The 72,089-nt window shown below is 45.8% G+C and overlaps 1 protein-coding gene across 1 annotated transcript; it reads right to left on the bottom strand.

Annotated features, from left to right (window-relative positions):
• Nucleotides 1–3,826: 3,826 nt before the first annotated feature.
• Nucleotides 3,827–39,755, bottom strand: LOC144720558 (tetraspanin-15-like). Its single transcript, XM_078597357.1, has 8 exons — nt 39,464–39,755; nt 25,329–25,514; nt 22,726–22,800; nt 15,585–15,680; nt 12,581–12,697; nt 9,569–9,622; nt 6,954–7,070; nt 3,827–5,338 (listed from the first exon to the last, which is right to left on the bottom strand). The coding sequence occupies exons 1-8, from the start codon at nt 39,569–39,571 to the stop codon at nt 5,219–5,221; spliced, it is 873 nt and encodes a 290-aa protein (XP_078453483.1). The 5' UTR covers nt 39,572–39,755; the 3' UTR covers nt 3,827–5,218.
• Nucleotides 39,756–72,089: the final 32,334 nt, after the last annotated feature.

The raw sequence follows: 72,089 nt of genomic DNA on the forward strand, positions 1-72,089 counted from the left end.
TTCCCCGTATAGCATGTAACAGACTGTTGGGGCAAGTGCCATTAGGCATCACCTATGAAGGTGGCACGGCACATGAGAGGCGTGTGGCGAGCACCACGCCCGGCCGCCTTTGTCTCCCGAATGGCAATGTTTACACACCACTCCAGGTGCTCATTTGAGGCTGAGTCGACGTAGCGGAGGCCCAGGATCGGTTCAGATAAAATCGTCACTGGTTTTGGCATTGAGAGGGAATCGAACTCGGGTCGACAAGTGCGTGGCGCGCTAACTGTTACACTGACGCTTCCCATCCCAAAGACACACACCATTCACTCGCCACCCGTGTATAGCAAGCACATCGCATTGCCGTGTTGGAAACACCGCAATACCCCTGTGGAATGCACACGCAAACGCGAATTCATTCAGTCCCCATGTAGAGCACGTAATATGGGTGCGTGTGTGTACGTGGTTTGTTCAACACCTGTGCAGGATGAAAATACACCATTCAAGACCTATGTACAGCGCAGCGTGCAACGCCATTTATTTCTTCTCTTTTAAACAACACGGAACCTCAAGACTCTGTTTTAAGAGCGTTCAGCAGGGCTTCATTGAGTGACGCGTGGGGGAAAGCCAGCGTGCCCGGAGAAAACCCACGCACAATCGATCTTGGGTAGCGCTCCAACATCCGCATGGATCGAGTCAAGCTTCTAGTGCCGTATTGCCATCTCCTAACTTCCACGCATCTCATGAACTCTGCTAACCAATTACTCACAGGGCTCAACTATAAAAAAAAACAACTCAACACATTCGTCAATAACACTGTGGCCTTGAAAAGGAAATGTCTATAATAGGTGACATTTAGGCATTGGCCCTGGGGGGGACTGGGCGCATTTCGGGCGACGTGGTCACGCACAGGGCTTAATTTCATATTTTCTGGGGCAGATTTGCGGTAAATATTTCCCCACGAGACCTGTGTATAATGAACACACACACACAAATCATTCCAGACCCACGCAAGCTGGCTGGCTGGCACTGATAAAGATGCATCACACAAGTCTTTGACAGCAGCTGCTTATGCCATCTGCGAATGTGACCTCAGCTCCCCGAGGCTACAGCCAGACTGTCTGCCACGGCTGGGTACCACGCCACCGGTTTCGTCGCAACGAAGTAAGAGGACCAGCGCAATTACAGCGGGATCCACGGAGCAGAGGGGACCCAGGCGCAAGTGGACTGTTGACGAGGGCATTTGGAAAGGGGGCAGCCAATTTGCATTCCTTGCCAGCGGTGTTATGTCATTGCCCCTGGTGTTGTGTTCATCACACTCGACTTACAAATCAGAGGTCGCCGGTCTGATCTCCTGGCGTGGCAGTTATCCTTAGCCACCCGCCTTTGTCCCCCCGGTAGAATTAATGGGTACACCAGTCGACTGAAAGGTTGCGTGTGGTGGGATAAAGTGTCGCTACTCCCATCCCCTTTCAAAGACATCTCGCTGGCGTGGAAGAGTCGGGCAAAACACGCGGTCGCGGCTCCCTCTAGAGATCCCTCAAGTTCAGATGTTTTTTTTTTGTTTTCACCAGCAATGGCTTTCGCAATTCATTGCAGGGCTGCACCTTTAATTGTTTTTCTGTACCTCAATCCCCGGCTCGGTCACGTGCCCACCCGCTCCACGTTTGGCTACCCCCATGTGGTGGTGCACAATGCGACGGAGGCGGCCGCTGTGTTCCCCCATCGCACGGTTCGACGCGACCCCGCGTTGGCCACCACACGAGGGTGAATGCCCTGGACCGCTCCGAGCGCTGATGGATTCCCAAACCGATCAATGCAGCGCTTGATGGGATGGAGGCCACAGACGTGTGCCATGTGTGTGACGTCGCAATGCAGAGCGCTTCGAAGGCGAGCGCGCGGATCATTTATCATTGACTGCCGGCGTCATGGTCCACATTTGAAGAGTAGCACCGCAGATTACTCAATTGTGATTATTCGTGGCAATCATTGCACCCCCCCCCCCCCCCGACTGCAAAAACTTGGCAGGGCCCTGCTGAAAAAAAGTCATGAGACTCGAGCGCAGCTTTCCTGGGTAAAGCACCATCATGGACATCAATGCAATCTAAATGCCTGTCTTGCAGTAAATGATTCATGCGGCCCAGAAAAGAAGAGTTGCCGGTGCACAGGTATGATATGTGTGCATGTGTTGGAGCAGACAGGCGATGCATACATACTGCACTGCTAAGTGGGCTGTGTTTTACTCGGCCAGGGCCCATTGAGATTTCAGCGAGATGCCTGGGTAACAAGGGAAAGCAGGTTATTTTTTTTCACAATAAATTATTTGGTGACCCTGTGTGTGCAATGGTACACAATCACGAAAAAACACAACTCACATTCGCCAATGACAACACGGAGGCCTTAAAAGGAAAAGTATATCATGGGAAATGTCTTAGGGCAATAATGCCCTTTCTTCGTATTACATCAACATTTTTCAAGGTACCTTTCGAGGGCTACAAAGAGCCATTGTCCCAAAATGCCACCGGGATTATTTCGGTACGGAACATGTTACCATTTCCTGTGTACATACGAACATATGGACGTTATGTTCAACAGCTTTCGCACCGTACGTAGCCAACCGTATTAATCGGAGGTGCGGGGTGCTAATTGGATGAGCAACAAACAGAAATAAAATAATCATTAGTGTTGTCGGTGAATATCCAAACCAAAACAAATTCCCGATACAGTACACACCTAACCCGGTCACCAGCATTGGTTCAAGCAAGCCCGACTGCTTACGAGACATTAAATGTCAACAAGAGTCCAGTTTCCTTGTGTTGAAAAGATCTTGCTCAAATACTGCACTCCCAGAAGGCTGTGGGCGCTGATAGGTGTCTAAATTACTCTTAATATTTCCTGCAGAGGGACAGATGCGAAGGAGGCAATGCGTACGCTTATGTTTCTTGTTAAAACGCACGTGTGGCACACCGTGTACGGGGTGCACGCGACCGGACACAAGTGGAGCGATGAAACGGTGGCTCGCGAATCGCTTTCTGAGTCCGGTGCTGCGAGTTCGATTCCTAGCCACGGCTATCATCAGTGGCGATATGCGAACCTGCCCCTAAACCCACTCTCTCCTTCATCAACCTGGCCCTGAATTTCGATGTAAAGCTTTCGTGACTGCAGGGATTCATCTTCTTGGTTCTTTCGGTAAAGTCACGTACAGTGAAAATAATAAAAATAAAACATAATAAAATAATTCTCACGACGTTTCGGCCACAACGCAAGCAGCCGTCCTCAGGTGAAGAACAGGTCTGTCAGAAAGACAGCGTCTGAATGAACACCACCAGGCTTGGCAGCGTATATTATTTTATTATTTCCATTCTACGTGACTTTACCGAAAGAACCAAGAAGATTAACCTGGCCCTGGTCATTGGGACGAGATGGCGAGGCAAGGCCTTCATCACTCTGGGCATAGATTTTAAAAGTGAAACATTTCTGAAGGAGCATTGCGCTGCCTTGCACTCGGCAATTGTAGCAGGTAGAGTGCCGCATATTGCGCACAGCTTGGTACTGATCGGTGATGAAACATTCCTGCCGCATTGTCAGAAAAATTGAGCCCCTAAATGATCGTGCGCTATATTGAAAAGCAGCATGCGAAATAATCACGCACCAATTTCACTGCATTATAGATCTACGCACAAATGTGCGTGGATTCGTCAAGTGAAATTATGCGTGACATTAGTTGGTTAAATAAGGCCGCTTATAACTTTGTTGAACTAGTTAAATAGAAGTCTAACCGCGATGAGTTAGTAGGCAAAACAGCGCAACCAGTTCCAATACATGTTGACAGACCTTTCGACTAAAACACAGTGATCCATTACTTTTTTATTTCAAAGTCAAGTCATTAATCGGGTATTAAACATTTAAATCTCAAAGCCCTGCTGTTAATTAAAAGGCCACGTGCCACATCGTGTGGAGTAAAAGTCTCCATTAAATGCTCCTGGAAAGGACCCCCAAGCAATTGTGCCACAATTAACAAAACATTACTTGCCCCGATTGAATAATTAAATAGGCATTAATAGTTTGCCGACGGGTGCATTATAATTTAATTTAAAACACGTATAAAAGTGTGTCTCTTAGCCATCATCGAGTTGGGGAAGGGGGGGGCAGCTTCACACAGATGTGTGAGCTCATGAACGCCATTCAACCAACAACTTTAAAACAAAACAAAAAAATGTGAACACAAAAAAAAGCCCACCATGATCATTTGCATGCAAGTCAAGACGTGTGGCGTGAATGCAGGGAGCTTCCAGTGGTATTTGGTGAAGTCAGAGAGAGAGAGACGCGGTTTGAAGCGGTGTCTCATTTTTCACGGAGAGGCAAACATGCAGTGAGTAAAAGCAGCTTGGGAGACTCATCTTGCACAATGTGACAACAAAGATTCGCAATTATGTAAAATGACGATGATTGACGATGACTTTTTGTGATACTGCGTTGGAAGTGGCGCATACGCGCAACAAATCAAGACTCACATTCGTACTAAAAATGAAATGTATATAAAATGTGACATTTTGGAAATGGACTTGTTCAAAGCACATTTTCTATTTTGACGTGATCATGAAAGAGCAAAACATTGGGAGGTAGGTTTTTAGACTATTCTATAGTTTGTTTGTAAAATCCGGTGTGTTTTTAATGGCAACTACAAAGTCCTTGCGCGTGTTTTTTGCCGTAATATCATCTTAATATCCTCCATCCCAAATAAATTCTTGATTAAATAACTCACATTGTGCACGTGGGATAACTCGGCGATGGAAATAGAATAAAAGCATTGGAAAAGCATCGGAGCTTTTCAGCACTTTTTTTTTTATGTAAAACTTGCCTCTGCTATTCAAACAGTACAAGTTGTAATGTATGCTGAACTTCTTTCGCACCGTACATAGTCAACCTCGCGAATTGGAGGTGCGGGAAATATTACGACTTTCTATTAAATAAAATGAAACAAAATTCTCCCAATTATTCATATAGGCATGTTACACACACTTGCACACGTTTTATTAATATATACCAGAGCGATATGAGCATTATTTTTTTATTTTACAACTGTTGCGATGTAGATCTTTGTCATGGCGCTTGTGCGTATGAATGCTGGAGTGTATACGTGCGTGCGTACATACGTACGTGCGTGCGTGCGTGCGTTCGTGTACGCACACGTGCGTGGTCGTGCGTGCAGTGCAACACAGTATGCGACGTCTTCTGTTCACGCCTCTGCTTCCTCTATGAACGCATCACGAGCTTCTTCTTGCTTTTGCTGCTCGTTCTGCAGAATGATGTCCTCTAGCCGTCCGATGTAGCACCACGACAGAATTATGCCGGCAAGCTGCAATGCAAACAAAGCCACATTACTTGCCACCACCCGGCACAACCAATTAGTGAGGTTCGTCACGTTAACAGAACATCGTTACTAGTACAGCAAATCGGCGTGTGCTTGACGAGGCTAGTTGTAATTACTGGTGAAACGTCGTACTCAGATTGTAAATGTTGTGGCTTGGCTCTCCAACACACACCGGTGTGCTGTACTGGTAACGAATTGGCCACGTTCTGTTTACGTGACGAACCTTACTAATTGGCTTTGTCGGGTGGTGGCGGTTTAACGACACATTTATATATTTACACGATCTACCACCCAAAAACCTCTATTATTGGTGATCTTCTTCTGCTCTTGTAGTTTTTTTTCTCCCCCACAATTTTGTCCCGATTGTGATAACGGTGTCACGGCAAGAGATGGAAGTATCCACCTGGTGTTTATTACCCGCTGACGAAATATGGGTTACGGCAACAGGGGCACTGACAGAGAATACGGAACAAATGCTGCAAGGATGTGCAAGGAAGCGGAGACAAATACACGCTTAGAATAACACTCGAGAGAGAAAGGGGAACACATGGATAAGGGAACAAACACAAATTACAGACCGCTAAGGAAAATAGATGTATAGATTTAGATAAGATTTCATTAATTTCAGCAGGAAGCGCCGCCAAAAGCTGTTAGGCTCCGTTTAATGGGTGTCCTATGATGGTACAGATATATACTGGTACAGACCTTGGTGACAATCGTGGCTATATAGGTCACGATACAAATGGCACGTACTGGTACATTTTTTACTTAGAAATTGGCCATGGGCAGGACACATCTCCAAAAGGGTTGATGACTCATGGACAAAACTGGTGATGGAATGGCAGCCGAAGGAGAAAACACGCCCATGACGATTGTGATGAACGCTGCAGAGTTGGAGCAATGAGATCGGCTCCTCTCGATTTAAAGCTTTCGTGACTGCAGGGATTCATGTTCTTGGTTCTTTCGGTAAAGTCACGAAGAATGGAAATAATAAAATAACAAAAATAAAACATAATAAAATTATTCTCACGACGTTTCGGCCACAACGCAAGCAGCCGTCCTCAGAGTCTGACTTCTCGACATACCTGTTCTTCACCTGAGGACGGCTGCTTGCGTTGTGGCCGAAACGTCGTGAGAATTATTTTATTATGTTTTATTATTATTATTTTATTTTTTCCATTCTACGTGACTTACCGAAAAAACCAAGAAGATGAATCGGCTCCTCTGTTAGGTGAGATGGATGTTGGACTCATAGCACTTTGTGAAATGGCAACAGCATGGGGATGCCTTCATCCAAAAACGGTGTAATCATTGATGATGATGATGATGATGAAATGTAATGTGACATGCCTAATTATGTTGTCGATTAAAAAAAATTCCGGTTAATGATGGTGCTGATTATGTCAGTGACAGAAATAGGAACTGCTAATGGCGGTGGTGATTGTGCTGGCATTCCTTTGCTTTACAACAGTGATAGAAACTGAAAATGTCAACAACAGCAGCAAAAACGGCAACCGCACAGTGCCGGAGAGGATTGTCGGGGTGGTCATGTCCAATTGGAATGTCGGGACATGTTCAATGCCAGAGGGAGCCCTCTAACCTGAGGCACGAGGAAGCCCATCAGGATGGCGGCCATGACGGTGTAGTGGTCGATGAGCCAGATGAGCAGCGCGTCCACGCAGCCCCGCGTGTAGATCTGACCCCGTAGCTGCAGCCGCTGCACATTCGCACGCACGCACGCACACACACGCACGCACACACACGCACACACACGCACACACGGGAGCAGACACCAGGTCACAACAGCAGCAGCAGCAGCAGCAGCGTCAAGAGCGGCAACCACACAGGCGCCATTCGCCATTAAGTGGTGGTGCTGTCACCACAAGCGCTTGTACCAGGCCAAGTGCATTCTTTGAGGCCGACACGTGAAGTGTTGGAAGGCTTGCTTGCAGGAGGTCACGGGAAAGACCCAGGTGTTACGAGTTAGCCGATTGAGATGACCTGGCCAATTGTACCACCTGTGCTCCCCGCTGTTGCCAGATTGTTGAATCAGCCCCGGAGCGCTGTTCGTTGTTGTGAGCATCGCTCCTCTGCCCCCCAGCAACAATCGAGTGCAAAGGAGCGATGCACACACACACACACACACGTGCCCATGGCAAGTCTAAGGTATTACATTTAGAAATATTGCCAAAGATACCATTGTTTCACCTTGTTCAGATAGACTCCTGGTTTACCGTGACATTCGTGAGTGACTATTGAGGTTAAAATAGCAAACGAAGGGGTGGTGGGGCCAGCATAATCCACTCCCTGTTGTCTTTGCCTCTCTTGTACAGATATTGACAGTGCAGTGGGTTGTTATCTTTTAGGCAGAGTTAACCTCGTAGAAGTCCAGGCCAGGTTGATGGTGCTATTGTAATGCATGGCCATGAATCAGTCTCAGGCCACTGAGGTAATATAGCGCAGTGTATGAACCGATACATTATTTCTCCTCAACACGAACACACAAACCTCCGTTAACAAAAACACGTTACATTTCATATATGATATTGGACTAATTCCATGCGTGTATGTACAGCCATGTCGATCCACTGCTGGATGAAGGATGTTTGATCATGCTTCACCATGCTTGCCATGTGCAGGTTGGTGAAAGTGGGGGAGAGCCAGGCATCACTCACCAATGATGTTAGACCCCGGCCGGGAATCAAACTCAGTTTGCTGGATTTAAAAACACAGTGCGTGCAAACCACTATGCCACCGGCCCACCTCAAATGCATACATACTGCACAAAAATGGTAACCAGAAAAAGATGAATGTATTTTTATTATTCACCATATTAAAAAAATAATGCGTGACATTTAGCCCGGTAATGGAAAATAACAACATATTATTTATACCACTGAGAGCTGTGGAGAGAATCAGATCAAACCTAATTATTCTGTTGCTCTGCCCATTCATTGCAAGCAGCCCACATACAAACAAATCACCCATACCAAATTAAATTTTTGTGTCCCAAACGCTGCAACAGATGCCTCTTGACATGAGGAACCAAGCATCTTGAAATGCCCCCTCCTCTCTCGAATGTAATAACATTCATTGCTGTGTACAGACTCGCGCTGCCCAACGAATTTGTGCAAGGGACTGCACCGTTGGCAGCAGTGTACATGCGAAGACCAAAACAACTCGCCACCGTCACCGTTCACACCGGATTAGAAATGAAAAAAATATTACAGAACGACTCGTCAAATAATAGGGAGGAATTAAAGCGACTTTGCAGTTCAAAATCTCACCAACGGTGACGATGTTTAATAACCTGTAAAGATGGTCCGAGACAGCGTGGTTTGTAGAAATGGGTCTGCCTTATGCTCATCGCTGTGTTATGCAACAGAGCGATGAGAAAGTGGTGAAAGTAGCTTTCAGCCCGAGTGAATACATTGCTGGATGATGGCCTCCCCCCACGCTGCGTTGGTCAGCGAACGATGGCGAAGTTGACCAGGGCAGGATCTGATGTCACTCGCCACATGTTAGCCATGCCTGGGAACCAAACTAAGGTCACCGGGTTCAGACCAAAGGAAATGAACCACTGCACTACCGCTCTTCCCCGCTACACTCCACGGTGTTATAGGGCCTATCAACACTTCCTAACACCTTCCCTCTCTGTTATTTAAAAAAAGAGTGTCCTAATATGTCAGCCATCAGCATATTTGGCCACTATAACAGCAGTCTTAATGGCAATGAGTGTTTTCAAAGGTCTGCGCCCACTGCCTATACACGTGTGTAATGGTAAAAGGTGAAGGTGCAGCGCTGCAATTGTTTGCTCACACCACTGCTGACGGAAGGCCCGCCCGCTAGAGGGAGCTCTAGAGAGCCCCCATCTCGAGAGTCTCGTGGCCTCTCCTATGACGATTGCTTGTGTTGCGATCGAAACGTCGTGATTTTTTTCATTATTTTTCTATTTACGCGACTTTACCGAAAGACCCAAAGAGTGTGGTGGAACCACTTTAAACCGTGCTGCGCGTGACGGACGCCGGGGCTGGGGCGATTCAAGGAACGTGTGGTCCAGCGCTTCAACTGCCGCTCCGGCAGACCGAATCGAAACGACGAACTCTGAATTGCAAGTCCAGCGCGTTGACCATCAGCAACCCTGGGCAGAATTCCCGAAAACATCTGTGTGTGCGCGCGTGTTGCGTAACTAAATCAGGTGATGAAAACACTTGCCTCCAGTTTCAGGGCTCCAAAACCGCACTGCGTGTTTTTGACAGGCTGCGAACCCTGTGGAGGAACACAGCGAGAGAGTGAGATGCGAGCGAGAGGGACTGGCGGGGCATGGCTCTTGTTCCAGAAGATGATACGGCAAACAGACGGCAATAAAGGGTGACCGATGAATCAATTAGAGGACAGGACCTTTAATCACATGCATGCCCAAGGAGCAACGCCGGCGTATTAGACTGCGAAAGGTTAAAAGGTGCAGCCATGCAATTGCCTGCTCATTCTACTGCTGGTAGAAATGCCTCCGGTGAAGCGAACGCGAGAGGTTACTTGGTCTACTCTAACCCCGCTGGCCAAGTGTGTTGGGGGACGTGGGCGTACCCACACTTTGCCCCACCGTACGCGACCTGCCGATCAACTCTGATGCACTTTTATACATATATATATGTACTGCTGGGTGGACAGAGGCGGGCGTGATTTGAGAAACATCGCCCTTTGTTTCAACTGCCGTGCCAGGAGATGTAATGGAACTGGAAAACCTCTGCATTGCAATTCCATTATCTGACCATTACGCCACAGGGAGCTAAACCTGCGATGCACGCAAACTGCACCGTCAACCAGGGGGACCAAGCACCAGGTGAGGCTGAATAAATGTGCCACTGGTTAATAATGTAGCTTTCATTAAAATTAGATTCTGAATATTTTGTATTATTTTTAAAGGTTGGATATGCATGACCCACATGTAAAATGCTTGCAAAATGAAAGGTCAATTGTCAACGCGGTGCTTTGAAATGCACCGAATTGCATTGGGAAATACGTCTGATAATTATTCATGACCCATTCAAAACATCAATGGTTAGTTTTTCTTAGAAGATATTCAATGTAACAAAAGTCGAAAGTGGCAGCAACAGGATGAGAAGCATTTTAGCATTACTTACGCTCAAGTGCTTTATGGATAATCAGATAAAATCCCTTTGAGGGTTAAAGTCTATTTTTTTATTATTAATCAAGGGAAACCTGAGTTTAGAAAGCATACCCAGCGCAGAAGCAAAAGTTATGTGCAACAGAGCCAGCATGGAAAACGCAGAGGGATAAATATAATGCATACATTTCGCAAATGCAACTTTTGTCATAAATAATTACATGAGGAGACATGTAAAAGTTTACGTAATATAGTAATTGAATAAAAGGCACGTGCATTTAGAACATTTTGAGTGAGAAAAAATATCCACTTGTCTAAATACTGTTTAACTGCAGAAGCTAACGGCTTGCAGAAAACCGGGCGCGATTCAATTGTTCCCGAATGTAAAGCAGACGCAATGTTTATCCACTTGTCTTGATGGACCGTATCGTTTGCAAAAGAACCAATCTCAAACTTAGTACTGTCTTGACTTTTGGAATGTTAAACATAATGTGGGCCACGTGGACTCCATTGTTGAATGTCGGCCCCATGCCATAGTCAAGTAAAAAAAAATGTTGGCACGTTAATTAGCACTGGCATCAGTTGCCAGTTTGGTGAAGACCCCATGACCACTGTCTGCGGCCAGTTGGAGGGGTGCTGGACAACATGGAGGAAATTAGTTCAATGAAGCCCTGGCCTCGCCTCGTATACACAGAGGGTGAGACCCAGAGTAGAACACGTGACAGACAAAAAGCAGACCGAATCGTCCCTCGCTCTGTGTGGGCGTTGAACGTTAATTAAAAACGGTGGGTTTCTACAGACCACTGGGTCTCCTACATTGCCCCCCCCCTCCTCCATGACCACCCTCCATCCCAAACACACAACCAAGGTGACTTTGGCCACAATACCTAGAGGACACATGTCCATGCGACTTAGTCACTGCGGTGCTAGAAAGGTATGCGTTTCACGTTGTGTATTCGTGTGCTTTCTGGTAAGCATTTCTTTTTCGTGCCGTGTATCAGAATGTGTTGTGTTGGTACGGAAAGTGTGTCATGTTGTTGTATGATAATATTTTGTGTGAGTAAGGCGTGTTTCTCATGTTGCGGTACGAGTATACTTTGTGCACGTAAGGCATGTGTTTCGAAACTCGGCGCCGATGCTCCCCGTGAATTGTATGCTGCACAGTAACCATGCCGAAAAGCCCGCACGACCCACGGACGAGAGAACCGCTGGTTTAAAGTTCGTTCAACGTTGACCGAATGTTTTTGTTTCGTACTCCCCCCCACCCCTGTGACGTTCTTGCCCAGCCCCAACTGGACATCTGTAAAAAAAAAAAGAGCTTGACAAGCTCCTCCGGTCTAAAAAAATATTCGGATTCTGATTTCCACATTATAAGCCATCAATCTCATTTCTGATTGCGTTTTAAAAGAGAGTCTGCATGCAAAGCGAAAAGCGTGTGGGCGTTGTCATCGTCGGCGTCGTTGTTGTTAGCATCGTCAGCATCGTCATCGTCAGTGTCGTCAGCGTCATCAGCGTCGTCAGCGTCGTCAGCGTCGTCAGCGTCGTCAGCATCGTCATCGTCAGCATCGTCAGCGTCGTCAGCGTCGTCAGCGTCATCAGCGTCGTCAGCGTCGTCATCGTCAGCGTCGTCAGCGTCGTCAGCGTCGTCAGCGTCGTCAGCGTCGTCAGCGTCGTCATCGTCAGCGTCGTCAGCGTCGTCAGCGTCGTCATCGTCGTCATCGTCAGCGTCGTCAGCGTCGTCAGCGTCGTCAGCGTCGTCAGCGTCGTCAGCGTCGTCAGCTTCGTCAGCGTCAGCGTCGTCAGCGTCGTCAGCGTCGTCAGCGTCGTCAGCGTCGTCAGCGTCGTCGTAGGCATCGTCAGCGTCGTCAGCATCGTCAGCATCGTCAGCGTCGTCGTAGGCATCGTCAGCATCGTCAGCGTCGTCGTAGGCATCGTCAGCATCGTCAAAGTCGTCAGCGTCGTCAGCGTCGTCAGCGTCGTCAGCGTCGTCAGCGTCGTCAGCGTCGTCAGCGTCGTCAGCGTCGTCATAGGCGTCGTTATCGTCGTCAGCGGCGGCGCTCTCTCTCCGTGTGCAACCGCGACCACGCCGGTCGCCGCACCTCCAGCACATCGCAGCAGGTGTACGGCACCCCGCAGGAGGCCGGGCCCGGCGAGGAGCACGAGTGATAGACATTCACCCTCCAGTCGGTGTAGTCCTGCCCGCCGCAGCACTGGAACTGCGGCGATTGAGGGAATTAGCAGCGATGAGCACTTTTCACAATCGCGGTTCGAGAATGCTCCACTTGATATCTCAAAGCTTACAGCACAGTCTAGTTATATATATATATATTTGTTTTACTAAACTTCAACATGCCACTATATATGTTTTTTTTTTTTAACTGCTCATATTTCAGTTACATGCAGTGAAATGTATTTTCTGCTCCATATAAAACGTGGGGATGGAGCGACTGTCCAGTGATTCATGCAAGGTGCTGGAGATCGATTCCAGACCACGTCCGGCATTAGTGGCGAGTGATATCTGAACTGGTCCTTTGCCCCCGCCCCGTTCACCAACCTGTATTGACCAGCGCGGTGAAGTATGGGTAAACATTTTTCCCAGAATGGCACAGCATAGCTAACCATGGTTACACCACTCCACTTCTCCCTCCCAAGATTGGACATACTGTACATTTACACACACACACAAACATCACTTTCCATTTTCAATGCATACACTTCATCTCTGCACTCTGGACGTGTGGCACAGCAGGAGAGTGAGCGGCTTGCAATCGGAAGGTTACAAGTTCAAATCCTGGTTGTGGATTGATTCTGCCCATCATCCCCCTCTGGGTGTCGATACAATTAATACGACTCCTGCAGGGAAGTCAACAGTGCTTGACGGATGGTTAGACTTACTCTTGACATATCAATGTGGAAATGCTAACACCCAGTATTACGAAGAGGAGAAGAGCACTGCTTCAAAGGCCACTCGAGCAGGAGATCACTGCGGACGGTGTCATTCCTCGTCTCAGGGGGCGCCGAGAAAGCGCGCATCGCATTGGGCAACTCGCACAGCACTCTCTCCGCAGCTGAACAGGTGACTCAACCCGTTCTCGCTGGCACCCGGCCACATTGCACTGGACTCGCAGTGGCAGCTGTTAACAGCCATTGCACCTTCCCCACAGCACCGGAGCAGAGGGCACTAACGAGAACCTGCTGCGCCACTACTCTTGAATAACGAGACAAACAAAGGCAGCGGACAAGTGGTCACGAAGGGCCGCGTGCGGCAGCCCTCGCTCGTGGAGAGGTAGCTGCAATCTGCACGGGCGCAGTGTGTGACGGCCCGGTGTGATGCGTGACGGCCCGGTGCCACGTGTGACGGCCCGGTGTGATGCATGACGGCCCAGTGCCACGTGTGACGGCCCGGTGTGATGCGTGATGGCCCGGTGCCACGTGTGACGGCCCGGTGTGATGCGTGACGGCCCGGTGCCACGTGTGACGGCCCGGTGTGATGCATGACGGCCCGGTGCCACGTGTGACGGCCCGGTGTGATGCATGACGGCCCAGTACCACGTGTGACGGCCCGGTGTGATGCGTGATGGCCCGGTGCCACGTGTGACGGCCCGGTGTGATGCGTGACGGCCCGGTGCCACGTGTGACGGCCCGGTGTGATGCGTGACGGCCCGGTGCCACGTGTGACGGCCCGGTGTGATGCATGACGGCCCGGTGCCACGTGTGACGGCCCGGTGTGATGCATGACGGCCCGGTGCCACGTGTGACGGCCCGGTGTGATGCATGACGGCCCAGTGCCACGTGTGACGGCCCGGTGTGATGCGTGATGGCCCGGTGCCACGTGTGACGGCCCGGTGTGATGCGTGACGGCCCAGTGCCACGTGTGACGGCCCGGTGTGATGCATGACGGCCCGGTGCCACGTGTGACGGCCCGGTGTGATGCGTGATGGCCCGGTGTGATGCGTGACGGCCCGGTGCCACGTGTGACAGCCCGGTGTGACGCGCGAGGGCCACCGTGCGACGCGCGAGGCCCCGGTGTGACGGGCGCTCGTGCAACGCGGGCTTTGAATGTTTCAATTGAACTTTTAAGAGCGAAGCGACGTTACGCGTGTATTGCATCGTCGCAAGATCAAAGCTTTGAAGGTTTCTTTCTTTGGTCCTCTCATCAACTTCAATGGCCATCATTACCATGACCCATTAACATGCGATGGCTTTGTAGCAGATGCATAATTTGGTCTGAACAGCTGTGGCGAAGTCTGGTCAAAGGACTCTAGTGACTGACACGGCGTGGTGAGGCCTTCATCCAACAGTGGATCGATCAAGGGTTGTACATTTTCATATTTTATGAAATACATTGCCTGGGAGCTTTGGGGGGAATGATACATTTACAGCGCTTTGTCAATCCACTGTTGCATGAATGTTTTACCAGACCTTGTTGGTTGTGGGAGTTATGCAAGCACACATCACCACACTGGTCAGCACAGGACCGGTTCAGATATCACTTGCCGCTGACGTTAGCCAAGGCTGGGAATCGAACTTAGGTCACCACGTTCATGGTGCAGTGTGCTAATCACTATGCCACAGCTCTCGCTGAGCACCACATAACAGCAAAGAGTCAAGGGCATGCTGTCTGTTCACAGACAGCAAACAGTTTTCCAAATGTTACCAATCATTGACTCATGTTGATCAATGGCAATGGAATCTCTCACAGGGAAAAAAAAAACATTATCAAGCAGCCAGTTTCAAAAACCACGACATTGATATATTAGTACCTCCCATTAGTACGGTACAGGAAAGAAGTTCAACAACCTGCAACTATTCTTCACATTGTTATTACGTACCAAAATCTCGGCTTAAAAGTTCAGCGGACGAACCCGAGCACTCTTGCACATGGCCATCCTGTGCCGTCTAAACCATTAAATTGCTCGCCGTACAGCCAGCCGCATAAAATAATGGCCCCAAAGAGATTCACGTTCTGCACAGCACTTAGTGGCAGACCATTTCAAATATTTTAAAGTCTTTGAGATAATCATTGACCATTATGCTCCGTCTTAAACTTTTAGACGGAACGATCCGTTTGCGAGAGAAGGACTTCTGTTGTCGAAACGGCACCTTGTGCTGAACGGAATCCATGATGTTCTTGAAATCCAGGTCGTCGTAGTAATTCTCTATCCCCTTTCGGATGTTGTCGTTAATAAAGCCTTGGGTCTGCGCACAACAATAAAAAGGAGAAATATTGCGCGATTACAGGCCAACGTTATATGCTCACACCGGCAAGCTCCCGGACTCTCCATTTTTTTAAATAAGATGGTGTGCGGGTAACCGTGAAGCCAGCGCGGGTGAAATTCTCGGCGCTTTCAATTATTATTGCGGGGAAACGCACGGAGGCACGAGGATGCCGAGATCGGGGCAGAGAAACGTCCACGCAATACCGAAGCGAGCAGGCAGTGGAAGCGTATGATGTGCAAATAGCGCTCAAACGCCGCTTGCATAAAGAGTCACGGACTTTCTGCTCCATTCATTAACATACGTGGAGGAATGTCAACCATGCTTAAACGATTTGTCCTGTCCTGGAGATGTCACTCACATTTAGAGAACCCCACACCCCCTGAATGATTACTTGGCGACAAGTATATCACTGATGTACCCAATTGTTATGTTGACATATTTTATTACTATAAATAAATCTTAATTACAGAGGAAGCTGCACAATTTGTATTTGCGTTCATAATGAAAAATGCATTTCCTTCCAAATTCTCAGCATCCCAAGTGTCCCCTGCAGAAGATATTTCCAGTCTCACCGGGCTCTCGCCTGCTACAGCACATGGTACAAGCAGCGACGCAGACTTCTGTTACGCGGAAAATATAGCAAAGTCCAGGAGTCTCGCGTGCTCACCAATGTGACACAGGAAGAAGTGAATACGTCCTTGAGACAATGCTAAAGAAGGACGACTGCAGGGGTTCAAGCTCATGCCCGGGAATGAGCCCGGACGTGACCTCATATTAGGCAAAATTGTGCACACAAATGGAGGGAAAGGGGAAGCAGGCAAAGGCAGAAAGCCTCGTGGATAGACACTGGGGTAAGGCATTACATAGAAGAGGCTGTATTGAAATGTAAAAGAGCAACAGTCCTGATTAAAGAAAAAGATCTGTGGCAGACATTTTGTTTGGCCTCATCATCATCAATGCGCCAAAGGAAGAGGGCAGATGATTACGATGGAATTCGATAAAAGAAAAGTAGTTCTCGTCTCGTAGATATGTCCCCAAAGCCGCATATTCCGGGTTGTCGGAGATGAGTTGGAAGGTTTGGTAATGAGATTTTTTTTAGTTACAGTCAAACTGAATTTCAAACTTGTGGGCACACAGCCGAGGGCACACAGCTCTGCGTAGTTATCTGCATGACACGAAGCCATTTCGTTTTTAGACCGTGTCTCCAACGAAGGGCTGGGCCCCTCTGGCGAAGGTGAACATGTGGAATGAGCAGGTGGTGGTTAATAGGCGAGCAGATGTAAGGTCACGTCAGCAATCCCCTTTGCACACAACAATACCAACTGCCGTGTACGGAGATTGGTGGCCTTACACTGCTCAGCCTAATTCAATAGCATTATCCCATTAAGTTTTAATTAATTTTCATACAGGGCTGTGAGATATGTAAAATTAATGATTTTATTTTTTTACCTAAATAATAAAATTGCATTAATAATGCAGTCTGCTAAATTATTTAAACAATGGGAACCAAAGTTGAATCGGAGAGCCTTGTAAATGGGTTGCCCTGCTCAATGAATTCTACGGCAACAAGCTTAACAGTCATTATTATGCAGCAAACAATTACTTATTGTGCAGCATTCAATTAACAGCGGTATTAATGAAGCCAACAAATACAGCGAACTATAGATATGTGGCATAGTAAGTTGGCTCTCTCCTCAGCCTTGAGTTTGTCTGAAACGATTTCAAGATCGCTTTGACCACTGTAATTGTGCAGCTAATGGCAATGCCCAGGCAGTGAAGGTCACAGAGGTGAACTCTGCAGCAAAAAAACATTGGCAGGGATTTTATTAAACATAGTTTGTACGTATGTTGAACTTCTTTCGCATCGTACGTAACCACCCGTGCTAATCGGAGGTGTGGTTTTAAAGTCAACGAGTGATTGAATTAGGCAAACGAGTTGCGCGGCTTCGGTGGGACATTTGTGCAGTAGGGCCTTGGGTTGCCGAGACAGACATCGGAATAGTCCCCACGAGTCTGGCGACCTGGGGAAAAGACCGACGATCAGATGTGGGGAAGAACTTGGGGTATGTGGAGCGTTGACGGAGTGCGGAGGCATCTACGGACATTGGCCACGATGGCATCTTGATCTTGACAGTCAAAGGAAGTCTTTGCACAGTCACAGGTCGATCGCAGCCAGAAAAGATGTTCATGCCACAGTGGATGGCAGCCATTTACCAATACAGCATCCCCACTCCGTGCCATTGTTGACAGTCGCAAGCACTGATTCAAGAATAAATAATATTGTAATTACCGGCAAAACGTCGTACTAGAAAAGTAAATGCTGTGGGTTTCCTATCCAACACACCGGTGTGCTGAACTAGTAACGGATTAGCATGTTTTGTTCACGTGACAAACCTCACTAATTGGCTGTGTCAGGTGGTGGCGGGTTCAACAGCACATTTATATTTACGCGATCTAACAGAAAAAAACCTATCATTGATATTGGTCACCAAAGCAGACTACGTTCTAAATAATGTATTTTTCTCATTCGTATTATAACTCTTTAGGTCTTAATCTTGATTTGAAGCTTTCGTGACTGCAGGAATCCATACTCTTTGGTTCTTTCGCTAAAGTCACGTGGGTATAAAATAAAATTAATCACGACGTTTCTGGCACAACACAAACGTCCGTCATCAGGTGGGAAAGCATGATCTGCTGCTGAGGCAGACTGTTTTAAAAGGTTTGAAATGGGTGTAGCCCAAGGGTCATAAATAAGTGGCCGGGGTGAGTGATGTTAACGTGAGAAATGAGCATGTAACTGTAAGATAGGAGAGCGGCCTCCTCGACGAGGGCACGGAAGTGGCTATGTTGATGTGAGAGATTAGCATGTTAATGTAAGATCGGAGAGTGGTGCAATCCAACGGCATGAAAGTGCAATGCAAAGGACATGTGAGCATGAGAGATCTTTAGGTCTTGTTCGAATGCTGTTTTTTTTCTCCCACTTCATGAGCTTAGATGTAACATGTGAACATCCATTTACATGTAAATCGGCATTAATCGTAAATAAAGTTGCTTTGCACGACTTGGTGAGCGTAAGGATGAATATGAATCGACGATTATTTTATTGCCAAGAGGATGGGACCTGGGGGTAGTGGGGGGGGGGAGAGACGGGCCAAGGGACCCGGCGCCATTTTAAAAACGACGACAACAACAACCATGAGTTGAGTAAACAAAGTGGACTGTAGAAGAATGAGAAACAACGAAGCGTAACGTCTCGCAAAGTCTAATGAAAATCAAAAAGAGCAATAATAATAACCACGTATTTGCATATCTCTCTGTGCGGCGCGCAATCATTTGTAACGCCCGCGTGCGCAAACAGGCGACCGGGGAAGCAAGCAGATGCACGTGAAATATGCTAAATCCGAACCACGAGCCCGTCTCATTATGCAAATGATTAGGCCCGCGCGTGGCAGCATTTGCTCGCGTTCGGTTATTTATGCACCTCCCCCCACTCAAGGCCAAGATATCCCAGCAGGCGGATTACCACGACAGAAGCAGCCCAACTTCCATGGAAAATTTGGAAAAGCTATTTTAACGTGGACACAGTCGATTTAGAAGTTTTTTTTTTTCATTTGAATTAACATGCATCGAAGGGCTCCCAATTTTAAATCCTCGAGTTGACACTCCCACTGGCTCTGTCCACGGTTTAACTATAATGGAAAAACGCACAAAAAACAGCCGAAAAGGTAAATGGAAGTGGGCAAAGTCATCAATTTAGCCCTCCTTCGATACCTCGTTAAACATCCCTTGACACTGGCACACCTGAGCTGTGACATTTCCCGCCCCTCCTATTCATGCGGTTGGCCACGTACTGTGTGAAAGAAGTTCACCATACATATACATACATTGCATGGCACTCATGGCATGGGTGATTTTTTTCACTCTACCATTTGCTGAGTCGAGCGAGATGTAAAAAAACAGTGATACGCAATGCCTCTTGTGAGACGTCTCAATCTGGCTCAGGGCCATGCCAGGGGCCAGGGGCCAGGGGCAGGGTTAATCATTTTCGTCACGCGTTGCGGCAGTCGGAGCACTTGGACATTTGATGCCGATGTCAAACGTTCATTTGCATGTTTAACACGTAGAGGCTTTCGCGACAAATATGAATCTTAATAAAGGTACGTTTTTTGGGGGTTAGTGGTAACTAATTGGTACGTTGTGTTTACGTGACAAACCTTACTAATTGGCTGCATCGGATGGTGGGTTAACGACACATTTATATTGACGCGATTTAACCCCAGAAAAAACCTTTATTTTCATTTGCACGTGATTTCAATGGCACGGCCCAGCTCTTGCATCCGAGACATTGACTACCTCGCCTGGTATACAGGAAGTCGTGGGTTGAATCACGACCCTGACACCTCTATATTTGGAGTTTGCATAGCTCTTTCCCCGTGGTGGCGTGTATATTTTTCTCCTGGTCCTCCGGTCTTTCCCTCCAGAGTTAGAATCAACGTGCATTTAGAGTATTTGACTGCTAGAAATTTCCACGCGAGCAGCCACTTCGTTAAGCCATAATCTGTTATGCCCAGGTCGCGTCTGAAAATGGAGATATGTAGCTCAGTGGGGCTTACCTAGTAAAATAAAAAAAATACATTTAAACTGGTGCCTCCTGAACTGCGCCGGACTGACTCGGCACGGCCGCGGTGCTCCTCAGTTCGACAGCAGAGAAGAGGTTTTTTTTTTGTTTAACAGAGTCGACTATTTTTCACAGGGGGGTCCGCCCGCCCTCGATGGGTTTTTGTTTGATTGCGGCGGAAGCTCCATTGAACGCACGTGCAGGCGCGCAGCTGCGTGGTCACGCGCACGCCACAGAGGCACTTTAACTCGAGCAACTAGACCCCCACCGCCTACCACGCTCATGGTAGAGCGAGCCCCGGTGTTTCACAAGCTGCAGCAGATGGCAACGATCGCGTTACGCAGTGCTTACCACGTAAAAGGTACGATTCACATTGTCCGTAAAAATGTGGAAGATTCATTTAAAATTAATAATGATGGCTTCTGTTTATTCAGGAAAACCTCTCAAGAGTTGTTTTCAGGATGGCCTTGCTTACACCAAATGTTTGGCAATTTCCGCTAATGATTATCTAGCATCTCAGATGGAATAAACAATGAACAACCCACTTTCTATACTGCCACCTCGCCATTCACCAAGAATAAACCCCTCGCCATGCTTTTTTGCCCACATTTCAGCATCTGCTCCATTTTCTTTATCAATATCCACGTTTCTGATCCTGATGCAGTCGGAGATAATAAGATAATATACACCGATTAATAAAACATTTCTTCTTAGGCACATTGGTATGTTTGCTTTTTATTTTTAGGTGTAGTTTCCCAAAAGCACTCCACACTACACGTTATGTAAATGACGTTGCTTTGTCAATTACAGCTGGTTCTAGCTGAACTACATGGTCAGTAAATAAAATGTAATGATCAGGGCAAGTGGTGGCCCAGAGGCAAATCAATTGGACAATTATAAGAAAGGTTTCACCGAGACACTTTCTACTCAGTGTTGCGAGCGAACCTATGAATTTTAACGTATGCTTTGGCAGGACACATCGCTCGAAGGTTTGAGGGCCGGTGGTCGAGACTAACAATAGAGTGGAAGCCAAAGGAGAGGCCACACCTGAAAGGACGTCCCCTGGAGAGACGGAGCAATGAAATCAATTTATACACGGGTGCAAGATGGATTGCTGCATCTCAAGACCAAGAGCGATGGTGCCGGCAGGTAGGAAGACCTTCATCCAGCAGTGAATTGATCATGGCTGATAATGTTGAGGATTTCTACACTTTGAGACGTTATCCACCACGGGAAACAATGTGTGGAGGTGTCCATTCCCAAATCCTCACTACAGCATGGCTACTTGAGCCCCATTTAATCTATTTACATCGCTAATTTGTGCGGGGCAAAAAAGGGTGGGCAAATCTTCCCTCGTCCTACAAATGATGTACAGATTTTTTTAAAAACATGTTACAGGCGAGGATTCATCAGTCGGTGGTGTCTCGTGTAGTAGCGAAATGGATTTTCGTAAGACGTGTGGGCTGCACTGCTAATTTAGAACACCGCTTGTATTTTTAACTCGCCGATTCATCTGCCTTTTATGGCTTAGCGCGTGAAACAGCCAGACGGCAATGGTCCGCTCAGAAACACTGTCGCTAATAGAACGCATGGGAAAAGTACAGTTGACAAACGTGGTCAAGGCTGCACGGTGGTCAGGAGATGGCAGTTGAGCAATTGACTCTTAAATCCATCACTGTCGAGATTTGAACGCAAATCCCCTTTCGTATGCATCATGGGTTTCCTCCCCACGAACTGCAGGAACCTCATGAAAAAGAGTCTTGAGAGTCATTGAGACTAACTCGGTAAATATAGGGATTTGTTTGCTTTCTATTAGCATTCAGCGCTCACTTGAATGTGAAACACGTCGCTACAGACGGCAGATTAAAAGCACGGGCTTTGCTTTGCGAGAGAGCAAGATTACTCTGCTAATTGCACACATTCTTTAATATTCAGCCATAACTTGTCGTCTAATTCCTTTAAGGCTGCATTACCCCAACCTCCCCACCCCCACCCCCCCCCCCCCCAAGGCCAGCTAGCCACTAATGGCGGTTCCAGGATTATCTTTTGGGCCTTGACCCACCTCTGTCAGTGAAATAAAGATTTTCCATTTCAAATCCAGGCCACTGGGCGTTTGGTTGGGAGCGCATAAGCGGCGCCGCAGCATTGCTTCGAAAGAGACACTTGACCCGTGGCCGCATCTGCAGTTCGCGCCATTAAAGTTTTCCGTGACCTCAAAGGATCTCACGGCACCGCTTCGGCCAGAGCTCATCTGCGGCCGACGTAACCGCCCCCACGTCTCAGGTTCTCTCACGCCTGCGACCACGAAAACAGGGCTTCCGCGCTTAATAAGCACAATACATTGCGGGGAACAAACGACTCGACCCCACGGGGGCATCTGATTATAGCCGCGGCTCGCGCACGTACCGAGTTGCGGAAGACCAAAGCCACAATCCCACCAATGAGCTCAATGATGAGGCCCAGTATCATGGTAACCAGGAACTGTCAATAACAGAAGAGGAGTGGGTGTGGGGGCGGGGAGCAGGGAGAATGGGAAATGAAAATGGACAAAAAAAATAAGTTATCGGTCAGAGTTCAAATCAAGCATTCAACATTTGACACCGTTAATGCCATGTAAAGCAGGAGATCAAGGCTATAGAACGTGTTCATTGAGTTCAATGATGGGCCCCCCGTGCGTGTGTGGGTGGGTGCAGTTGCTACCAGGGTTACCGGGGAAAATGAGACGGAATAGAAACACTCGGGAGGCCAGAGTTCAAATCGAGCATCGGCACTTGAAATTGTTAATGCCATGTAAAGCGGTGAGACAGGATTTCGCTGGGATGCCTCACTGGAGCTCAGCAATAAACCCCGGGGAGTGTCGCGAGCTTCAACAGACATGGAGGGATGATGGGGAAAATTACCAACAGCAGAACAAAAATCCCAGCACATTATTGCAATGAAACATAATAGAGTTTTCAAATGTTTTTTGGTGCAAAGGTAGCCTTGAAAACGCATTGCGGAGGCGTGTGTGAGATGAACAATGGCACATGGAGGCACTTACACATGCATTCACATATATGCTTATAAAACCTAGGCAAAGATACCCCGTGTAGCCGTACAGACATATTGGGCAAGTTCAGTTAGTGAGCACCTGACGATATGTAAGAAGGAGCGGAGTAGCCAGCACCACAACGGGCTCTGATATTTGCAATATGCAGCAGGTAACTCATGAGGCTGATTCCACGTAGGGGAGGCTCCGGAGAGGTTAAGCTACAACTTTTCACTCACGTCACCCATGGCCATGAATTACAACCAGGTGTTCAGGTTCAGAGAGCAGTGCCATGCCATTGCGCCACACCACCTCCACCCCGCCTCCCACACAAAGACAAAAGATCTTCCGTATAGCCTTAACAGATCATTGGGTCAAGTGCTGTTCGCGAGCACCTATGAAGGCTGGCACGGCACACGAGGGGGTGGGTGGCCAGTACCGTGCCCGGCGACCTTTGTCTCCCCAGTGGCGATGTTTACACATCGCACCAGGTACTCACTTGGGGCCGAGTCGACCTAGAGGGAGGCCCAGGACCGATTCACATGATCGTCACCTATGTTAGCCGTGAGCGGAAATCAAACTCGGGTCGCCGGAGTTGTTGGCGCATTGCACCACCCGCCTCCACCCCGCCCACACACAGACATCCACCCACACACACACACAGACATCCACCCACACACACACACAGACATCCACCCACACACACACACACAGACATCCACCCACACACACACACACAGACATCCACCCACACACACACAGACATCCACCCACACACACACAGACATCCACCCACACACACACAGACATCCACCCACACACACACAGACATCCACCCACACACACACAGACATCCACACACACACACACAGACATCCACCCACACACACACAGACATCCACCCACACACACACAGACATCCACCCACACACACAGACATCCACCCACACACACACAGACATCCACACACACACACAGACATCCACCCACACACACACAGACATCCACCCACACACACACAGACATCCACACACACATATCCACCCACACACACACAAACATCCACACACACACACACCTTAAACATATTTGTGTGAGAAAACAGCAAGCAGAATGTACTCCTTTGGGACCTCAGAATGTCGACCTTTCGAACCCCACTGCTCTTGCTAAACAAACACCATTCACAATTTACCCACAATCCACATCCATCCCTTCACACTGCGTGGAGCAGCAACATAGCAGAAGAATTCTGGTTCCAAACAATGAGACGCTGCTGAGGAATGTGTTGCCTTGGATATAAAATGTATATACTATTGTTACCGAGTGAACAGAATACAATTGTTATTTATTTTTTTACATGGAAAAAGTTAAACATTTAAATGTGCAGCCCTTCAATTGCCTGCTCATGCCTGTAATTCCAGAAGGGCCTCTACTAGAGAGAGCTCTGGACAGCCTCTCTAGAGGGTATCTGGCCTACTCTTTCATGCTGGCCAGACGTGTTGCAAGATATGGAAGTACCCACACTTTACCCCACCACACGCATCCTGCCGATCGCCTGTGCTGTGCCCATGTATTCTGCCGTGTGGACAGAGGGCTGGGGTATTTCAATAACTTGACCCATTGTTTAAACTGCCGAGCCAACAAGCTCCGGATTGCAAGTCCAGTGTGCTAACCATTACATCATGGCTGCACAAATAATGGAGAGATACAAATCCTACCTTCGTTATTAACAGTGCCTTTAAAAATAGACTTACACAGCTGGATGTGCACAACATCATCCAATCGTATAGACTCCCTGACCTACAAAAATCCAGGCCACGTCCCAAGGGGCAGCGAGGGGCGAGCGAAACCTGTGGCACGTGGATCTGGGGCTCGGAGGGAAGGGATGGAGGGGGACAGGGGGTGGGTGTTGGGGCCACGATTGCGGAACAGAGGAAGCAGATCGCTGGCAACGGAGAAGGAGGAGGAGGAGAGGCCTCACGATCTTGAGCAACGTCAAGTTGTCCCGGAGTGCCCCGAGCAAGCCGAGGAAGGAGACGATGAAGAGCACGGATCCCGCCAGCAGCAGGAGGATGGCTGGCGCCAGGAACATGCCGCTCATGGTTCGCGAGCGCTGCCTCTCCACCTCCGCGTAGGCGCCCAGGCACAGCAGCAGCACGCCCAGCAGCTGCGGGCAACGGTGGCGGCGCGGCACAGGCAGGGCCAGGGTTAGCACGGCGATGAGCACGGTTGGCTACGTACGGTGCGAAAGAAGTTCAACATACGTACAACATACATAATACATAGACAGGGGTTCATATTCTTGGGATTTTTCGGTAAAGTCACGTAGGTAAATTTTTTTTTTAATTAATAAAAGTTAAAGAAAAATAAAATAAAAATCACGACGTTTCAGAGGCAACACAAGCTTCCGTCTTCAGGTGGAACCGTCACAGCACGATTGCTGATACAGCAAGCGTGCTGAAGACGGAAGCTTGTGTTGCCTCCGAAACGTCGTGATTTTTATTTTAATTTTTACTAATTTAATTTTTTTTTACCTACGTGACTTTACCGAAAAAACCCAAGAATATGAATCCGTGCAGTCACGAAAGCTTCAAATCTAGAATTCATAGACAGGGGCTTTGCGGGTTTGCAGCACAGGGCTTCAGATTGTGCACGTCCCCCCAAAGCCAAAACAATATCAATAGAGTGCTTTATATAATGGTTACAATGTAATAGAGCACTGTAGCATTACGATAAACCTACAGCTAAATTGGTCATTAAAGCCACGGCACCGTTATGTGCATTAGCTGCCATTAGGGGGGGTTACGTAAGCTAAACTAAACTATGTTCCATGATGTTTCATTATGTTATCGGTGCAATATAAATGCAAGTATCGTTAGCATTACTCCTAATACTACCAATTATGCGCCGGAAAATAATATTGTTGGTGTTGTTGTGAACTTTGACTTTTGCCTTGGAATTTGTATGTCACATTTCAAATCTGGAACTGAAATAGCAGCAGTGTGGTAAAACAGTCAAGGGGAAGGAGTTCAATATCCAAAGATGCCCCCCCACCGCTAATCTACAACAGCCACTGGACCCTTGCTAAAACTGGAAACGAGGCATGGGTTAAAGCAGCTGGAAGCGGCGGCAGTAGCAGCGGCAGCAGCAGCAGGTCTGCCTGTCGTGCGAACCCAAAATCGGACGATCTAAATTCAGCACAGGCCAGGGTGTGCTGCGTTGATGCTTCGCGATGAATGAGAAGAGACAGGCGAATTTGACAACATCCTCGGGAGTGAACAGACTGCTCCCCCAACTACCCCCCCACCTCCCCTCCTGGATGGACGGTGTGTACAAAAGGGGCACCACGGTGGCGAGATATTAACTACCTCGCCTGGTATACAGGAGATCGTGGGTTCTATCCTGGCCCTGACGCTTGCTGTATATGTGCAGTTTGCATGCTCTCTCTCCCTGTGGCCACGTGGATCTTTCTCCAGGTCCTTCCGGTTTTTCCCCCCATATTTAGAAATATGCGTATAGAGTATTTGGCAATTTCCACATGATGAGCCACTTTGTGGCCAGGTCGCTTCTGAAAAAGAGTGATATACCTCAGTGGGCCTTATCTGGCCAAATAAAAAAAAAGTTTAGTTTTTAGTAAAACACCACAAGCCACTGAGCCCCGAGTAGTCGTGAGAGTTTAAGTGATCATTGCGATTCTTTACAGAACGGTAAATGTTTTTTTTTAAAGGTACCCATTTTTATTAAACATAGCACCAATATTTCATACACAGATGCTCACTCATGGTAATCGGTGACCATTTGTAAAATGGCTGCCATGGCCATCATAAGACTTATTTGCAAAGGCACCTATATCCAAAAAATCGCATTAGTTAACTGATCTGTTTACTGCACAATGTATGCTTTCATCATCACAATTCTTCTGTATTTTTCACACATCTGTTAGATTAAGGACGAGATTTCGATTTAAAGCTTTCGTGACTGCAGGGATTCATCTTCTTGGTTCTTTCGGTAAAGTCACGTAGAAGGGAAGTAATAAAATAATAAAAATAAAACATAATAAAACAATTCTAAGGACGAGAGTGAAGTGAGGTGGTGGCAATATTTTTTTCAATTTGCAATGTACAACGCGAGCGAACAGTTAAGTGTACACTCGATGGCCAATATGAGCTGGCCAAGGATGTGAAAACTATCAATCGTTCAATTACGCCGTATTGGACACACCTGACACGGCCACTCAGGGGAACTTGGGTTGGCGTGGTTCACTAATCAAAGTGGAGTTTAATTCATCCCCGTGTCTTCACACCATGGCCCAAGGGCTTGGCCTCAGAAAGGCCCAATTTGTTAACCTCGTCAGACTAGCGAAGGAAAGACAAAGAGTTCCACAGAACCCCGAAAACCTTCCAATGTCACAGCTCAACAATCTGACGCAGACACGGCCGATGCGCACCGTAACTTTTCTGTTTAGATAGAAGCAATCAAGTTTCCATTAATTGGATATTTCAACTCGCAATGGGTACCAATGTTGCACCCTGCTGATTGGCTCACAAATACGTTGATTTTGGTCAAAGTAATCCCAGTGCACTGTTAGATTCCTTAATACGGCTACATCCTAAACATTCCAACGCCGACTTTACCATCAACACCATAACCATCTTCATCAGCACCAGCAGCAGCAGCAGCCAAATCCACACTCCATCCATCGCGATTTAATGTAAGCCTCATCACGTTGGTGTCAATGCCTTTGATCTAATGCAGGGGTGGGGAACGTCCGGCCCGCGGGCCATATAAGGCAACGAAATCATTTGGTCTGGCCCTGCCAAGGCAACTGCAGGCAGGACTCGAAATTCAATAAATCTAGGAGCAAACCTGGAAAAGCAGTTGCGAGTAGCAACATCATCAATACCAGCTAACATCACACACCTCACCAAAGAGAAGCAGTTCCAGCCATCACATTAGGGGCGAGTTAATTAAATGTTTGACCAAATATAACAGGATAATTTTTAAGTTGATAATGTTGTATTACCCGCGAATGATGTTAGAAATATCCAAATGGCCCTTGGCATAAAAAAGGTTCCCCATCCCTGATCTAATGCAACACTAATCCACTTTCGAAAGGACACCAGCAATCCACAATCAATGCCTTCATTTCACAGCAAAGGGAAGGATTGAGCCCATTACCATTCCTCAAAGGGAGTCACTTGGGCCCTCGAGTGATGTTTTGCTCCACTGGGGTACATGCAGCTAGTCTGGAAATATCACACAACCCTTGGTTTATGTTATGAAGGCTCAGATGAAAAATTAGTGTCTCAAAGTCCAACTTGTTCCATTATTAAAGCGCTACGTGAAAGTTAGCCTGTTGGTTGAGTGGCAGTTGGGCCAAGGTAACCCCCCCCCACCCCCCTGGGTATCTCGTGACCGGAGGGGTGGACCCCGGCTAGGGGCGGAGTGAGCCCCGACTCGGGGTATAAAAGCCGGTCCTCTCAAAGAGACCGGCAGTTGTCGTCCACTCGAAGAACTCAAGCCCACGGGGGAATAGGACACGCTGGCCGGATATCGGGTGGAAGGGGCCGTACCCCTTTTTATGCCAGGGACAACTGTTATTGCGTTTATTGTTAACTAGTTTTACCAGAGGTGGGACAAAGTCATTGTTATGCAAGTCCAAGTCGAGTCGCAAGTCATCAAATTCATGACTCGAGTCTGACTCGAGTCCAAGTCACATGACTCGAGTCCACATCTCATAGGTGGGACAAAGTCATTGTTATGCAAGTCCAAGTCGAGTCGCAAGTCATCAAATTCATGACTCGAGTCTGACTCGAGTCCAAGTCACATGACTCGAGTCCACACCTCTGAGTTTTACTACCCGACTTTGCCCGGGACTTGGATTCACCACGCCCGGCAGCCTTTGTCTCCCCAGTGGCAATGTTTATACACCACACCAATTACTCGTTTGAGGCTGAGTTGACCTAGGGGAGGCCCAGGACCGGTTCAAATAATCGTCACCGGTGGTGGCCGTGAGCGGGAATCGAACCTCGGGTAGCCGGGTTCATAGCGCAGCGCCATAAGCACTACGTATGCGCGGGTCACGTGACAGATTTGACGTCACAGCTCACTTGCCATGCAAAAAATATATGCATTATTGAGCTCCCCCTCCAAAATGAGTTTTTGTATTTTTATAATTTTGCATGGTATACAGTCTGGAAAGTACCCACATGGCAAATTTCAAGTTTGTTGCATGTCGGGAAGTACGCTAAACATTTTGAACAGACACACATAATCACAACTTTGCCTTTTATATATATGGAGATAAAAGTGTTGCCTCCAAGAGGAAGTCTCCTACAAGTTTGCACCCATGACAAGCATTGTGAATTTTTCATATGTAAGCTCAGTTGCTGTTGAGCCCAAGGAATACAATGGCCAAAGTTTTAAAAACATCACAGCAAATTCCAGACTCTAAAATAACTCGCAAGTGTAAGTGTCGAACTTAAATCTTCTGCAAAAAAACACAATTGGGAAATCATTAAATGTGCTTACCATGTCTGATCTCCCAACACTCTTAGCAATGCTGATCTCTTACAAGTATAGTGTGGGGCAAAACTACCGTAAGAGTTATTTTACAAGGCAGGAGAGGTTGAATGATGAATGCTGATCCCAGATAATCAATGAGAATAAAAATACCAAGGGCTTTGCCTCCAGACTCTGTCACTTTCAAGTTGTAAGTGTAAACTATTTAACGAAGTGAAAACTCAAGAGACCAAAATAGCGTATCATTTGCAAGCATAACCAGAGTCAACATAACGACAAACGCCAACTAATAAAACCAACTAAAGTACAGCAATGGGGAAGATATAAATCAAAACAAAAATGCTCAGACTGTGAGCAACTTGTATACACACTCCGTTTCTACAACCATCGGAAAGTTGACCCATAGACTTGCTGGCCTATCCCAGGAATGACTCTGCACTACTCGACTTTTATCCTAATGCGACAACAACTGAAAGGTTCCGTGGTTACAGCCTCTTCCACGCTGTTACCCATCTCATTCCTCATCCCTTCCTTCTTAGGCTTGAGGGAAGCAATCAGGAGACAAGGTTATCCCTCATGCTTGGGATATGTTATGCTATTCCAAGCATACATCTATCGTTATTGTCATTTTTTTTCATTACAAACAATTTGGTTCCGAAGTTAACCCAAGTGAGAGATGCCATGGATGGCAGACGTCTCTTTTGCGGAGACCCCGTGAAGTGACACATATTTGCAAGGGCAGCCCAGTAAAAAGCGTGCAAACTCGCTCAGGAAAGCAAGCCAAGACGGCCCACTCACAGTGTGCCAGCTTCTTCTTCTTCTCTCACAGGGGCTGATGTAGATGCAGAGCAACAACAACGATTTCACATTCAGGTGACCAAGCCAGATGGCCGCGTCAGTAGCAGCGGAGTGAATCGATGTGATGTCTCCTTCGTGTCTGTGCCAGCTTAGCACTTGGGAAGCTAGGCCAAGGCCCACCTGCCCAATTCACGAGCCAGATCTGCTTGCTACTCAGTGACGATGGGAACATCCCAAGTAAACATGGAACTTTGGATCAACGTTGGTTCAAAGGTTCCAACAACATGATGACGTTGGCACAACACTGCATCACTCTGATAATTTCAAAAGTTAATAACTTCTAAAGTCTAACGTTACGATTTAACATTCAGATGCTGTCTTTCCGACAGACCTGTTCTTCACCTGAGGACGGCTGCTTGCGTTGTGGCCGAAACGTCGTGAGAATTGTATTTTATTATGTTTTATTTGTATTATTTTATTAGTTCCCTTCTACGTGACTTTACCGAAAGAACCAAGAAGAACTTCTAAAGTTAATTTAGTTTTTAAAGCCATATCGTCACTGTATATTACGTCCGGTTACGTACTGACATTTAAGTAGTTTTGGTCCTTTTAAATCTGGATGTGCACTTCACAACTCGTATATAAACACGCACAAACGAGAAGGTAGTTACATAACCGGTGTCAATCGCAATGGATTGTGTGACATTGGGCACGGTTAGTGGAAAAACAGAAGAGGAAAATTATTTTATAAACATTGAGGTACCCCCAAATCTATGAAAAAAAAACCCCCACGGGGCTCCCATCCAACTTAACCCGTAGAGTTTCTCAATGAAACCCTCCACACTTCTGTGCCACCAAAGCCAGCACGGACGGCATTGCAGCTTATAAACAGAGGCCGCAACTTCTCGGCGGCGAATCCGAGGAATGTGGTCAGACAAGTGGCAGTTGGAGACGTGACTGCTTCACAACACGATCAAGGGATGGTTTACGCGAGCGATGAGACGATTTGATTGTGAAGATTGCATAGGGGAAAAAAGGTATCGTTTTTTACATCACTCTAACGTGGCATAACGCTAACAACATATGCTGCTTGGATTGCAGTACACTGATGCTCAGACAAAATATATATTCTGGGACATAACATGTCACACTGGTTTCCAAAACAAATGTACATTTCTTATGGAAGGGAAACAAATAAAGCACTGAATTGAATTTTCTTGCAAGATATATTGTGCCTTGGGAAATCCCATTTTTTTTCTATTCATGTTTTGAAAAAGACAGAGGCAAGTCGAGAAGTTAAACTATTACATCACAAGAAAAAAGCAGTGCATAATCATCATGCATTCTGTTTATAGCGATCTGGCTGAGAAGGCAATTAAAGTTACGAGATATATAAATGCAGAGGCAATGCAAAGTAATAAAACTACGCTCATAATGACGTCTGCTTACGTTCTACAACGAATCATTGAACCTTAAAGCTGTGGTTTGCATCTTACTTTTTTTTCCTTTCAAAAGAAAATAAGGGAGCATTTTAAATGGCATACTATATCACCCAAGTGGTATTTGTATGCACGCTATTAAATCTATATTTTACTATGCATGATTTAATTAAAAATAAATCCTTGATTTTATCTTAAGGTTTATTTACATTGGCAAGACAAAAACTCACATTTAGCAGTTAACAGTGTAAGTGGTTGCTTATGGAAAAGATTTTGACAAGCAGACTTAATACGTAATCTCTATGCCTGTGCAATTATAAAACTAATTCCACATCTTTTCGGTCGTCTTGTAAATGTATATTGCCAGATTTTCCTTGCAAAATACATTTTACGTTATGGATTCCAGACTAGATTGATATTTTTATTTTTATATCAAGGGGAAATTCATGTTTAGGAATCGTACAATGATAATAATTTACACCCCTTTATCAATTCACTGTTAAGTTAAAGGCCTTCCCATGCGATGCCACTCATGGTTGTTTAACCATACTTCACCATATTGGTCAGTGCTGCTTTAAAGGAGGAGCCCCATATGAACCTTATCGCATAATGTCCGTGATGCAGTCATTTTTAGACTGTTGATGCTCGACTTTCGGTCTGTCACCACATTGCTGTGTAGCTTACGAACGGATTAATATCACGCCGGAAGATCACTGTACATTTGCAAAACGTGTTTGTCAATTTTAAGCTGCAACAGTCACTGTACAAACGGGAATACTAACCACGAATTATTTAGACCGTACATTGTAGATGCTACAGATTGAACCACACAGTAAATTCCACATTACTGTGCTGGGGACCAGTTTTTGCATATGACTCCTATTGATTAAACAGCTACTGTTATTAAGAGTAACATATAATTTAAAGCAGACTATGGTGCCAGCATAGGGGAGGGCCTCTATGCAATATGCAAATATCCAAATGTTTGGTTTCTTTTGACAATTATATTCAAGCATTAGCATCACAATACTGAAATGCGTTTGGCAAATTTAAAAGTCACATTTTAAAAGGCAAAAATTATAATAGAAATGCGGAATCTAAAAGGAACCGCCTAATCCACTGCCCAGGAATGAATGGCAGTGGCATAAGGCCCTCCATTGTGTGGCAAATAAAAACAATAGAGAAATTGTGACATCAATTAACTAATTCACAAGAATAAAATAATGAAGCAGATGCCATACAAATATTTATCTTAGATTATTGTGTAACCAAAATTACGACTTTATGGGAAGTGTAGCAGCTGGCAAAGCGATTAGCAGAGGATGCTCTAAACCTGAAATTCTTGAGTTCGATTCCAAGCCACAGAAAACGTCAGTGGCATATGGCATCTGCACCGATCCTGGGTGGCCCTTCAATCAATCTGCACTGACCAGCATGGTCAAACCACCACCACGAAGGACACAGAGTGATAAGGCTAGCAGTGCATTCACAAACTAATTTGCAATTTATATTATTGGTTCTTTCGGTAAAGTCACGTAGAAGGGAAATAATAAAATAATTTTAATATAAAACAATAAAAATTCTCAGCAAGAAAATTTGAAAAAAAAATTATTGCTGTGGATTTCACACCTGATGATGATTGCTTGTGTTGCAGTCGAAACGTCGTGAGAATTTTTATTGTTTAATATTTATATTATTTTATTATTTCCCTTCTACGTGACTTTACCAAAAGTACCAAGATTATGATTCCCTGCAGTCACGAAAACTTTAAATCAAAATTGAATTACAATTTCTTTACTATGTGCCGAGTCTGCCTACCCCATGACTTACCAACACTCGTTTTTGGTTATGCCACTCTACGGTTTGACGCCAAAGGGTGGATGCCGCTACATACCATCTCAACAACACTTGACTTGACGTTTGTCAATCCACTGCTGGATGAAGGCCTCCTCTCCTATTGTGTCAGTTACAGGGGCTGTTTAATCCTACTTCGCCATGCTGGTCAGTGTGGGTTGGATGGGCGGTGCAGTGCGCGAACCGCTGCACCACCACATCACCCCACCAGCGGCTGCGTGTGGCCTCAATTTCATCATTTGCAGCGATTAATGCTGCAATTTCTGGACACGTCATGCGCCTGGACAACAATTGTCTTGGACGGTACATTCTACCGATGGCGCGAGCGGCCTTGTAAGTGGATTTCAAGAGCATGCATTGTGTGCTACGGTTGATATGGGAAAAAAAAACATCTTTGCAGAAAGAATTTGGGGATGAGTGGCTTTTTACCCTCTTTCAAATTTCACACGAACGAATAGCAGCCATTTTCCAGGATGGCACATACACATTTGCACACTTCTACACACAAAGCCTTTCTATGCCTCTTGCCAAATTGAACCAATTAATGCCGATATTATTTCACTTCAAATAACGTCATGCAGGTACATTGCCTATCGCAATCGCTAAGGAACCACAGACAAGCTGGAAGGCAATCAGGGGGTGACCTGGCACCAGCAACTGCCCAAGCTCTGTGGCCCTCTACACATTAAGGTGTTATCAGCCAATGAATGAGTGTTTAAACAAGTGAGAGGAAACCGATTCACCCAGAGAAAACCCAATCATGCGATGGTGCCACACTATCGGCACCTCCGATTAGCACCATTGGCTGTGTACGGTGCGAAAGAAGTTCAACATACGTACGTACGTACACATAGAGAAGGGACATTTGATTCGTCTTCACTTTGATATCCCACCTTCTCCTGGCAAGTCAAGTTATGGCTCTGACGCCCATGGGAAGGGAGTTTCGCAACATTTGTGTGATCCACCAAAACCCTCACCACCCCTGCACAGTGCTGTATGTTGAGCAAGCGCAACCGCTGCCTGGCTAAATATTCATATAGCAGGGCCATTTCATGATGAAAGAGAACACCACCTGGCTGCATTGTTTGATGGTATGCTATCAGTGGTTGCTATACGGAGAGACTGTTCCGCCCATATAAATGTGACATCCATCAATAACTCAGCACTGCCAATGCATTATGAACAACACTCACTCACCGATTCAGAGAAATGTGTGCGAGCAGTCTTTATATCACCAGGGGCATGTCAACATGAAGTCCAACTGCTCTTTTCCTTATTGATTTTCAACACCCCCCCCCCCCCCCCATTGCTTACTGAGAGGCGGAGCGGTGGCGCAGTGGTTAGCACATTGCACTACAAACGTGGCGATCCAAGTCGGATTCCCGGCCACAGCTAATAGCAGTGACGAGTGATATTTGGCCCACCCCCTCCTCCCCCCTTCATCGACCCCCTTCAACTCTGTGAGTTAATTGTAAGGGGTGTTAAAATGGGTCTGAATACATTGCTGGTAACTGCATGAAAACTTGTAAAACACTGGTTACAAGATGGCCACACATACGTAAATATTTCTAGCAATAAACGTCACATTTTTACCGGAGAGATGAAGGGGGTTGCCATGGTGCTAATATATATAAGTTTAACTTATTTGCACCGTACGTAGCCTACCGTAATGGTTCGCACACTGGATGTGCAGTCCAGAGGTTTTATAATAATTTACTCATTTATCCAGGAAAGCCACGCCGAGTCATGGGACTCGTTTTCTGGAGGGTCCTGATACATTGGCCAATAAATGAACTTGAACTTGATTTTTGATATTTTAAAGATGTTTCCGGCCAACTCATGAGTGTTCATACAAGCGGGAGGAAACTAGCGCACTCGGAGAAAACCCCACGCTCGCGAGGGGGCAAAACTCGATGCCCGTACAGCAAGAACCAGATGGCGATCAGTCCACTCGCTGCACCGCCGTCTCTTCGAGAGCCAGGGTATGGCACCTCGACGACGTCCCACGGTTTGGGGGTTTCACAACATTCGTGCGGTGATCCACCAACCCTGGATCACAGGCCACGTGCGTAGCCACCACCGCTGCCCGGTCAGTTGCAGCCTACCTTCGGCGAGCCTGTGTCCACACGGCAGTGTAAAATCGGTGCATCGCAGTCGAGGACGGGGGGGCTAGTGGCAGCGTGTTGGCATCTTTGTTGGAGAGTTTCATGGTTTGAATCCACCGGCCGCCCCGATTAATACTGCGGTGTGTAATAACAGTAATAATACTACGCACAGTCTGCTTCACAGCAAAACGTTAAAGACCCCCTGATGTCATTATTCACAAGAGTAAGTCATAGTGTGTGTCGGCGTCAAGGTCCACAGGTGCCAATATCGAAAATTACGCCGCAAATCACTCGACCGGGGTGATACACATACAGTATATAGCAGCAATCAAAATCCTCTCCAAAAATGCTGTTTAAAAAGAAATGTCTTCCCTGGTGCTATAAAGTAAACGTCGTTTTGCTTAAATAATGTAGTAAAACACGAACTTTTCACGACAATTAGTTTGCGAGAGAATTAGGAAAAAAATCAACTAAAATCAACTAACACTACTTAAAACTCTTAACATTGTCAATTACCTTGAGTGCATAAACAATATTAACGCGTATTACATTTAATTACACAAATAAAACATCGGGGGGGGGGGATATATACCCCACATCGGAGATAATTAAATCTTAAACTACCCCTAGTGGGTAAACGAATGTCCTATATGCCTACTGAAACAAATATAAGCCACTAATCATGAGTCATTGTGCACTCCTCATTTCACAGTCTCTAGACTTCTCTTTAACTACACATTGTACATAGACTGGGCAGCCTCTAGAGCTTACAAACCTGGAGATCAATACTGTTATAATAAGAAGAAAGAGCCAGCCGTGTAAGATTTATCATATCAGCACTGGTGTGCCCTTATAAACAGCAGAGGCTTATATAATCCTTAGCCCAAGCACCCTAATTGTTGAAACAGCCTCCGTGGTGCTGAAATATAAATCGAAATACGTGACACGTCCATGCAGCAGGATATCGATGCGGAGACGCACGTTTTGTTCACAAACGAGTTTCCATCATTACAAAGATTACTTTGACAGCGACCAGTGGCTTGAAAGCAGCACAAGCCATTCATGTGTAGTCATGTGTGGTGGATATGAGCGTGCTACGTCCATTAATGTTGAAGGCCACGTGTTATGGTGGTGATCCAGGAAGTAACTTGAAACCGTTTGATCGTCAAAGAAGAAGGGTGAAGCAGTGGTTAACGCACTGAACTATAAATGCAGCAACCTTGAGTCTGAGACGCGCCCGTGGCTAGCATTACGAAAACGACACTAAAACAACACTTTTTGTTTCAAGGCCCACTAAACTAAATATATATATTTTCAGAAGAGACCTGGCCACAAATGATAGCTCAACAAAGTGGCTTATCATCTGGACATTTATAGCTGCCAAATACTGCAAACGCACGTTTCTAAATGTGGACGGAAAAATCTGAGGGCCTGGAGGAATATCCACGTGACCACGGGGAGAGAGACACGCAAACTCCAAATACTGTATACAGCAGGCGTCAGGGTCGGGATGGAACCCACGACCTCCTGCATACCAGGGAAGGGAGCTAACATTTCGCCACCATGGCACCCATTAATAGCAATTGATATCTGAATCAGTCGTGGGCTCCTCCCCCTAACTTCTCCAACCCAGTGACCAGCGTGGTGAAGTATGGACGACAAGCCCCAAGGCCAACAAGGCGTGAGGGAGGCCTTCATCCAGCAGTGGACTGACAAAGGGCTCTGCATTAAATATTTCGAAATTGCACGTGTGAATGTTGAACTTCTTTCGCGCCGTACGCAGCCAACCGTGCGAATCGGAGGTGCGGCAGGTTGTCTTTGCCCCCAGGTGAGTAGCTATCTCCCGAGAGCAGGCATGTTTGTACCTGACGTACAGTCCAATGTGCCGATGTTGCCTCTCCACTACCCTGCTGGAGGCGTGCGGGGAACTCCGTTGACATAACTTAAACAAAGAAGGCATGGGGTGCTGTCACTACGCGTGACAAAGCACATCACTGTTCTCAATCGGTAAGACCCACCCCGACCACATTGTCACATCACGTGTTCATAGGTATTGCCTCACCCACGACGGATAGCTTTTAAACAAAAACAAAAGTAGAACGTGTCTTGCCAGGTTCACGGAATGGTGCTCTTCTTCATATTTCGTGCTGCGGATGTTCGATGCAGAGCATCCAACCACATCGTCACATTATATGGTGCACTCACTACCACCCCTGTGCTGTACACAGTATATATGTGTGCCAGTTTCAATCATTTAAGACTCCCATCAATCGTGCAAGTGAAAGCACCGCGTACAGTAACAATCGTCCACAGCACGGCTGTGCCCCACTCACACCACCACGAGCGCGCCACTCGTCTGCACGCGCGCGCGCCACTCGTCTGCACGCGCGCGCGCCACTCGTCTGCACGCGCGCGCGCCACTCGTCTGCACGCGCGCGCGCCACTCGTCTGCACGCGCGCGCGCCACTCGTCTGCACGCGCGCGCGCCACTCAACGCAGGTGCGCGGCTCGGACGCACGGCTGTGCCACAACGCCAGCTGTGATGTGCCCACTGAACACCAAGAGCGGCAGGTGCGCGCCATCGCTGGGCCAAACGCGCACGCACGTGGCACAACCGGGAGCTTAGGGGGGCCCATGCATTTAGGAGGTACGCAAAAAAATCTGTCAAAACTTGACCTGCCCCCCCCCCTCTCTCCTCCCTGTACGCACGCGTACATTTTACACCCCCCAACACCTGCGTGCGTACGTACGCCTGACGCACCCCCCACCCCACCCCGAATCCTATAGAACGGCCGATACGTAATCCACGCAGAAACGATCAAGATTAATAATATTCACGTGTTTAAGCAAACAGATAGTCCACCGCCGGACTAACTCATTTGAAGGCCGATGTAGACAAATTATTATCGAGGCTTCACCCCCCCCCCGTTCCCCATGCGTACGCACATTGTCAGTAGACCCCCCCCCCATACGCTAGCGTACGCGTTTGGGTTAACCCCCCATCCCCCCTCCATGAGTACGCACTAAATGGATGGCCCCATAAGACGCCGCCGTGATGCTGTAAAGCATCGTAATGCGCCGGCGTCGCGGTGGGTGTGAGATGTTATCCCCGTCGCCTGGTCTACAGGAAGTCGTAGGTCTAAGTCCGGACCTTGACGCCTGCATTTTTGCAGCTTGCATGTTCTCCCCGTAGTCGCGTGGATTTTTTTTTCTCAGGTTTTTCCCCTCCACATTAAGAAACGTGCCTTGAGAGTTCTTTGGCTGCTATACACATTCCCACATCGGACAATTTTTCGTTCAACGATCACTTGTGGCCAGGTCGCTTTTCAAAAAGAGCTCATACAGCTCGGTGGGCTTCACCTGGTAAATACAACAGTAGCAGCAGTAGCAGAACTCACCCAGAAGATGACGGCGTATGCGAAGAGCGCGTACTTGAGACATTTGTACGTGAAGGCATCGCAGCAACGCTGGGATGCAGATGGGTTCTCATCGTTCCCAGTCGCCATGGTCGCTCGGCAGAGGAGGTGGGGGTGGCGATGTGCTTGGGGCGGTGTGTGTGTGTGTGCGGGACTATAGGTCGTGTCACGCACGCACACACGCGCCCACACACACACCTGTGTGCGGCTACACGGAGCCGGCGGTTGTACGAAGGCCCCCACCCTCTTCGCGTGCCCTGTTGTACCTTGAGCCCATCTGCCTGACCAATCAACCAACCAACACCTGGCAGGGCGGGGACATCCACCGTGGACTCCACCTCCTCTACGCCCGCGAGAGCGCAACAGCACCTGGCGTTGCCAAATCACGCGCCCAACCCACTCACAACAATGCAACGCTCTTCACGATGGACCGGTTTTTCACGGGGCTGCCAGTGGGATAGGAGGATGTTAAGTCCAGCCCCCCGCGGGAGTTGGCCAGGGATGGGCTCTGGGAAACCTGGTAAGGGCGCAGCCCTGCAATTTACTCGCTCACGTCCCTGTTGGCGGATGTGCGCCTCCAATTGAGGGAATTATAGGGAGCCGGTCTAAGAGGGTGTTTGGCATACGCTTCGACGCTGGTCAGAAGTCTTGGAATATGTATTGGAGTACCCATTGTTTACACCACCAAAAAAGACAAAGATGCCCGTATAGCCTCAACAGACTATAGGAACAAGTGCTGTTAGTGAGCTCCTATGGAGGCCGGAACGGTACACGAGGGCTGGGTTGCCAGCACCGCGCTCGGCCACCTTTGTCTCCCCAGTGGCGATGTTTACACACCACGTCAGGTACTCATTTGAGGCTGAGTCGACTTAGGGGAGGCCCAGGACCAGTTCAGATAATCGCCACTGGTGTTGGTCGTGAGCGGGAATCGAACTCGGGGGGCCGAATTTGTAGCCCAGCGTAGCGCTGACCGCTACACTACGCATTGTTCACACCACCATACGCCACCACACGTGACCCTGTTCGATCGACTAACTTTGTTACGCTTATTTAATACGAATGCAAATTATATATATGTGTTTCGGTATATATATATATTTTTAATCTCTTATCTCATTTCACCATTGAGTGAATGAGACGCACAATAGCCCTACCCACACGGTGCGTTCGGGTGGCATCGCTTTTGATGGAAAAAGAGCTGCGCTTGTAACTCCGCTAATCCTGCTGATAAAACAAAAATAACAAATTGCAGCCCTCTTTTTGTGCGTCGTGATGCCCGTGTATTCTCCATTGTGGCTTCATAATCTCTGGCTTGGACGGGGACCCAGGCTGGCTACTGGGGGTAGGGGTGCAACCGTGGAACGAGTACTGTGTGGCAATTGTGGCTCTGTCGGTTGATCTGACCAACATTTAAAACCTGCCGATTTCAAACGTTCGATTGTTCAGGGATGTATGCATGTATGTATGTATGTTGAACTTATTTCGCACCGTACGTTGCCGACCGTGCCAATTGGAGGAATATGGAATGCCAGGGCGGACCTGCGAACATTTCACGAGAAGAGAGATAAATACATATTCAAATACATCATCATCACCCGTGATAAATTGATGAAGGCCTCGCCAATATATTGGCCCCATCCTGAACGGCATGTGCTGTGTTCTACATCTCACCTCACTAAATAATTTAACACTTTATTGAACGTGAAGGTCAAGAGGTCATCATAACGAATGCCAGTCGATACCAACATCCTTTAACATTACCCGGATTTGTCGGCGAAGCAGTGGCAAAGTGGTTGGTGCACCGGATTATGAAGCAGGCGAGCAGAGTTCCACTCCTGGCCAAGGTTAATGTCAATGGCGAATTATATCTGCGCCGATCCTGGGCACCGTTGACCAGAATAATTGAGAATGGTCAAACAACCGCCGTGTCTGACGCGATGTGGGGGGAGTATTAATGCAGCAGTATAATTTGAAATATAAATATATGTCTGTAATAGATTACTCTGCAGGAGGGTTGAGGCAGGGGTCGGAAGCCTGTGGCTCTGGAGCCGCGTGTGGCTATTTAAGCAAACTGCGTCGTGACGCTTTCTTTATCAAGGACCCACCACCTTCTCGCATTCACCACCGCAGTGCATTGCGGCTCATGAAATATTGAGGTGTTTTTTTTTTACCGAATAAAAATAAAAATGTCTCTCGTTGTTGTTGTTGTTTTGGTTGCCGACCCCTGGATTAGGGTGTCTGCATTTTTGCATGTGGTTTGGGACTCCCCTAGGTTGACTCAACAGGAAGACACAGTACTAAACTCTGTGTGGTGGCATGATATACATCAGCACTGGTGAGATGGGGGCAATTTAACCGAATAAATCCTCTTTGAGGGTTGCTTCCAGCGTTTGGAACCGTACCGAGTTATTTGTGTTTCATTTTGGCATTTCCTCAATTGTGCTCCGATTAAGCCAGCAGAGCTGCCAAAGAAAGTGCATCACCTGCCTTGTGTATCTGCTAATGTCACGTGGACAGTTCATACGGCTAAAGCGGTGGGGAGGGCTGCTGGGGGTGTATTTTAAACCCCTGACGTGTATCACTTAATCTTGTGGCCACAATGCAGCATTGAATTCAATCGCGACGCGATTTGCAACAAAGACGATGATGTCCAGCCGCTAGCTAACCTGTTTAAGGACTAAATAACTCGCGCCTTTAAATAAAAAAAAACGGTGATGCATTGTGCAATTTTCACTCGTCTCGCTTGAGAGTAAACAATCCTGCGTTGTTTATACTTCTCCGCTTGCAGCTGTGGAGGTGGGCGAAATTGCTTTAATCATCCCGCATGCGGGGGCACTTAGGTGAAAAGTGTCAGCTAACATCATGGCAAAAGTATAAACACTCGCGCAGGCTTTGCTGAAAACAATGACGTCGCCAATTTGGCAGCGCTCCTCACAAAAGGATTGCACATTCATTGTTTTGAAAGTCACCTTATTCTCATCGCATGAAGTCAGAATTGAAAAAAGTGGTAAATCTATTTCAGGTCCTGCTTGCAAGTGGCCTTGTACGCATACCTTCTTCACAGCGGATGGATTGGAATGCTTTTGAGTGGATATCAAACGTAACTTTTTCTACTGTGTCGTGTTATCACGCTTCTCCACCTAACGAGCAAAAGTAGTAATTCAACAACTCGGGTTTATGCATCTTGGTCAACAAATCCCACAAGTGAGCCTGCCTTCAACTTTCTGAAAATGCTTATACACATTCACATCTGCAAAACCTTACACGTAGGTTTTTTTTTCGGAGCCAAAATTATGAATCGTACATTAAATTTGCTATTTCTGGTTGTTGAGAATAGTTATTTTATTATTTGTTGAAACAATAATTGCCCATTTAAACGCTCGTACACCACGTGACAATTCAACTTGTTTGGCTGCATCGTGTGGTGGAGGGTATTACAACATATATTTGGTCAGATGATTACTTGGCCTCACCCAGGAAAAAAAAGGTATGAAGCAAACTATTGGATGTTTGAAAAAATATATGTAACAAAAAAAATAGAATGTTTATTTATAAATCAGATCAGTATTTCTACTCCATTCCCTTTATCAATGAATAACGCTTGCAAAGCTCACAATCGTAAGATTTAAGACCCAAACCGATAAGGCTAACATCAATCGGTTTCCGAAGGCACCGAGAATTTTAAAATATCCGGACTTGTTTTTTTCTCTCCAGATCTTTAATCAAAACCTTTGTAGTCAAGACACGGGGACATTTCCAACTCGATAGACCACCCCAACTGCTACAGTGTGCTTTGCTCTTCACAGGGCTACGATAACATGTTATCACTGGGAACCTGAGGATATTAATGAGACCATAAGGCTTCATATATGTCAACTCAGCTTCAGTAGAGTCTATATTCCACGACTTGTAATGACGCAATATATGCGCTACATTTCTCTTAATCTTTACAATTTCCTACAAAAAAAATAGGCAAAGAAACCAGACAGTTATTTGCAAGATGTACTTATATTTTTAAATATTTAAAATTACGTGTTAATATTAATATGGATATAAAACAAAATACAGGACAGAATAATGTTTAACAGGTCTGCCATGAAAACACCTTGACACTTGCATCGTTAATAATGTAGATATATTTTTCATGATTATCTTACAGCCCTTTGTCAAGTCAACGTGGTTGGGTATTCCCACCTCTTTCAAGACATCTGGCCTGTGTGAAAAGAGTCGGCCAACCTCGTTTGAGAGGCTCTCCAGGGCTCCGTCCAGTGGCAGTCCTTCTGCCAGCAGTGGCGTGAGCAAGCGATTGCAGGGCTGCACCTTTACCTCCGTTGCCGATCAGTGTGGGTTGTTGAAAGAGGGAGTTCGGGACCAGTTCAGATACCGTGTGTCTCCCCACTGATGCTCGCCATGGCTCAGAGTCAGGCTACTGGGGTTCACAACTTATTACACTAACCCCCCCGCCCCCGCCCCACCCCCCTTTGCCCCATTGTTTCACGCTATCAGTTATATAACAAACTATTATTTTATCAGTTTATTGTATTTGTTACGCGAATTATACCATTTGACCAGTTGCCCGGACATTTGACAAGCGAGACCCGCGGTGCGCAAGCACAGCAGGAGCAAAAACAAAAGACAACATTACTATTGCAGAGAACAAATACCAGGTCGTTAAGGGATATGACACAACTTAACAAATGAGATGTTTCATGGCGGTAAACGAAACGCGCGAGAATTATAAAACTGTGCAATGTGAGAGGTACACGTGCGTTTCACTTTAGTCTAAGAGCGGCAAACACACGTGAATTTAAAAAAAAAACGTCAGTGCAAAAATGGGCCGATTAAAGAATTGATTCAAATCGATTGGTATGCTCACAATACATGTCTGGAATAATGTGCGTGAGAATTGTTAGCATTCAATGTTTATATTCTGTTTAACTGGTTCATAAGACCCTGAAGCCATTATATAACAGATAACATCTCCCGGTGCAGAGATAGTGTCTGCCTCGCCTGCTATGCAGGAGGCCGTGGGTTCAATCCAAACCCTGACGCCTGCTGTATGTTTGGAGTTTGCATGTTCTCCCCGTGGTCACGGGGATTTGTATCCGGTCCCTCCGGTGTTTTCCCTCCACATTTAGAAACATGCGTTTGGAGTATTTGTCGGCGATACATTTCCACACGATAGACCACTTTGTTGAGTTAGCATCTGTGGCCAGGTCGATTCTGAAAAAGATCCATATAGCTCGGTGGGCATTGCCCGGTAAAATAAAAGTATTACAAATGTCACATGCAACACAATAGTAAAAAAAAAAATATCGGAGTTTGAGTCGAACATTTTCCACAAATAGTGATGTTCTTTTCGAATGGTTGGCAGAGTGAAGTGTTACCTGTCGAAAAAAATGAATAACAAGACTAAGGTGCAGACATGCCAGAGTCAGTGGATCTCCCTGTACAACAAAGAAGCATTTTACAGACAAAAAAGATTATCCTGAAATTGCTCGTAATGAAAATGTGTAATCGCGCGCATACACATAACACACCATGGCCCTTCTAGTGTTTTAGATAGTGGGTCACACTATCCTGTGCGGTTTCAGATAAAAGTGGCTGATTCTGCTGACAAAAGGCTGCGTGGGAAGGGATTAACTCCTGTCCCTGTGCGAGCACGGAAGATGGACTATCATGTGACATTAGTTGTGATGACAACACCATTATGTCCAATCGTACACGGCAGTGTGTGACACATTGTCCCTGCCAAGAGGCGACGGATGGACAACACGGTCAACAAGAAACCATGCACAGCATTACCTCTCGCAGAACTCCGAGATGTATTTTAATAGGTAACAATGACATGTTATGAACCATTGTCTAATCACTGCTGGTTGAAGGCCTCCCCATGTTACGTTGGTCATAAGGGATTGTTTGACCATACTTCCCTTCGCTGGTTAGTGCATATTTACTGAATATTGCTTTTTTGTGTGTGTGTGTGTGTTCCAGGTCTGAAAAGGAGTTTTTGGTCTCAATAGGCACTCACCTGGTTTAATTTTGTACGACATTTTCTAACATTACTTTTGCTAATAATGAGAATGATTTACAGTGGAGAGGGTTATGTAAATAAATCTCTTCCAGGATATATATAATTATATATAAACTGTCAATTGAGGTCTTACATTTGGTGTTCAATCACATACAAGCCGTTGTTTGTTTGCTGTATTATCTTAATTCGCGGCTGATTAAAACTGATTGCAAATTTTAACTTTGCCTTTTTGCTTAAAGCGAATACATTAAGTTACATAATGAATCAGTTATTCCGAACCTTTTCTCGTATATTGTGCTGGTTAGTTTGCGCGTAATTAATTGCAGAGAGAGTCACTTTCGCTGGGAAATAATCGTTTAAAGTGCAGTTCAAAGTTGGTTCTTTCGGTAAAGTCACGTAGAAGGGAAGTAATAAAATAATAAAAATAAAACATAATAAAATTACAGTTCAAAGCTATTTCATTTCCAGCCTGCTCAGTGCCGGATGCCGCAGGGTGGGAAGGAGGTAACTTCGGGTCGGTTCAGATATCAATGGCCATCGATATTAGCCATGCATGGAAATCAAATTCAGGTCACAAGGTTTTTAGCAAAGTGCGTTGACCAATGTGCCGCCACTCCACGTCATTAAACATGTAATTACCCATATTACTGGTAGGAACCTCCTGGTTGCACCAGCCCACATAGAATTATTGTGTCCGTCCGTCCGTCGTGCAGGGAGGGGCTGGGTGGGGAGGGTGGGGAGGGACTAGGTGGAGAGGGTGGGGCTGGGTGGGGGGTGGGAGGGGTGGGGTCTGGGTGGGGAGGGGCTGGTCACCCCGTGGTGCCCTTATAAAACTCAACGTTTAACCTACTAACGCCGGCTTGTGCCCGCCCTCACAGTCGGGCATATTTGTGGAATACACCACGCCGCCGTTGACCCTCGCCATTGACCGAGCAACCCAACGTTCCTACCAGCTCCCTCCGCAGGAATGTGTTAGGGGAGAATAGTGAGACTGTGAATGGCTCACTGACTGCTACTTTTTTTGCGCTGGACAGATGATCTGTCTTCGAAGAGATGGGCGTACCCACACGCGACCTGACCGTACGTGACCTGCCAATCGACTCACTGCGGCGTACCCATCTTATGCCGCTGCGTGGATTTAAGGAGATTGAATCGAGCTGGCGGACCTCTGGATTACAAGTCCATCATTCTAACTGTTTCACCGCGGCAAGAGCATCGTCATCATCATAATAGCAAAGCAGATAAACTGATCCCTGCTTTCTGGATGCCGCCATGCCTTGCGTGAGCGGAATGTCAATGCAGGCTGCAGCTGTGCGAGTTCGGCAACCCAGCCGTGTGCTCTTCTTTTTTTTTCGCAAGCGCTCTCTACCCTCGGCAGAACACATTCCTGCGGAGGGAGCTGGTAGGAACGTTGGGTTGCTCGGTCAATGGCCAGGGTCAACGGCGGCGTGGTGTATTCCGCAAATATGCCCGACTGTGAGGGCGGGCACAAGCCGGCGTGAGTAGGTGTTGAGTTTTATAAGGGCACCACAGGGTGACCATCTCCTCTCCACCCAGCCCGACCCCTCCCACCCCCCACCCAGCCCCACCCTCCCCACCCAGCCCCTCCCCACCCTCCCCACCCAGCCCCTCTCCACCCTCCCCTCCCCACCCAGCCCCACTCTCCCCACCCAGCCCCTCCCCACCCTCCCCTCCCCACCCAGCCCCTCCCTCCCCACCCATCCCCTCCCTTCACGACGGACAGACACAATAATCCCCTGTGGGCTGGTGTAAGCAGGAGGTTCCTACCAGTATAACAGCAGTCCCTGCCGTGTCACAGCCCAGTGACCGCTTCAAAACGCCCGCATCCCATGGGACGGGTGTCTCTAGTGCAGGCCAGCGTTATGTGGTTTTTTTGGGGGGAGGGGTAATTCTTTTTGCGGAGTGGAGGTTGAACTTCATGTGCTTTGGGTCTTTCGGTAAAGTCACGTAGATAGGTTCAAAGAAAATTACAAAAACGACGACGTTACGATCGCAACACAAGCGGTCGAAGTTGTTGTTGTTGTTGTTGTTGTTTTCTTTTAACCTATCTACGTGACTTTACCAAAAGACCCAACGAATATGAATTCCTGCAGTCAGGAAAGCTTTGTCAAGATTTGTGTTGAACTTCTTCAGTGCCGTGTGTAGCCAACCGTGCTAAACGGAGATGCGGGGGAAGGAAAACAGACTGAACACAAACGGCAGTTCTAAATAAATGGTTTTTCAATCTAGATGAGTTTTTAATCTAGATAATGCATGTATGTACGACATTGTCAAGCATTGTTCTGGCTAATAATGAGAATGATTTACAGTGGAGAGGGTTAGGTAAATATATCCCTTCCAGGCTTTATATAGTTATAAATATAAACTGTAAATAAATTGAGGTCTTACATTTATCTTCTTGGTTCTTTCGGTAAAGTCACGTAGAAGGGAAATAATACAATAATAAAAATAAAACATAATAACATAATTTTCACGACGTTTCGGCCACAACGCAAGCAGCCGAAACGTCGTGAGAATTATTTTATTATGTTTTATTTTTATTATTTTATTATTTCCCTTCTACGTGACTTTACCGAAAGAACCAAGAAGATGAATCCCTGCAGTCACGAAAGCTTTAAATCGAAAGTCTTACATTCAGTGTTGAATCATCTCAACATTTGCGTAGATTTGCGCGTAATTGATTGTAGAGGGAGAGTCACTTTCGCTGGGAATAATCGTTGAAAGGAGAGTTCTAAGCTGTTTCATTTCATTCGCATAATTCATGCATTTTCACATTAAATGTGCGCGAGGTATCTGGACACTGCAGATAAGATAGTTCGCCCCAGTTCCGTGTTACTAAAAGCATCTTGGTGGCATTGGCCCAAACCGCCCAATGATAAAACTCTATTTTTTTAATTCCCCCCCCCCCCCATACTGTTCAGGGAGATGAACTATGGCGTGCTTAGTGACACGAACTCCAAAGGTAGCTTTATTTTTCTCGCCTCCAATCGCAACGCATTCATTAACTTCTGTCTCGTCCCCTCCCCTCCCCCGCCCTCGGTGTTCTCGCACGAAGAAAGATATCGCCCCACCGACATTCTCAAGAGGCATTTAATGAGACGCGCGCGCCTCTGCGTGGGCCGATCAAAGGCAGATTCTCGTGGTCTGCTCGAGCCTCGACTCCCCTTTCACGAAACTGCCTTTCAATCGCCACGTTAATTGTCACCGCCGCTGTAAGAAGCCCCTGGCCACGTGTAATTGCGCATTAGGAGTTGGCTTTTTGTTCACCGAACTTAGTTTGGGTTCATTGAAAATTGTGTTCATTATTTGATGGACGGTTTGATTACAGCCGGCAGCACCGCATCTTGGTTAGCTTTTTGCCGATATATATATATATTTTACATACATTTTGAGATAATTGTGAGATTTCTATGCCGCGCGTTAATTTTGCTTCATGTAGCGCTCGTCAGCAGCGCCGAGCGATGTGAAGGGCTACAACTTGAATCGTCGGTGATTGCAGCACGACACCTCAATATACACGAATGAGGAGGGTTGCCACCTCCCCTGGTTTCCCCAGGATGGTCCTTTTTTTTATTGTAGCTGTTCTTAGGAAATCTATATGTCTTCCCGGTGCACTAAAAGTCAAATATTGTTGTGAGTTGCATAAAAAATACACCACTCGAAGACAATGAATTTATACGCGGTTCCTTTCTCTTCCCACGTCGTGAGATCATCATCTTCTTCTTCTTCCCACGATATGTCCCAGTTTGTGTATACCTCGGAAGTGGCGACACTACTCGTGATGCCAGCAGCATGGACGCATTCGCTCGTGACTAACGCGCTCAGCTAAAACACTCTGCGAAGACTGCTGTTGCAAGGGTCACACTTTGGCCCCCTTCACTTACATCATCGATTGCAGGGTTTAAACAAAGCGACAGGTATTTTCAGTGGCTGCACAAGCAACATTCGGTAAGAGCGTTGCTTGTTTTGTCACGGCCTTCCGAGGGACGAAAACGCGTGTCGTTCTTCTTTGAAACACTCCATATTTCAGAAGCGAAGAAAGGTAGGATGTACAATAATGAAGTACTGCAAACCATGTTCAAGTATTCAGGGATGTTCACTTTGTATGTTTAACAGTTCCCAGGCAGGTGAGTTGTTGATACATTTAAAATAATTCTAGATTTGAAGCTTTCGTGACTGCAAGGATTCATACTCTTTGTTTTTTTCGGTAAAGTCACGTAGGTACAAAATCAAATCTAATAAATGAAAACAACTCAATTAAATCACGACGTTTCGGGCGCAACACAAGCGTCCTTCTTCAGGTGGGGACAACGTAGCAAAAGCACAACCGCTTAAGTGTGTCCAAGAGATGGCTGTGACGAGGAATTATATAGTCGCGGGCGATGGAGGGAGGGGAGGGGCCATGGTGAGTGTGTGGGCGATGTGAGGAACGGGGTGGGCGCAACGTACGGAGTTCAAACTGAAGCTTTGTGATGCCGAGGCCGGAAGTAGATAAGGAAGGATTAGCAGCCTTTTGTTATGCTGCCGGGGGGGGGGGCGGGGGGTAAATTGCGCAAGATGGTATTGTGTGAAGCTGGGGGTAACAGACTGGGAATATGGATATGATTATGAAAATAAATCCATCATCTCGAGATGATGGATTAAAATTGAGCAATCATTGGAAGGATGTAATTAACCAAGTAAAAAAAAAACCTTTAGCTGCCGTGCAGTTTACTGCAAGACAGCCAGTTTAGATTTATTTTCATTTATTTGATTTGATTTTGTACCTACGTGACTTTACCGAAAAAAACAAAGAGTACGTTTAAAATAAGCTCGAGAATTGCAAGTCACTCTTTCAAACTATCTCCGTCCCTTCATATATATAGTGTAACTATGTAACGCCTGTTGTTAGGAATAAAACAAAGAACACCATATGCCTGCAATGAAAACCAGAAGTGATTTGACATGGCACAGCTGTGCGGTGGTGAATTTAATTAGTTGCTTGCATTCTGGTTCAGCCACATGTTTTCATTCGATTGCATTTAACGTGAGAACAATATCCAACTGCTAGCCCCAGCAGCCTCCATTGTTTTTCAAGGCAAGTCTATCTTCTCAAATGGCAGTGCAGGCAATGCGGTCTACACTGTGGTCCCATGCGGGAGCTCAGGGTACATTACAATGCCAACGCCCGCTTTCAAGTTCATAGCACTGGCTGCATTAAAACAAAAACAGTGCGTGGGCAAGATAAAATTCAGCCCGAAGGTAAGAGGATTACTCCACTCTGGTATACAGGAGGCAGTGGGTTCGATCCCGACCCTGATGCCTGTATATTTGGAGTTTGCGTGTCACTCTCTCTCCGTGGTCTCGTGGATTTTTCTCCGGGTCCGCCGGTTTTTCCCTCCACATTTAGAATCGGCATGCGTTTAGAGTATTTGGCTGTGATACATTTCCACGTGATAAGCCACTTGGTTGAGCTATCATTTGTGGCCAGGTGACTTCTTAAAAATAATTATATAGCTCAGTGGGCCTTACCCTGGTTAAATTAAAATTAAAATTGTTTGTTATCCAGTGGGTAGATGTTCGTAAGAAGTCTGTGCTGGACACTCAATTGGTCAGCGTGTTCCCAACGCACCAGGACCGACGTGGTTCCAATGTTTGGTCCGGGAGGAATTATCAAGCCGTGCTTTCTGCTTCGAGGTTAACAGTAACGGTTCGCGCGAGATCCTCAGCAAATGCTGCGACATCGTGTGCCAGTGTCACGGCCCAAATGTCCAGTTTGAAACGTTGAATTTAATGTGACGCTAATTTGATTTTTCTTCGTTACAGTTCGTCAGGTGTCCGTTGCAAAAGAAGCGGTGGCTCTAAACAAACCCCGACTTTGCTCTCCGCTATGTTTCCCCGTTTGCGCCGCGCGCCGTTCGGCACGATGTCCGACATTTCGCTCCACGCGCCGGGAGCTTCTTCAGGAATCGAATTGAAAACTGGACCGAAATGTCCGACAATTCCCGAACTAAGCACGCGGGGCGAGCCGGTGGCGCTGTACGGAGAGCCGTGCAGCAGCACGACCGCGGGAACCGACGTGGTCGAGCGGTCACCATGTCAGACTTAGAACTATGGTGTTTAAATGATCTCTGTGCGTCAAAGAATTTGTAGTTTTCATAATAGAGGTTTATGTGGGTTAGATCGCGATCTGACACAAAACACCTCTTATTGATCGTATTGGTCACGAAAGCCTGCGTGTTCAACGAAGTTATCATTTATTGAACGGCAGCCTTTTCTTCTCCCAGAGTAGATGGTGTCCAAAAATGAACAACGTTAATTTGAATTGTGAACGATAATGCTGATTTGCAATCTCAGTGGCAGGGGAAATGTTGGTGAGTGAAATTTCTCTGCGCATAGAAGAATAACGATAATAGGAAAACATCGACCCTGATATCAGCGCTGTGAAGCGTCTAAATGCAACCAAAGGCTTAGAAAAAAAAGTACAGCACACATGTCGGTGAATATATTTCGTTTCGTGTTTTCGTACAAACGTCCAACGTTCGTGCGTGTGTGTGTGTGTCGCCCTGCCCTTCCGTGAGCCCTGAGCAATGCCAGCATGCTCGACTGCACTTGTGAATGGCTGCCATGGCAGTTCCGTCCCTATCCACGATTATTTTTTGGGTAAGCCCTTACCCTGCGCACCCTTGAGGTCCCATTAATCAAATACATATTTATGATACATGAACATGGGTGCAATCCACGGAACAGAATATATTGCCTCATATTAAACATTCAGCATTGGCATTTTTTCGTGCGATGCTGTTTTTATTATAATAATACATATGTATATATATATATTTGGTATACATATTGTATGTATATATGCAGAACTTGACACACATAAATGTATGTAAACTTTACCAAAACTTTTTTACGTCGTGATTGAAGGAAGCATCATTCGACCCCTTTTAATATTCAGACGTTTATTCTCAATTCCCACGTGTTAGTTCGTCACAATTTTTTCCCATTACAGGGAGAATTTAGATCGGAAACTTTGTTTTTGTTCCATCAACACACATTGTTGCACCGCTGTGATGGATGTGCAGTTTTATCAACTACTGTTGCTTCTAATCCTTTCTCTCGAATGCGATCCACATGGCCCGTAACTCCCTCGACTCCCTCTCTCTTCCACCCACCCAACCCCAGTCTCCTATCTCTTTATTGCGCCTCCGCTTATCACATTTGGCGACGTACGATGCGAAAGAAGTTCAATATACAAAGCCTGCTAGCTCGCCAACACCAAACCAGTTTCTTTTTAATATAATTAATGTCCTCTATCGGGCTTTCACTTTTCTATACAATGTTTGCACCTGATGACATTCTTGATGGACAGTTGCAAAGTCATATTTTTTGGAGAAATAAAATGTTCTCATGCACGCAAGGTGCCCAAAGATACACGAATATGGTCAAGTGTGCACGTTGGATAGTTGAATAATGTGCAGTGAACACGTACATACTGTAGGTGGAGTGATGCTGCAGTGGTGAACGCACTGCGCTGTGAACCCAACGACCTGAGCTCGATTCCCGGCCAGGGCTATCGTCAGTGACGAGTGATAACAACACCAAATCGCGGTGTCTCTTCCGCCAGCAGGCGTGTGAGAAAGCAATTGCGGAGCTGCGCCTTCATCGTTTTTTTAACCTGAACCTATGCATGGTGGTAACGAATCAATCCTGGAGAAGCATTTCCACGTTCGCAGTCTGCTTTGTTCTCACCTGTCGTAGCGGCTATGCCACAGACACTTCAGCCTGTTACACAGAACCCCAAAGTTGCTACATTTTGCATTGTATTTCAATTACACCGCGAGAGAATGAAACACTCACCACGTGTTGCACCAGCTCGAAATGTGGCCGGATAAACATTTGAACTTGAATATCGCAGCTCGTCCAGTGTTGGCATGCAATCTTGGCATCAACAGTTTGGCCGGCGTTTTCATTATAAATTGCTCCCAGGAGTAGAGCCGTCGCCCGCCTCTCTCCTGACCCTCTCCACGGGTCCTAATGCCTCCGGTTTTCATGTATGGATTTGAGAGAGTTGAGCTCCACACTCACCACTCATATTTACTTTTGGAATCGAAGAGCGGCAGGAAAATTCCGGTGACACCCATGCGGAAGGGAGCCAATTACCTCGCCTCGAATGTCATAGAAAGTTCCCTTGCCTGGCCGGAGAAACATTCTGGGCGGTCGAAAGCGAATTTGGTAAATAAATAAGCACGCGCGCAGGGTAAATAAATAAACAAATGCCACGATAAACCGCCACAACCACCATCGTCACCACCACCACCACCACCCATAAATAAATAAGAGAGACGTATCTTCCCTTGTAGGAGGAGATGGTGGTTTCCCTGACAACCTAGCACGTCACAAAATGGCTCAAAGTAAAAAAAGTCACCACTATTGGCGTATACGCCCCCCCCTTCACCTTTACCTGCGATTGTATCAAATTGTTTACGACCCACGCCTCTGGCTCTGTGTTTATTGCGAACGCCCGCTGCAAGGTTCATCTGCAGCGCGGCCGCACGTGTTGAGCGCACTCAAGTGTCGAGCACTGACCGCCCACCTGCCGCAGAGTCAATTGGCCAGGGCGCGCAAAGCCGAGGTCGGTTTTGCCCGGTTTGTTTCATAATTATCGATGTCGTTGTGGCCTCCGCGGGGTGATGAAGCCGTGGTTAATAAAATATTATCCGCAAAGCTGACACCCGGGAGCCTCTGTTGACGGTTCTGCCCAATTATCGCAACATTTTTATGAGCATTACCATTTCGTTTAAACAAATAAATTTGGTTGATACGCAGTCTCGACGGTCCGCTTGAAGAATAAATATTTATCGGCAGTTTGTTTCCCCAGGTGAGCTTAGTTTGTTTCCGTCAGGACTGACATACAGCAGGACACTTTGTTGCCATTAGTTCACATGTGTGTGTGTCTGTCCATTTGTGTCCGTCTGAGTGTCCGTGTGTCCGTGGGCACCTGCGGGGTTTTATGAGGGTTTTGTGAGCCCGAGCGTGCCATAGTATTAACTAAATACATGTATCTTCTTGGTTCTTTCGGTAAAGTCACGTAGAAGGGAAGTAATGAAATAATAAAATAATAAAACATAATACAATAATTCTCACGACGTTTCGGCCACAGCGTCAGCGCTGTCTCCCCGACACACCTGGTCTCCACCTGAGGACGGCTGCTTGCGTTGTGGCCGAAACGTCATGAGAATTATTTTATCATGTTTTATTTTTATTATTTTATTACTTCCCTTCCACGTGACTTTACCGAAAGAACCAAGGAGATGAATCCCTGCAGTCACGAAAGCTTTAAATCAAAATTTAAATACATTTATTAAACATTTTGTCGTACAAAACAAATCGCCAGGTTTTGAATCGTAATCTTAGGTTTTTTCGGTAAAGTCAAGTAGGTAAAAAATAAATTAGAAGTTAATAAAAGTAATAATGGAAATAAAAGAAAATAATAAATCACGACGTTTCGGAGGCAACACAAGTCTCCGTCATCAGGTGGGACCGTCACCGCTAAAATTACAGCATCAAGTGATGCATCAAGTGATGACGTCATTTTAGCGGTGACGGTCCCACCTGATGACGGAGACTTGTGTTGCCTCCGAAACGTCGTGATTTATTATTTTATTTTATTTCCATTATTACTTTTATTAACTTTAAAAAAAAATTACCTACGTGACTTTACCGAAAAAACCTAAGAGTATGAATCCTTGCAGTCACGAAAGCTTCAAATCTATAATTTGAATCGTAACTTTTATTCACCGCCCTACCAAAATAGTCCACTGGCTGTTTCAAGATTGAGTGGAGGACGTGAGAGTGCTTGCGTGAGGAAATCATATAGCGGGCCTGGGAGTTGGGGGTGGACAGGCATGAGTAACGAAAATCATACAGCCATCTCCTAAATCACACAAACCCGCACAGCTCACAGACCGGCTCAGACCAGCGATTGATTTGGCCCTTTGCCCCCATACCCAGACCTTGGAGAAAGCTTTTAAAATAGAAATCCCACACAACTTGGAAGATGCAAAACTACAATTGTGGTCTTCGTGGAGTGTCAGTTTGTACCCATCTTCTGAGCACTCATTGGAAGGACGTTGTCAACCAGTTTAAGTCATAATTGGCTATGATGTTCCCATCCGACCACCTTCCGATGTTAGTTGTGCTTTACGCCCATTTCAAACTTGCGCTTTCACGGGGTTCACACCAACACAGCCACTTCGCGCGCAGACCCCTTGGTTGCGGCTCTGCGATCTCCCATTAACATGCTAATCTCCCATTAACATGTTAATCTCCCATTAACATGCTAATCTCCCATTAACATGCTATTTTTCACCTGGCAGCTTTTTTATTGGCTACCCACCACTTATATTATCATTGGCTGCTGACATTTTGGCTACGCCCATTTCAAACCCTTTATAAACAGTGTGCCTTGGTAGCTAACCCCCCTTTTCCTGAAGACGACCGCTTGTGTTGCGATCGAAACGTCGTAGTTTTTTGTTATTTTTTGTTATTTTCTATGAACCTATCTACGTGACTTCACCGAAAGACCCAAGAATAAGAGATATCTTATTTGCGATGTTCAACTTTTGTAAGAAGACACTGCAAGAATGGTAAATACGTTCTGAATAAATGCTTCGTCAAACGAATGCCTCTGTTATGCTCGGGCCGTGATTGTTGTGACATTAGAATAGTTCATGACAATATCCTCTTACGTGAAAACATTAAGCAAGTGTCTCTCTTCAAAGGAATACTTTCCTCTTATTTTTACAAATCGCACAAACTTCCCTGGATCACACATATGATTTGGCACACAGTGTATACTTAGCACTTTAAAAAAATGTACAGCCAGAAGATGCCATAAGAATCGATTTTCGTAAATAAACTAATTATACAAAGGATCCACTGTTTTCTGCGCATATCAGATATCTTACCAATCTTTTCTCATTATCGGAAGACGAGCCATTCAATTTTCCTCTCTGCGATTGCTTTGGCATTTTGCTGTGGGGCAATGTAATGGGACCTCTTAAAAAAATGCATCCATCCCAGCCTGTGCACAACAGCAATCACGCCCATGTTTGAACTTTCTCACACACACGCACGATACTAATGCCTCGTCCTGGATTGCCTTCCTTCCGTTATTAGGAAGCCACTGGAGCAGTCTGCATGACTTCAGCAATTTCAAGGAGCATAAACGATCACGCAAACTTCGGTCGTTATGCTCGCAGCGGCTGCTTTTGGTTCGGCATCGAACGAAGACGGTCACAGCGTCGCTTTCACACGTGCTTCTGCGGCCGTCTGGAACGCTCTTCCGTCCGATATTAGGAAGCCATTGGCGCTATGAACTTTTAAATTTAGATTGAAAACTCACATCGTTAGAACTGCTTTTTATGTTTAGTTTGTTATCCTTCCCCCGCACATCCGTTTAGCACGGTCGGCTATGCGCAGTGCGAAAGAAGTTCAACATACACGCGTCGCATATATTTGAAATCCATTGACATTGTGTCATATCGGTTCGGGACGTCCTTTCGGACGGGTTCCATTGCATTGGCAGCCACTCCGTCAACATCCGCAATGGCCAACGGTCAAGAATAATTACAGAGTGGCAGCCAAAGAATGGGACGCTTCCGAGAGGAACGTTCGCCAAAGAGATGGAGCCATTAGATCAACTTGCGTGCAAGTGCCGGGTACATTGTTACAGCACAGAGTGATGCGAGATGGCGATTGCTTGGGGAGGCATTCATCCAGCAGTGGCTTGATCAAGGCTGATGATGATGATGACGATCAATGATAATGATTCACCTATGTGTGTGCTGCACCACGGAACACGTTTCCAATGTAAGCAGGCGAGCGTGTGCTTTGCGAGCGTGTGCGTAAGTTATTGCTGGTGTTGTTATCGTTGTTGTTGTTGTTGTTGTGCTACGAGGTGATGCACCGGCAACCAATTACGGCCGTGCAAACGAACGCAATCAATGCCTTCGCGTGGCGCTGCATGAACAGGAAGAGAAACAGCTTTGAACTGGAGATGTTTTTAACACCGGTGACCTCTTGACATTAACAAGTGCAATTAGACATTTGGTACCATTGGCTGCCCGCATGCTGCGCTGTCAATCATCACGGAAAAATGCGACGTTCGTACCCACGATCCATCCCAGCCATTAGCCGTGGGCTCGTACGACACCGCCTCCTCCTATCCTCTCGATCCCCCCCCCTCTCTCTCTCTCTCTCTTAGCATCATTTGGGAGATGTTGGTAAATTAGTGTTGCTTCCAGTGTGACCTTTGCCCCCAGCGCCAGCGAGTTCTGTGATCTATGCCATGCCGCATTTTTTGTTGTTGCAGGTGGTGAAACCGTTATAATGACTTAGTGGCTATACACAGGCGCGTGCATCCAACCGACCAGCCCAGACCCACCGTCTTGACACGGTGTGCAATGTTCGCGGATGGTAATGAGCATCCCCAACGCGGCATTACAATAAATACGAATGAAGATTTACGCACAAAACTGCCGCGAACATTCTGGAGCTCTGTGTGAAAACAACCAGGGCCCTATCCAGGTTTCATGCTACGTTTCTTTTCACATTGATTACAGACAGATCCAGGCCTTAATTTATCTTGGAATATTTACACCCTCCCCCCCAACACCACCCCCCCTCCCCAACCTGGACCCTCTGCACTCCCAAAACAGTCGGGGTACTCAGAGAAATATTTTCTGGAGCACAACCCTGGACAGCTCCAAATACAATTTAGCCCTATAAGCTAGATTATTTTTGTTGGACTACAATGTTTATCCCACCTTCGATGGCTTTATTCAATACTCCTTTCTCCTATGAGAGCATATCACAGAGTTGTTCTGCATGTGTAATTGGTTGCACATTTTGCATGATTAGCAAGGCTGCTCGTAAAATCCTTGCCAGGGTTCCAGCCCACACACGAGTGTGTGCCCAGTTTTACATTTATGCGAGACACACGTGGTGTGAATGCATTATCCGAACACGTATTCGATTACTTAATGAGACACGCTCTGAAATAATTAGGTAAAGACACTGTGTCACAATCTGGGCATTAAGGTTATAAAATCATGGCACTCTGTCACATTGTTTAAAAAATAAAAGAAATGTTTAAACCAAACAACTCTCGGTTTTCAGCCAAGAGCTATGCTTGATAAATTGCTTCCACAATTAATAATGAATGAGTGATGTCCAAGCAAATGAGAAACGCCAACGAAAGTTTCCACCGCCTGCGATTTGGAGACAGCCACGAACTCGGAGTAATGAAACGAAACCGTGACATGCGGAGAAGCAAATGACAGTGGCTGGCCAGGAGGCGCTCACCGCATGCTTCTCTTGCTGTAGCGGCTTTATATTTGTAGAGTGCTCACCCCTGCCATCAGAGTTCCATCGACGCATCAGCCACTGCGGATGTGCATTACAGGTGCAATATATAGGCTTGGATGGGCACGCGACACAGTGAAATGAGGGCTTTCCTGTCAAGAGAACATTCCCCTGTACGTTAATAAGAGTAGGTAAAGTTTAGTTGTGATGAAAAAATACATTCCGGGAACTTATCAGGCTTTACATTGTGATTTTGTGTGGAAACTAGCTTTAGTGGCATGTCCCATGCCCTCTCACCGCCGGAGTGGGTGGTGCACACGGAAAGGCACAGGGACATATGCTTGTGCTACCTTTGGTTGTTGAGTTAAAAGCAGATTGATAGTAAAACAACCAACATATCGTTGACATTCAAAGCGAAGTATGGTTCTCATCATTACTCAGATATTATTGTACAATGCAGCCATCTCAGTTTAACACGTAGGCTTTCGTGACCAATATTATAAATACCAATTGCATCCAGCATCATCGGGCAATTCGCCAGAATTCTGGCGAATTGCCCGATGATGCTGGATGCAATTACCAGCGAAACGTCGTACTCAAAAATTGTAATTGTTGTGCTTTCACGCTTCAACATACCAGTGGGCTAAAGCAGTGAACTATTTGTCTTTTATCAACGTGACACTTTTTTGCTGATTGGCCGTGTCGGGTGGTGGAGGGTTACGACACATTTATAAATAACGCGATCTAACCCAAAAACGTTGATTATGAATGCAACCATCTTTCCACAGGTGTCTCTAGCAAGCAATCACAACCAACAAATCAATCCGTGATATGGTTTCCCCCTCTCCAGGTGTGTTTTGGAAGGGGACTTCTTTAAATTACCTTTGGTGTATTGTTCAGAACCTATGCACTACCCTCTGGTTTTCCGGTTATAAGCAGAATGAGAAACATCCGCTAATAAATCACTTGCAGTATGATAATGGGAAGATGAACACTCTGATGGAAAGCCACATAAATGTATGATATTCTTCAACAAATGTTGAGTAAATAATGCGATTTTACAGGTGAATGCTGACACAATTGTGTTTGAGTAGTAGATTGTACGTACCCTGGTAAGTTATGCTTGCCCTGAAAATAAACTCTGCTGCATGGATGGCTGGGACATGTCTGCTGATGGTTAAAGTTGAAATGAGAATTTGCAAGTCATAACTTAAATAAGCAGGGTTTTTATTCTGCCTCCTAATAAAAACACACAACCATAATGACGAATTATTAAAACGAACAATAATTAAACTTTTTTAAAAATTCTAAATTTAAGTTAAAAAGCAGGTTTAAAAAAAAAACAAGAAGCAAGTGTCTGGCCAGTTCGTGCGATATTGTGCTAAATGAAACACGGTACAGCCTGACCAAGCATCTCAACTAAAACGTTACGCGTGCACTGGCAACAAACACTTCAGGAGATGATTCGTAAATAATTGTCAGGGATTTATGTAAGTTGAACAATAGGTTAACTTGACTTCGATGTATCTCATCTCAAGCCATTGTTTTACCACCCTTTGGGCAACGAACGCAAATTCCCAACAAAACCCCGTACACGTGGCAAGACATCTTGCAGGCTGCGAGTAAATCGTAAGCGAGCAGTGCTAAACGTCAAATCAGCACGTTCTGCCGAAACTTGACAATTTTCCACGATTACTCTGCTCTCTTGGCGTACGCGTTTGCACTGTTTGGTTAAAGGCACCACCAGCAAGCAAACACTTCATGGATGAACAATCTATCATTATGACAACAGGGAGCATGACATTGTGGTGGTGTTTCGTTTAAGCCCACCCCTGTGTTTGGGAGTTGTGGATCACCACAAAGCTGCCAAGGCTAAGCAAACACAAATTCTGATTTGTTTTTGTTAGGGCACATTGAAACATTTCAAGAGTCAAAAACAAAAAAAAACGGTAGCAACGTGTGGCTGCGAGGTGACCAACAGATGGCAGTAAAGCAATTGATACTTGAATCTATCGGTGTGGAGCATTGCGTGTTTACCCCCTTCTAAGTGCAGTAGGTTTTTCTGTGAATACTCCCGTTTCCTCGGACATTCCAAACTCCCATAAATGAAACTGGGCAAACATACCCAACGCAGGGCCCTCCTCGCAACGAGCATTGAGACTCAGATCAGGCTTTTCTCCGCCAATAACAGGGATTGATACGATGTAAGAAGTGCAGTCGTATAGACCCACGCTAAGTAAGTGCAGTTGTGATGCAAGCAACACGTGGGTGCCACAGTGGCAAGATGTTAACTACCTCGCCTGGTATGCAGGAGGTCATAGGTTCGATCCTGACCCTGACAATGCCTATATGTTTGTATTGTTGGTTCTTTCGGTAAAGTCACGTAGAATGGAAATAATTAAGTAATATTCCTATAAACAATATGTCTTTAATTTAATTGTATTATTTCCCTTCTACGTGACTTTACCGAAAGAATCAAGAATATGAATCCCTGCAGTCACGAAAGCTTTAAATCTAAATTTACATATGTGTAGTTTGCGTGTCTTTCTCTCCCTGTGGCCGCGTGGATTTTTCTCCGGGTCTTCCAGTTTTTTCCCTCCACATTTAGAAACACGTGTTTAGAGTGATGATAAGCCACTTCGTTGAGCTATCATTTGTGGCCAGGTAGCTTCTGATAAAGAGCTATATAGCTCAGTGAGCCTTACCTGGTAAAAAAATATATATATGTACAGTTTAGTTTAATAGTATGGATATGCTCACATGACATTAGTGGCAGGAAGGTGAAGTGCAACTTCTATTACAAGCACACTATTTCGGATATAAGCACAGTGTGGTGGGGTAACGTTTGAGTGCTGCCAGCTGTTGCGAGACATGTGGCCAAAATGACCTGTACAGGAATTCTAAAGCACCGTGCAATGGAAGTCCTTCAGTCTTCCGTGGCGTGAGTGAACATTTTTAGGGGCGTATCTTTGACCTCATCCGAAAGAGTTTTGGAGAGATAAAAACAAACTGCTCATGTGGTGATGTCCTCAGATTACATCACAGAACTGAGGGTGTTTTATAAATAATTGCATTGCCACCGTTATCAGTCATTCATAACGCTAAATATATGATTACTTGGACATTAGAGACGCATCATTATCACTTGTCATATTACATGAATACCGAACATTCTAATTTCCTTTGCCATTGTCAGCGTAGCTCGTAGCATTTTAAAAATAGAGGGAAAACACATTCGCGTTATTGAAGTCAGGTTTTAGAATGTATTATTTGCCGAAAGGGATATTAGATTTTGTTTTCATGTTTAAAATATCCTGACGTAAATGTTCTATCGCATTGTTAGTTCTAGCACACGCCTGCTTTCAGTGTATAATAGCCAAAGAAATGCGATCAATGCCATTAATTACATTTCTGTAGGGCATTTTAAAAGATAAGAGTTAGCAGATGTATACATTTATCATGGTTAGCTATCAATATCATGCATTAGCATATTAACCGTGAAAATCGCCTTATCGTTTCCTCATCGTTACGAGCCATACTCTATCCTCTGTTGGATGAAGGTCTCCCCAAATCTGAAACATCGGTCACGGTCTCGTAACGTAACAATCCATCGAGCTCCCGCGCAAAAAAAAATATAATTTTCAACGCTCCATCTCCATGGTGGGGGTGTTCCTCTGCTTTTTCTTTTGGACTCCTGGACATCATCCCTCCTCGTGACATTTTTTCTGGTCAAACCCATTTAATTTTAATCTTGATTTGAAGCTTTCGTGACTGCAGGAATCCATACTCTTTGGTTATTTTGGTAAAGTCACGTGGGTAGAAAAATAATAGATCACGACGTTTCGATCGCAACACAAGCAACCGTCATCAGGTGTGACAAACACAGCAGGAGAACTTACACGATGAGACCTCCTTTACCAGTGGCAAAATATAGTAATAGGTTTTTACCCTTTCAATTGGTACAAAAACTAACACCTTTATACAAGGGATCATGTTTGCAATAACCACAACACAAGCAGTCAAAATGCAAACAAAAATAAACAACTCAGATAATGATATTGATATGCACTGTCCTTGAAGTTGATTGGTCCACACCCAAGACAGCTTTTCTTAGAGCCTAGTCTCCACTGGTGTTGGACCAGGTGACGCCAAAAGGCGTACAAGAAAAGCTGTCTTGGGTGTGGACCAATCAACTTCAAGGACAGTGCATATCAATATCATTATCAGAGTTGTTTCTTTTTGTTTGCATTTTGACTGCTTGTGTTGTGGTTATTACAAACATGATCTTTTGTATAAAGGTGTCAGTTTCTGTACCAGTTGAAAGGGTAAAAACCTATTACTACAGCAGGAGAACTATGATGTCTCCAAATGAGATCTTCCCCCAGCAGTAATGCGGCCCAGAGCACTGTCTTTATTGCTTAACCATGATATCACATAAAAAAATGCCTACGACAATTCATGAAAAGAAAGTGACGATAAATTAAACACGGAGCATGCCACAATGTACCTCCTTGCACAATTCACCAACATTCCTTGCATACAAATGTTTCATCTATATTTTAACACCATACACTCGTTATTGGAAGTGGCCAAACATCCCGATGCATACCATCCATAAAATAAGCACCTTAATACTCAGTGAGGCGTTCTTAGAAGAAAAGAAAAAAAAGCTAAATTAGCATGCTTATCTTCATTATTATTATCACTGCAGTGTTTATATTTTACATTTTCGCTGACACTTGGGCACCTGCAGATAACAAGAGATTTTTAAAAAACTATATGCAAAAATATTACAATCACCTGTCACCAGGAAATGAAAATAACTGTATAGCTCGCCGCTGTGTTCGGACACACGTGTTCATTATATGTGAATGGGAGTATCGTTTTCACATCAGCAGCTGTCAAATGGGCTATGCATAATCACCACAGAATCCCTGAGGCCCCACGCATGGACATTCAAGACAGCCGTTAACTGCAGCCATGTCACGACGCATGGAGGCCACGCTGCCTGATTTGAATTCCTGGCAAATTAAGAGTGGTCTTTGTTTTTATATCCGTGGCCCTGGCATCCACTAACACACATGACAGGAGGCATCTAATTGCCACCACGACCTGCAGTATTGTTTTTTTGGTCCATTCTGTTAGCCTAGGACATCGCATCAGCCAGTTGTCGGACGGAACTTTTGAGTTTGTTTTCCCAATTCACCAATTCCAAATATACATAGTGCACAAAGCTGATGTGCTGTGACGGACAATGTTTAACGATGTTTGATTATTTGCATCGTCCAATTTAATTCTCACCGTTGCTTCATGCTGATTCATTGCAATTCTAAACAAACCCGAATTCCTTGTTAAATAGATGCTTTTAGAACGGTATGAATGTCATTTTCTTATCATGAAGGTGCAATGCTTGTTTCATTTGGAGTTCGTGGCATAACCAGTCATTGATTTAGTGTGAGTAACTGATTCAGTGATTTAGTGTCAGGATAAAAACGAGACTCTGCAATGCCAACATTTCAAGTCGCCCTCAGTATTCAAATAATTAAACATGAAACAGTTAAAACTATTTTAACAAGCAACCAGTGCATGCTTTTTCACATTTTATTAATTAAAAAAACTATTATAATATTCATTAAGGATGAGCACCACGTGGTTTTCTCTCACTTTTTTTCTACAAAATATATAAAGGGACATTTTAATTAAATTAGCATTGACAAAAAAAAGAGAACTTAAATTAAAAAAATTAACAATGCAATCTCAGGCACATTTATTCACACAAAGCACGCATGCCTAAGCGGTGCAAATTGGACAAAGCCAGCGGAGCTTTCGCAAAATAAAATTATCCCCTGCGGGAGGTGGAGCGTCAATGGAGGTAAACACATGTCAACAGGACTCCTTCCTGCTTCGAAGCTACGAGCTAAAAAACAAATTTACATGATCTTCTTGGTTCTTTCGGTAAAGTCACGTAGAAGGGAAGTAATAAAATAATAAAAATAAAACATAATGAAATAATTCTCACGACGTTTCGGCCACAACGCAAGCAGCCGTCCTCAGGTGAAGAATGAAACACCACCAAGCTCCAGAGGTGGGACAAAGTCATTGTTCTGCAAGTCCAAGTCGAGTGGCAAGTCATCAAATTCATGACTCGAGTCTGACTCGAGTCCAAGTCACATGACTCGAGTCCACATCTCAGAGGTGGGACAAAGTCATTGTTATGCAAGTCCAAGTCGAGTCGCAAGTCATCAAATTCATGACTCGAGTCTGACTCGAGTCCAAGTCACATGACTCGAGTCCACACCTCTGCCAAGCTCCACCACCAAGCTTGGAGCGTATATTTAAGCTGGGTTGGTTAAATATACGCTCCAAGCTTGGTGGTGTTTTATTCTTCACCTGAGGACGGCTGCTTGCGTCGTGGCCGAAACGTCGTAAGAATTATTTTATTATGCTTTATTTTTATTAATTTATTACTTCCCTTCTACGTGACTTTACCGAAAGAACCAAGAAGATGAATCCCTGCAGTCACGAAAACTTTAAATCGAAATTTGTATGACTATTGATCTTTTTTTTTACATCTTTAAGCAATTTAAATAGTTTCACCTTTCTCTCGGATTTTGAATATCGGCCCGCTGTCACAAAGCACACCATCGGCACCACCCACCCACACAATTGCGCCGCATCGCACGTGATACGTCACGTCACAACAGGTCACGTGACGTCACGTGCATCGATCGTCCAATCGCACGCTCTGCGGGCGGCGTGTGGCTCAATCGTTGAATAATCACTCGCCGGCGCGTTCATCAAGGAGTTCGCGGTAAGCTGGCGATTAAATGAGGTTTTTAGCTTAGTCTTAATCCTTATGAATCACGTGGGCTGGGTGTATTTGCGTTTAATTATTTTCCGAAACGGGCCGGACGGATTTGGTCGTGTTCAGTTTGCTCAACGTGCCGCTGAGAAGTCTGTGTCATCTGCAAGCTGGCCCGTTTGATTAGTTACTTTAAATATGAATAATGAGTTTGCTTTGGATTAACACTTTGTGAAATCTCAAGAGGCTTGACGTGATGACTGTGAATATTAATTAAACATCGCTAAGAGTGTTTTAAAGTATCACACAGTGGCCGCTCCCGCCCGCTATACAACGCGGCTCTTTCAATCGCAACGTTTCATTTGATGTCCAATCTCCAGTCTCGTTTCCGATGAGTGAGATGTGCTAATGAATGATAACATTAGATCGTCACCATCAGCATCGTCAGCCATTGTCTGTTCAGTGCTGGATATCGGCTCCTCCTATGCCATCACCATCTGTCACAGTGCAGTGCAGCAACCATGTATTCATGTAAGTATGTTGAACATCTTTCACACCGATAATTGTTTTTTTACCCTTCCATCTGGCAACAAAACTGACACCTTTTTTTACAAGGAGTCATGTTTGCATAGACCGCAATACCTGCAGTCATAATGCAAACAAAAAACACAACTCTGATAATGTGCACTGTCCTTGAAGTTGATTGGTCCACACCCGAGACAGCTTTCCTTAGAGCCTAGTCTCACATGGGTTGGACCAGATGACGCCAAAAGGCGCAGTTTTGTTGCCAGATGGAAGGGTAAAAAAACAATTATCATATTTTTTACTGGCAAATGAGGTTCCAATGGTGTAAATCTTTCACACCGTACGTAGCCAACCGTGCTATTCGGAGGTGCGGTGCAATGCCCAACCATCCGTCTTACCTCTGCACATAAACCTGATCTCGCTGGTCCATCTCCATGGCGGAAGTGTGAATATTATTAGAGAGATATATGGCTATTTGACACGTTGCCATGATGCGTGTTCAGCGATTTTGGAGAACAATTTGATTTAAGAATTGATGTTCTGTCGTCTCTTCCCCCCTCCCCATCTCGCTGGAATTGTCTTATTATGTTTTTACTCCGTACAATTTGTACATATGTTCGCTTTCATTCGCCTTCGTGTAAAGCCTAGAATTTGCACATCATTGGCATACTGTTTTAAAAATCGATTCTCACACGCGCGATTCGATGGATGTTTAATGAGGTTAAAGGTCGATGAAATCCGAGACCTAAGTGTCTCCTCTCGCTGTCGTCCCGTGTCCAATAATAAACACAGCCGCTTAATGCGCTACGTAAATATCTCGCACAGCACAGTGCAAGCGAGCCATGCAATACAGGACTGGCGAGGCTGTTAACGCCAATAGCTTAGTGTTCTGCAACAGTAGCAACAACAAAAACACGTGACATTACACTTTCAGCACCAAGTTTAATTTAACTCAACTGACGGTTTTCTTTTCAGAGAACATTACTCTGCTGCGGTTTTTTTAAGCGACGTAGCTCCTGACCTTTATATCGCTGACCCATATTTAATTTCCTGTGGGCACCGCGAGGCCACTGGTGCCTCTTTCCTAGGTACGTCGAGATGAATGGGGCCCTATTCATCGTGGCTTTCCATCGCCTTTGATAGATTACTCACGAAAATTATGCAATCGTCCTAAAGGTCTTCTTAAACAAAGCCACACATTACCCAAAGGACAACGTAGTTCCTTCCCGTAGCCTAGGCATTCCATTTGCTAAAATATTGCGAAGTAAAAAGTCAACCCGCGTTGCTGCTCCACGTTTCTCTACGACCCTTGACACTCGTCTTCGGCTTGGTTCCCTCCCTTCACGCCCCCTTCTTTATTTTTCCATGAGGCTAAAACACGGAGCTTACTTGCACCTGCACCTAACTTTCTTTCTGGCGCCTCTTGCTTCCATACTCTTAGGTTTTTTCGGTAAAGTCACGTAGGTAAAAAATAAAATTAAAATTAATAAAAGTAAAATAAAAAATCACGACGTTTCGGAGGCATCACAAGCTTCCGTCTTCAGGTGGAACCGTCACAGCACGATTGCTGTATCACGTCGTGAATTTTATTTTACTTTTATTAATTTAATTTTTTACCTACGTGACTTTACCGAAAAAAACCTAAGAGTATGAATCCTTGCAGTCACGAAAGCTTCAAATCTTGCTCCCATGTTTGAACGGTCTTTTTCAATGTCCACATCTTTACGTCACTGTTAGAGATTTTACTCCAACTTATACCTAACTTGCCCTCATACTACATTTGCACCGTTTCTTGATTCTCTTGTGTTTCGTTTATGACCGTTAAATACCTCGCTTGTTGGAGGTGCAATATTCCTTGAGGGCTCATTTAATATTGATGGGGTTTTTACCTTTTGTTTTGTAGCTGCCATGGTCACGCACCGCAGATCTCCTTTGTCAAATAGGCGGCCAACTCGCTAAACGGGGTCATCCGTATAACATAATCAATTGACACTTCCACTTCATTTGGGAAAATTACCACATCGCAACATCGACTCTGCGACTAGAAAAAGAATGCTCATTTCAACCTGGTTCTGCGCACACCTCGTGTTGCACAGGAACGGGGGGGGTGTGGGGGGCGGGGGTCCCTTGGCTACATTGCAGCAGGGCATTGGAATTGGTCACGATGAGCTGTTTTTGAGTTGCTGTGGCGTTTAATCACCCCGAACATGTGAATCCTTATCCATGTGGTGGTGGGCCTTTTCATGCCTTTTTGCCCTCTACCCACACCCCCTCGTGGTGTGCAGAAGATGACTGCCATTTCGCTCCGCAAGCATTTTCAGAGTAAATTTCCCGTTAGCGGCACACAGGCTCGCAAGCCGTCTAAGTCTATTTGTGAGTCGATCCTCTCTCGCGGTTAACCAGGCTCAAGCAGAGAGAGGCTTCTAGTCAAGTCGTGCATGCTGCTGACGTCAAAGGCATTCATGGGCTGGTCTTCTGCTCCTCTGCACCATTATCATCGTTCTCTCCTCCCCCCCCTCCCGTATGAAGTACGTTAACGTTCAATATTGCGATGATCGTTGTCGGAAGAAAAGAAAAACGCGAAGCCGTTCACCAACCTTGTTCGTGTCAACATCGCCACTAGGATGATAAAGGGGGGCGGGCGTGTTGCTGGCCACCCATCCTCTCGTGTGTCGTGTCGGTCTTCATAGATTGCTCGTGAACTTCACTTTGCTCCCTATTGTTTGTTTCACGGGAACGTTAGTGGTGGGAAATATCGTAATGTAGACCTGACAAAATAGATAAATAATCGATAACATTTGATTGACTGAGTTTCGTCGCTTTATTTTATGGAACCTTGCAGTTGTCATTTGCAAAGCCTTTTAAACGGGATTGTGGGAGCAACTTCTTTCCATGATAATTGTTTTTTTACCCTTCTATCTGGCAACAAAACTGACACATTTTTTTTACAAGGAGTCATGTTTGCATAGACCACAATACCTGCAGTCAAAATGCAAACAAAAAACATAACTCTGATAATGTATGCACTGTCCTTGAAGTTGATTGGTCCACACCCGAGACAACTTTCATTAGAGCCTAGTCTGACATGGTGTTGGACCAGATGACGCCAAAAGGCGCACAACTCAAAGACAATGCACCATCAGAGTATGAGAGCTCGGGGATAAGCATTTACACCATTGGAACCTCATTTGCCAGTAAAAAATATGATAATTGTTTTTTTACCCTTTAATCTGGCAACAAAACTGACACCTTTTTTTTTTACAAAAGTCATGTTTGCATAGACCACAATACCTGCAGTCATAATGCAAACAAAAAACATAACTTTGATAATGTATGCACTGTCCTTGAAGTTGATTGGTCCACACCCGAGACAGCTTTCCTTATAGCCTAGTCTCGCATGGGTTGGACCAGATGACGCCAAAAGGCGCATAATAAAAAAGGTGTCAGTTTTGTTGCCAGATAGAAGGGTAAAAAAACAATTATCATATTTTCTACTGGCAAATGAAGTTCCAATGGTGTAGATAACTTCTTTCCAGTCAATGATTCAGCGGTACAGCTGTCGGAGATGAGAAGCCGGACTTATTTTGCAGAGTTCTCTAATCTTGGGTCTTCACTGCACTTTTGTTATTTGTTTACCCATATTTCCCGTTGTCTCAATGGATTCTCATCATCAGTCACGGTCAATCCACTGCTAGATGAAGGTCACAGCCATCTGTCACAACCCTGCGGTGTAATAATCCACTTATCCACTTCATTCATCACTCCGTCTCCTCAGTGGACGCTCCTTTCAGACGCAGAATCCTCGAGTTCCGTGACATGATGGAGATAGCGATTGGGAATACATTCTGAAAAGAAAAAAGCCCCAAAAAAATGACATTTCAATACCAAATGAAAAATGATCGGTTGTAGGCAAAGGAGAAGAAGTAGGCCCTAAGCCTAAACTTGAAAAGACGGATCAAATCAGCAGCGTGGGTGGCCAGAGGGAGGGAGTTCCAGATCCCCAGGGCAGCAGTGGAAAAAGCGCCGACCTCCCACTTAACAGAGGTCGATTGGGGGGCTTTCACATGAGGCTTTGGTTAAATGGTGGAGAGCAACTGAAGGGGAGCAGAGCGAGGTGAGAGACGGATAGGTAGGCAGAGGCGGTGAGTGTGCGATCTTGTAGTTGATTCGGGACTGGATTGGGAGCCGTTGGGTCACGCTGACAACTGTGGTTTTCATTACCGGTGTGTTTGAAGAGTCTCACATTCTGGACGACGCGGCTAGAATTGTCATACTCTCCCACGTAAACCGAAATCCTTCCACTTCACTGAAAGTGCTTCACCTCTTCTGCAAGAACGGCCAACAACAGAAACATTTCCATCCGGTGGCCATTTTAAAACGCCTCTGAGATGGAAAATTGCGTGATTGTCTTGCTTTGCCTGGCGTTCGGCAAACTCATTAACCCTTTTGTCCCAGGCCTGCTCCTCGCGTAGATGATGACAGCCCGTCTGCTTTTTTGTGCTACTAGAACGCATGCGAATGAGGCAAACATCAGTGTAATTTCCAGTGGAAAGCCAACGACGTTGACTTTTCGCAGCACCGAACAACACCGACTGGAGGAGGCAGCGTTATATGCAAATCTATTTACACATCAGATACTAACGTCGCCAGAGCGGTGGTGCTAATGTATTGAGATGCCTGAGGAAGAAATTATTTTAGGTGGACCCCCAAACTTTAAATGTAATTGTTTGAATACAAGTGAGATTACAGAAGAGATTCAGATGTGGTGATTTCAATTAATGCCAACAAAAATAGAGATGTGGTGACATGAAAGATGCTGACAAGATAAAGATGGCAGAGGTTAATTGGCTTCCAATATACATTTACCTTGATTTGAAGCTTTCGTGACTGCAGGAATCCACACTCTTTGGTTCTTTCGGTAAAGTCACGTAGAAAAATAACATTAATAGATCACGACGTTTCGATCGCCACACCTGAGGACGACCGCTTGCGAGGCGATCGAAACGTCGTGATCTGTTATTCTTTTTCTACGCGACTTTACCGAAAGAACCAAAGAGTATACATGTACCTATGGGAACCTCATTTGCCAGTAAAAATATGATAATTGGTTCTTTACCCTTCTATCTGGCAACAAAACTGACACCTTTTTTACAAGGAGTCATGTTTGCATAGACCGCAATACCTGCAGTCATAATACAAACAAAAGAATATAACTCTGATAATGTATGCACTGTCCTTAAAGTTGATTGATCCACACCCGAGACAGCTTTCCTTAGAGCCTAGTCTCACATGGGTTGGACCAGATGACGCCAAAAGGCGCACAACTCAAAGACAATGCACCATCAGAGTATGAGAGCTCGGGGCAAGCATCTACACTATGGGAACTTTAAGGACAGTGCACATTATCAGAGTTATATTCTTTTGTTTGTATTATGACTGCAGGTATTGCGGTCTATGCAAACATGACTCCTTGTAAAAAAGGTGTCAGTTTTGTTGCCAGATAGAAGGGTAAAGTACCAATTATTATAAATGTACCTGTTTTGTGTATTAGAATTTGAGCTGATATTTGATACTCCCCTGTTTTTCCATGAATTCAGGGTCCCTTGAGCTACTTGGGGAATGTTTGCTTGGTTTTGCTTACCCCTAGCACCATCGCTGAACACAGCTATTTAAAGAACCGGGAAAAGCCGCATAGGCCTTAGAGTGCCATGGTGAAAATTCTAGGCTCAGATGGATGCTCGTGACCTAATAGAGGTCGTTATGACGTGCCCTGTTTGGTTGACTTGCTCAGAAATTGGCCAGCGAGTCGGCCCTCATAATTTCACAATTTCACACACAGAGTCAGCTTGAGGGTAAAGTGTCTGAAACTGAAAGGT

Source organism: Lampetra planeri, chromosome 9, assembly GCF_965212315.1.
Source record: "Lampetra planeri chromosome 9, kcLamPlan1.2.h2, whole genome shotgun sequence".
Classification (NCBI taxonomy): Eukaryota; Metazoa; Chordata; class Hyperoartia; order Petromyzontiformes; family Petromyzontidae; genus Lampetra; species Lampetra planeri.

What these genes read in the sequence shown, in the direction of transcription:
- LOC144720558 (XM_078597357.1), bottom strand. Translation starts at nt 39,571, where the DNA reads ATGGCGACTGGGAACGATGAGAACCCATCTGCATCCCAGCGTTGCTGC. An exon ending in CTTTGGTCTTCCGCAACTCG is followed by an intron (nt 15,681 to 22,725) that starts GTACGTGCGCGA and finishes TGTTGTGCGCAG; the next exon opens with ACCCAAGGCTTTATTAACGA. An exon ending in TTGGAGCCCTGAAACTGGAG is followed by an intron (nt 7,071 to 9,568) that starts GCAAGTGTTTTC and finishes GCGAATGTGCAG; the next exon opens with CGGCTGCAGCTACGGGGTCA.